Genomic DNA, 72089 nt, shown 5'->3' on the forward strand with positions numbered 1-72089 from the left:
GAGACGTACGGCAAGCGGTTGATCCCCACGTGATGCCATTTGACCCTCTTGTGGTCATTGCCGCGGCAGGCAGTAGACCGAATGGCTGGAAGGTTGTTCACCTCGATTCATAACCTCCTCCCTTCCGAGAGTCAACACGCTCCGTGCTATGAGTATTGTCTCTACTCCTACCATAGAGCGTCACGTACCACATACCGTGACCATTATTGAGAATATTCAGGTCACGAATAACATTTGCATTGCCATATTGTAGACTCGAATGACTGACACCCAGAAAGAATGAGATGAAGACCAGGCTAAGTTGAAGGCACAAGATGATCCAACAAAGTCTTTACAGCATATGGTGGCCAATCTTTGTTCCATGCAAGGCAAACCAATGCCAGAGATGCCACCGACGCCAGGGTGGAACATTGTGAGTTTCGTTCAAACTACTCTGATTACCATTTTCGGCATTACCATATGCATTCATCTCATTATTGGGTCAATCCATCACGGCTCAATCCATCACAAGGGTCGAACAATGTTCCGGTAGTTCCACCTCAAGTTGGTGGAGTTGGGGAAGCAAACTGAATGACGCCTTCTGATGTTGATGGTACCACTCCAATCTCCAAAACTGTGTGAACTTCATGTTATGTTGTGTTTGAAACTGTTCCTTGTATGTGTTTGGGAACTATTGCATCTTGTGTGATCTTGAGACTTGTAAACTTGTGGTAGTCGAGTGTTCTTGACAACTATTGCACCTTTTATGCACTATTGCTTTTATGTGGGATGTTCTTGAGAATCATTGCTTTTTTTGTTCAAAGATGCCTATATGTGACATGTTCTATGTGTGATGAACTATATGATGCTGTTGTATATGTTTTGCTGTGGGAAAGAAACAAAAATGCGAAAAAAAGGATGATGGGCACACCATTACCGAGAGGGCCTCTTGGCAAAGACTGTGAAACTGGACCAGAATACACCCTTTACCGGGAGGACTCCCGACAAAGTGCGCCAACCAGTAGAACCTGACACCTTTACCAAGAGGCCTCTCGAAAAAGGATAACAACCTATAGCACCCCCTGACAACTTTAACAAGAGACATCTCGGTAAAGGTACAAGGTTTGTCGAGAGTGGCTCTCGGCAAAGTACAGACCCGGCTTTCAGGACAAGTGACATGGTGCTTTCCTATTGGCTTTGTTTGCCAAGAGTGGCTCTCAGCAAATATGGCCCTCAGCATGTTATTATGGACCCACATGTCAGGAGCTGACGCATGGCGCTTTTCTATTGGCTTTGTTTGCCGGGAGTGGCTCTCGGCAAAGAGCCCCTTGGCATGTTAATGTGGACTCGCATGTCAGGAGCTGACATGTGGCGCTTTCCTATTGGCTTGGTTTGACGAGAGGAGCTCTTGGCAAACATGGCCCTCGGCATGTTAATGTGGACCCACATGTCAGGAGCTGACACGTGGTGCTTTCCTATTGGCTTTGTGGCTCTCGACAGAGATGCCCCACGTGGCAACCGCCGTCCCTGGCCGTATGTTGTCTGTTAGCTACTTTATTTTCCCGAGTCGTATTGTTTGGCGCTCGGCGAACGATTGCCCGTGTCCTGGCTCTCGGCAAATTCCTGTTTGCGTGAGAGTTGTACGTCGGGTGGCTTTTGCCGAGTGCAGCACTCGGCAAAGCCTTTGCCGGCGGTTATTGGCCCTTAGTTGAGTGTTCGTGGCACTCGGCGTCTAACGCGATTCCAGTAGTGTTGACTTCATATGTTTATAGTTTATCCAGGATAATGAAGCAAGGCAGGAGGTCTCGGCGACATCGCTTGGCCACCACGCTCCAGGTCCCTCGACATGCTACCTGCCGACGACCACCACGCTCCAGGTCCCTCGACATGCTACCTGCCGACAACCACCTATGGTTCCTTTCCATCGTGGTAAGCACCACTCCTTTGATCATGAGGACGTGTTACATCTCTGATCTTCCCAGAGTGCTTTCACCGGAGTGCTCCCTTGGCGAGGTGGTTAATGGCAGCACTCAGGGCGCAGTATGGTGACTAATGATCCAGTAGCTTCATCTCAGTTGCCTCGAAGTGACTCGCCCCTTGCCTTAGTGTGAATGTTGTGATTCTTGTAATATATGCAATGCTTCAGGGATATGTATGTTAAGTATTCTAGTGACCCTGTATATGTGCTTCCATTGTTTTTATTACCATACATGTGCTTCTGTATCATATGTGTCATGCTTCCAACTTATGTACAATAAGCTTCCAAATGTCTACGTATGTGCTCCTTTCTTTACATAGCAGAGATAGTGGTTTTGTACTACTTTTTTCCTGCTTCAACATCTATCTGTCTGTACTTCCAATGGCTCAGAACCACATAAATTCCCACTATCACATGTGACATGCTTCCATGCTTCGTTCCTTGCACTATCACAGCAATTTTTTGGTGCTACATTTTAATTCTTCAACTACCAAAAGTTGTGTTTCAAAGTACATCCAGACGTGCTTCATAGCACAAAACAAATTATGATACTACTTGAAAAAATGCGACTTGAAGAATTATGAAGCATGGCTTGTATTGTGGGAAGCATGTTTATCATATAACGCAATCAGGTATCAAATGGAAGGAAGCATTGTTTGTTTACAGAAACACACGTGATTATAGGAACTGCATATATGGAAGCAACGTGAATAAAGGAATTGTTTTATTGAAAACTGCCAAGGCACTTATCATACGTGATTAGCCTCATATTATGGAAACTATGTGTATAGGAAATTGTTTTAGAAACTGTCAACAAAAGGGGGCGCTGTTGAAGGGATGCATCCAACGTCCAGTAATATTTCATCCAATGGCTATCCACTGGTCTGATGAAAAGCTAGGGATCAGTAGTCTGATCCATAGTGGTTCCCTATTTTGATTGGGGTGACTCGTCGGTTACTGATGGCATGGCAGAAGGGGAAGCGAACAGAGGATGTACACGGGAACAGGGCCTTTAAAGATTTTTTTTCTCTTTTCTTTTGCGGCAGTATTTTTTTTAGCACTGATGTGGCAACTTGTGGTCGGGCTCTCCAGTAAGCTGGTAACTGAACACTAATGTGGCAGGGCCGCTGAGATGGATAGGTTACATGTCAACAGAAATAACATAGTGAAGATGTATTATTTAGGTATTATATATTGGAGATGACCATGTGTCTGTTTGTCCACTCTGCTTTCAAGTTGGCACGCTCAGCATTTCTGCATTCATGGAGTGTTTCCTCAGCTCCTTGATAGGCCCTGAACTGAATCCGATAGGAAGAACCTGCAGTGTAGTACTATGCACACCCTATCTGCCGTCCATTTTCCACCTGACCTGATAGAGGTAGGCACCCAGCCCGTTCTGAATTTTTTTTAAACACAATACATATGCAAGCAAAAAAATAAAATCACGGATTTCGCATATCACCTGGGGTTGGGATCGTGGGCTGGCTTTGACGTGGCGCTCCCACCAGTTGTTGCTGCCAGCCTCCTGCGGACAAAGGCATATTCTACAGGATCGCCGTTCGTGACCAAGGCCATTATTCCAGCTCCAGGGAGGGCAGCATTGAGCTCATCGGAGGGGACAATGAGAACGTGCCCAAGCACAAGAGTGCCACATCCAACCAAGCCCAAGAGCTCTGCTCTGTTCTACCGATGAAGATGACTAATCTGAAACTTTCTCTCCCTCTCTGAAAAAAGACTAAACTGAAACTGCACAATCGTAAGACATCCAAACAACCTCGGTGTCGGTGGCTGATCATAGTCTATTTGACACAAGGGGTGGGCATCAACGTCTACAGATGGATCAATGAATGATCTGCCTACCATGCGTCAGTTTTGCCCTATATTACTTTTGCCATATTTCGGCAGAATATCCAACCATCTTTTAAGAATTCAGATAGACTACCGCTTGAACTGGACCGATTCCTCTAGAGGGTCTTTGATTTTTTTTCTTTCGGTGCATGATTGCAATGTTAACTACATGACTGCAAGTCTACACAACTACAACCCAAAAGGTGAGATGCAATATTTCTTTCACGTATAACTATCCGTTCCTTCAGTGCATGCTTTTCCAGTGTAAACATGCTACACTAATACCTACAGGTTTTCTGTGACATCATTTGTGTAGAGAGTTAGTTTTTTGTGTGTGCAGAATTGACAGGTGATGGTGTAGCAACGTCGTCCCATACAAGAGAAAATTTGACAGGTGATGGTCAACAGTACTCTATACCATGTCCAATGTGCGAGTACTCAAGTGATATGGTATTTAATACTAGATTTGAGATGATATCGCATTTAATGGCACACACTTAAGAATATCTTCTAAATTTATATTCGCATAGATGGAAAGATAAAATCTGTGAAATGGATACCATCTTATAGATAGAACCATATTTTACAAATTAAGTATAGTGAGACAGCCAAATCTTTGTGATCTCATGTTGAGCGAGATGGGAGTAAATATTCTCTAGCCATTAGTCTATATATATAGATACAGTGCTTCTAGACACCCAAACCGAGTCAGGAGTAAGAAGTTTGTGTCTTCTCTTATGGAAGGGAAAGCTATTCTTATTTGCCTTATGGTGCTTGTGCACCTAGGAAATTCCATTCATATTGGTAAGAAATCCATCTCCCTGTCCCTATATATGTTTCCTTTCACCTATCAACCAAAGTAGGATAATATTGTTACTTAAACATCATGAATATTTTCATATTTTTCCCAATTTGGACCTCCTTATATGCTGTGTGTTTTTCTTTACAGATAAATGCAAGGATCTAGTTGCTACTATCGGTCGTGAGTGCGATCTGTTAAAATGCCAGGGGACCTGCAAAGATTTGTTTGGAGCGGAACTCATAGCTTCATGGTGTCTCAACGCCGTCCCATACTATTGGCATTGTTGGTGTCGTGTCTGTTGGTAGAGTTGCACTGAACAATCATGTCGAAAATGGACAAATGATGTGATCCAATAATAAAATCTTCCTGTGACATGCATCTAAGAATACATAATGATTGCCAAATCTAGGTGTTCTATTCGATTTTGTCATGTGTGATATTTGATCTCATAATTTTTGGTTTGCATGGCCTCGTGATTTATAAGTTAACAAACAACCTTATACGACATGAATGAACCGACCTAACTATACCAGCAGTCCCGTTTCTGATGGGCCTAGAACACAAGGAAGTAGTATATATTTCTCTAGTCAGTGAGTATGTTTAGTGGTAGAAACTTGTAGGATTAGATATCGACCAAAGGAATGTCCTAAAAAAAGATATCGGCCAGAGGTGGTGAATGTGTGAATTGAATAATTTTAGCAATTTCTACAAAACAGATAGAAGACCAAAGAAATAGATTGTTAAAATTAAAAGGATATTGGCGAATGGAAGAATAACTTAACAAGAAACTATACAAGTTAGTAGCATGCGAGGCAAACTAGTAAGATACAAGTGCATAAATGCCTACTAGCGGCGTTCAAAAAATGTATTTAGTGGCACTAGGTGCCGATGCCGCTAGTGTGATGGCAGTGGTAAGCTGGTACTACCGGCGTCCACACCCAAGGCCACTTGTATATCTCTCATCTGTGGCGTTTGGTACCCAACGCCACTAACTAACAAATTATAAGTACTGCACCATGGACGGTAGATGCCAGTAATAGAAGTCATGTGCCATGGAGCTAATGCTTGCTTTGTCCTGTGGTTCCCAATGTCAGTAAACAACTACTGCCAGATAACCCCAGCATGTTACACTAATCTACTTAAAACATTAATTAAACTAAACATTACTCAAACATTAATATTAAACTAGTTGGCATCAACATTTTACACAGATTTGAACAACACTATTGAAATCACAAAATTAAATCTAATTAAAACTAAAAGGTGCGCCCGGTTCCTCGCATGCACATCGTCGTCCGAGATGGCGACAACGGCCTCATGGTCGTAGATGGAGCCTAAGTGCTCCACATTGGATGGAGGAGCCGTCGGAGCAGGAGTTGGCTGGCTCAGCTCCTATAGCATCTCGTTGGGAGGAAGCGACTTGAATATCGCCCGAACCTAAGGTGGTGTGTGCGACATCCACAGCTCCTTTGCATTGTGGCATGTAGGAGGCAGTGGCGGAGGTAGCACTGCTAGGAAAACCCCTATAGGCAACCACTTAATAGTGGTGCGGGTTAGTAAGACAGCGCTACTACTACTTAGTAGTAGCACGGGTGAAAACAACGCGCTACCGGTAGAGAATAGTAGCAGCGCGGGCACAGACAAACTGCGCTACTACTAAGTGCTCCCCACCGTGCCCCTAGCACAGGTCAGTCGCGTGGGCTATTGAAGACCCACAAGTATAGGGGGTCAATAGTAGTCCTTTCGATAAGTAAGAGTGTCGAATCCAACAACGAGCGAAAGGAATCAATAAGTGGTTTTCAGCAAGGTCTGCAAGTGATGTAAAATAGTGGTGACAGATAGTTTGATAACAAGATAATTTGTAGCAACTAACAAGTAATGATAGTAACAAGGTGCAACAAGGTGACCTAATCCTTTTTATAGCAAATGACAAGCCGAAATTGTTTCTTATAGTGAGCAAAGCGTTCTAGAGGACACATGCGAATGTTGTCTAGTTAACTTCATCAAGATTCGGACTCGTGTTCACTGTTTTGATAAGTTATTATGTGGGTAGACTGGTGGTAGTGTGATGTTCTTCACTAGTAGAAAACAGGGCTTCGGTCCAGGCCTAAAAAGCCCATTAATCCATGTTCACTCACGAAGCGGGACCAATGGGTGCATCGGTCCTGGTTCGTGAGGCCAGAGCACCGGCTAGGCCTCGTGGGCCATTGGTCCCGATTCGTCTAACCCCATTGGTCCCGGTTCCAGACAAAAACTGGTAACAATGGGCCTCGTTCCTAGCCCACAATCATTGGTCCCGGTTGGTGGCTGGAACTGGGACCAAATGTGGTCATTTAGTCCCGGTTCTAGCCACCAACTGGGACTAAAGAGTGGCCTATATATACCCCCCGCCCTGCCTGCGAGCAGAGACATCGTTCTATTTTCTTGGCCGGCCGTGGAGAGCTTTGTGGTGCTCTAGCTCACCTCCTATGCACATGAGGCGTTCGATGAAATGCCCGAACCACACTTAAGCTTTCTCCTCTCGAAGCTCCTTGTTCAAACTCCATTTTCCTCGAGATTTGTCTAGGTTTGGTGGTCCACGTCCTGTCTCGTCCCCGTCCTCACCGCCGTCGATCGCCTGCGCCCATCTCGTCGCCGGCACCACCGTGGTGAGCCTCTTGTTCTTATCTTCTTTCTATAAGAAAAAAGTTCTTACTTGTATGATTTAGATAGATACTTGTATAATTTTCTTACTTTTATTATTGTTTGTTATTATATAGTGCGATGGTTTTGGTATCCGCCTCCGTCGGCCCTCGTCCTGTCTATGATTCGGATGTGGTATATATTATCTTTTATAACTATTTGTTTCATTTAGTGTTTATGACAATTATGACGACCAACGTGACATAGATTTTTTACCTAGGAGGTATGTGAACCGGAAATTCCAACATACCCTATTGTCGAGAGGTTAAATTTAGTTAAAGAAGAAAACAATTACTTGAAGAAAAAATTGAAAAAAAGGAGGACACGATTATATTGGATTTGCATATTGTGGATGTCGTTGATGATCACAAGATCAACATGGATGCAATGCGCTTGAAGATTAGAAAGATTAGAAAATATGTCATTCATACTGAGGCTTGGTATCATTATGCCATTGCATCAATTGTTACCTTAGTTACGATTATGATCGCATTTGTTGTTGCATTGAAATGTTTTACATAGTTTCAATGTATGGATTAATTAGATGCTCTAGAGAGCTATATGTTGTATGTACTTTGGTTTTAATGTGATGATGAACTTCTATTAATTTGGTCACTTCTATATTCATAATGTTTTGTAATGGTTTTGGACACACTTAATTATATATAATGCACGCAGATGAACCGGCAATGGATGTACGGTGACAGACGCACCTCCGAGTACATTAAGGGCGTGCATAATTTTCTCAAAGTGGCTGAGACAAATAAGCAGAATGGTTTTATGTGTTGTCCATGCCCTATATGTGGGAATATGAAGTCTTACTCCTGACCGGAAAATCCTTCACACCCACCTGCTTTATAAGGGTTTCATGCCACACTATAATGTTTGGACCAAGCACGAAGAAAGATGGGTTATGATGGAAGACAACTGTCGCGACCCGACCCGAATGGATCAAGCGCTCTGTGCTCAGGTGTCATCCCTGGATCAGTAATGCTGACACCACACAGTACATCGAAGGATTTATAGTAGAGTGGCAATCACACACTTATTACATCGTTGTCTCAAAGAGAACTTATTACAATAAATATGGCTTAAGGCCATCTAATGTCGATAACAGCGGAAGACTTGGAAGATAAATGGGTCCGTCAACTCCAACGACATCACTGAGTATAGAACCACGACCTAAAAGCACCTTACTCGTCGTCTGAAAAGTCTGCAACATGAAGGTTGCAGCCCGAAAACGGGTCGGCACATGGAATATGCTGGCAAAGTAACACATAGAGAGTAATGGAATGAAACAGCTATACTATATGCGTATATGGCTGGTGGAAAGCTCTATGGTTACAGTTTTGCGTAAAGCCAATTTTTCCCTACTGCAAAGGAATAAATTTATTTAACTATCAAGGTGGTTGTTAAACATCGAGAATGGTTGACAGCATTCCGATCCCAATTAAGTGAACAATTAAAACCCAACAACATTAATTAGAAGTAACGTGATGAGATTCACATGATATTCAAGTACTAGATACTCAAGTTGTCCATAACCGGGGACACGGCTAATCATGATTAGTTTGTACACTCTGCAGAGGTTTGCGCACTTTTCCCCACATGACTTGATCGCCTCCGTTTGTTTTCTCGCACTACATTGTGTTTGAGAAACGGATGACCGAGACATAGTCTTTCAGAGGCGCTAGCACCTTACATGTGGGGTAGACCGTACCACCTACAACCCCTACATCTGCTAGTCCACCCCGTAAGAGTTCGCACAACTTAGTCAACTATGCCAGAGCCCATAGTAGCATGTGGCTGCACACGGAAGTTTCTAGCATGAATTGTCTTATGATCCCTTTGAGCCTGGGTGGCAGTCCAAAATAAAACAGGCAAGTCCTGATAGACATCAGGTGCCTCAATCCACCCAGATGTGTGTTTAAGTGGCCACCTTAGATAAACCATTAAAAATTATCAACTCACATCTGTCATGGATATCACTCACCCAATCCACGTCTACTAGCATAGCATGGCATAATAAGCAAACGTAGAAGTAACTCCCAAAGGTTTCATAATAATACAGGTAATAGGTTCTACCTCATCTACTTCCCATCCCACAATTTAATTAGATCCTAATCATGCAATGTGAGAGGATTGATCTAATGCAATAAAACATGGGTTGTAGAAAAGGTATGATCAAAGTGTTACTTGCCTTGCTGATGATCCGCGAGACCTAGGGTTTCGAAGTAACAAGTGGCGCAATCCGGGTGATCTATCGCAGACAAACAACAAGCATACAATAAGTACTCATCTAATGCACAGGTAAAACTTGAACAAGAGAACGAATCAGAAAGTTCAACTTAAGAACTCCGGTTGCGAACAAAGAAACGGAAAACAAACGGCGGAAGAAAACAACTCGGTTCTAGCAAGTTAAATCTAGGTCAAATTTTACCGGGGCAAAAACTTGTTTAAGTTGATTAGACGGAACGGCGGTTTCGAAATGAAACTCCAGGCGCATGAATCACCTGATTCCGACAAACGAGCGAGAAGAAAGACTAGAACGAAGATCGGATCTGAGATCGCGATCGAGGAATAAATCCGACGAAAAGAAAAGACGAACGGTTAAACGAACGGACGTCGTTAACCGGGGAATAATCGGTGATCACGTTCGTTGAGACGAACGGTCCGAAAGAAGAACGAAAACCGATCTAGTGTTTTCGGAAAAGAAACCGAAAAAGAAACGGAAAACCGATCTAGGGTTTCGGAAGAAAACCGAAACAAAAACCGAAAGAAAAGAAAAGAAACGAAACGGTTCTCTTAAGAAAAACCGAACCGGGGAAGAAAAGAGGCGCGGCGCGGGGCTACCTCCAGCGGCGGTGGGGTGCAAGGGCGGCGGCGGCAGCTAGGCGGCTACGGCGCTGGCTAGGCGGCGGCGGCGGCTATAGGCGGCGGCTTGGGGAGGAGAGGGGGGGGGGGCTTGGGTATTTATACTAGGAGGGGGGGTGCTTTCTTGGCCAAGGGGCAAGGCAAGGGGCGGCGGCGGCTGGAGTCCCGCTGGGACTCGGCTCGCGCGAGGCTGGGGCGGTGGCGGCTGGCTGGGCCTTTGGCCCAGGCGGGGCGCTGCTCTTTTTTTTTAAATCGGTTACGCGCGCAGAAAAACAAAAGAAAGAAAACTAAACGAACTCCGAAAATTCTAAAGTAAATTTTCCCCGACTCCTAAAAATGAGTCGAACAAAATGAACTTTCCTCCGGGCCTAAAATGCAATTTTTGAAAACACGCATTTTTCCCTATCCAAATAAAAAGGAAACAAAACTCCGGCAAAACCAAAATTTGATTTACTCATCAAATCTTCATTTTTCCTAAATTTGGGAAAGTCATATTATTCCCTCTCTGATATTTTGATATTGGAAAAATAATTGAATATGAAATAAATAAATCAAATGATCCTCTTTTCAAATTTGAGAAAACTCTCAAATATGAAAATAACGAAATCTCCAGCTCTCTCCGAAGGTCCTTGAGTCGCGTGAAATTTCTAGGATCAACCAAAATGCAAGAAAAATATGATATGCATGATGATCTAGTGTATAACATTCCAAATTGCAAATTTGGGATGTTACAAACCTACCCCCCTTAAGATGAATCTCGCCCTCGAGATTCGGGTTGGCTAGAAAATAGGTGAGGGTGGTCCTTGAGAAAATCTTCTTCTCTCTCCCTGGTGGCTTCATCCTCTGAGTGATGGTTCCACTGAACTTTGCAAAACTTGATGACCTTGCTGCGGGTAACTCTGCTGGCATAATCGAGAATCTTGACTGGCTTCTCCTCATACGTCAAGTCGTCCTTCAACTGAATCGCTTCGAGTGGCAGGTATCTCTTAGCGGTACCTCCGCCATCTCGGCATGACATTTCTTCAGCTGAGAAACATGGAATACATCATGAACTCCTGACAGCTCCTCTGGTAATTCCAACCTATAAGCGACTTCTCCCATACATTGCAAGGTCTTATATGGTCCAACGAAACGCGGTGCTAACTTTCCCTTAACTCCAAAGCTCTTAACTCCTCGAAGTGGGGATACTCGAAGATAAACCCTGTCTCCGGTTTCGTAAACTGTCTCCTTGCGTTTAGAATCTGCGTAGCTCTTCTGCATGGACTGGGCTACCTTGAGCCTATCGCGAATCAAATTAACCTTCCGTTCAGACTCCTTAATCAAATCTGGTCCAAAGAACTGACGGTCTCCTACTTCGTCCCATGACAATGGTGTCCTGCACCTCCTTCCGTATAAAGCTTCGAAAGGTGCCATCTTCAAACTGGTTTGGTAACTGTTGTTATAAGAAAACTCCGCATACGGCAAGTTATCGTCCCAACTTGATCCATAATCTAGTGCACAAGCGCTCAGCATATCTTCCAAAATCTGATTGACTCTCTCGGTCTGTCCATCTGTCTGCGGGTGAAAAGCTGTGCTGAACTCTAGTCTGGTTCCTAAAGTTTCATGCAACTGATTCCAAAACTTTGAGGTAAATTGGGTTCCTCTATCTGATACGATACTTCTCGGAACTCCATGCAAACAAATGATCCTAGTCATGTATATCTTTGCCAACTTAGCACTGGTGTAAGTGGTCTTAACTGGTATAAAATGTGCTACCTTTGTCAAACGATCAACTACTACCCATATCGAATCATAGCCTGCTTTCCTCCTGGGTAGTCCTGTGATAAAATCCATGCCTATCTTATCCCACTTCCATTCGAGTATCGGCAATGGCTGTAACAATCCTGCTGGCTTCTGATGCTCTGCCTTTACTCTCTGACATACGTCACAAACTGCTACATATGCTGCAATATCCTTCTTCATTCCGGTCCACCAAAATGTTTCCTTCAAATCCAAATACATATTGGTATTCCCTGGGTGAATCGAATACGGTGAATCATGTGCCTCTTGCAAAATCAACTTCCTGATCTCCGGGTCATTGGGCACATAAACACGGTCCTCAAACCATAAGGTATCGTGCTCATCCTCACGAAATCCCTTTGCTTTTCCTTCGCTCATTCTCTCTTTTATAGAAGCAATCTCCTTGTCAGACTTCTGAGCTTCTCTGATCTTATCCATCAATGTTGACTGAATCTCCAATGCTGCTACATAGCCTCTCGGAACTATTTTCAAACATAGCTCACGAAGGTTTTCTGCTAACTCCTTGGGTATTTTCCCCGTCATTACCATATTGACATGGCTCTTACGGCTCAATGCGTCAGCTACCACATTAGCTTTTCCGGGATGGTAATGCAATCTCATGTCATAATCCTTGATGAGCTCCAACCATCTCCTTTGTCTGAGGTTCAACTCCTTCTGCGTGAAAATGTACTTCAAACTCTTGTGATCCGTGTACACCTCACAATGATTTCCAATGAGGAAATGTCTCCACGTTTTCAATGCATGCACTACGGCTGCTAACTCCAAATCATGCGTGGCATAATTCAACTCATGAGGCTTCAGTTGCCGTGAAGCATACGAAACAACTCTTCCTTCCTGCATAAGCACTGCTCCAAGTCCTCGACGTGAAGCGTCGCAATACACCTCATAATCCTTGGTCTGATCTGGCAAAATCAATACTGGTGAGGTGACCAAACGTTTCTTCAACTCCTGGAAACTAGCCTCACACTCCTCAGTCCATTTGAACTTAGTATCCTTCTTCAACAACTCCGTCATAGGCTTCACAATCTTTGAGAAATTCTCAATAAACCTCCGGTAGTATCCTGCGAGTCCAAGAAAACTCCCGATCTCTCCAACTGTTGTTGGTGCTCCCCATTCGGTTACGGTCTCAACCTTAGTGGGGTCAACTGCTATACCTTCTCCGGATATAACGTGTCCGAGGAATCCAACTTCCTTCAACCAAAACTCACATTTGCTGAATTTGGCGTATAACTGATGTTCCCTTAGTTTTTCCAAAATCAAACGCAAATGTTCCTTATGCTCCTCTTCATTCTTTGAATAAACCAGGATGTCATCAATGAACACTACGACGAACTTATCCAAAAACTCCATAAACACTTTGTTCATCAGGTTCATAAAATAGGCAGGTGCGTTAGTCAATCCAAATGACATAACGGTATACTCATACAGTCCATATCTTGTGGTGAATGCTGTCTTAGGTATGTCCTGCTCTCGAATCTTCAATTGATGGTACCCTGATCGCAAATCGATCTTGGAAAACACTTTAGCTCCTTGCAAACGATCAAACAGATCATTAATCATTGACAGTGGATACTTGTTCTTGATGGTTACTTCATTCAATCCCCGATAATCTAGAACCATCCTTAATGATCCATCCTTCTTTTCCACTAGAAGTACGGGTGATCCCCAAGGCGAAGAACTTGGGCGAATGTAACCTTTCTCCAGTAACTCCTTAATCTGATTCTTAATTTCTACCAAATCCTTTGCTGGCTCCGGTATGGTTGCTTTGATATTGGGCCGGTACCTGGCAATAACTCAATCAAAAACTCAATGTCTCTATCCGGTGGCATGCCTGGTAATTCCTCAGGAAATACATCAGGAAAATCCTTTACCACTGGTACTTCTTCTTGCACAACTCCTGTTAGAGAATTTACTTGTGTCCTGTTTGGCACATGCCGGGATACATACTTGATCCTTCTTCCTTCTGGTGTGGTAAGCAAAATTGACTTACTAGCGCAATCGATGTTTCCTCCATACATCGATAACCAATCCATGCCTAATATCACATCCAATCCTTGAGATTCCAATACTATTAGTTCTGAGGGAAACACATAGTTACCAATCCTTAATGGTAACCGATCACACCATTGTCTGGCCATAAACTCCGCTCCTGGTGAGCTTACTAACATGGGTGACCTAAGGGCTTGGGTTGGCAGGTTATATTTATCCACAAATCCCCTTGATATGTATGAATGCGATGCACCAGTATCAAAAAGAACGAGTGCAGTAAATGACTTAACCAGAAACTTACCGATTACTGCATCGGGCTGATCTTCAACCTCCTCCACATTAACGTGGTTCACCTGTCCCCTATTGAAAGGGTTCGGCTTCTTCCCAGAGCTTCCATTGCCATTTCCATTCTGGCCTTCGGGACATTCATTGGCATAATGTCCGGTCTTGGAACACTTGAAACAGGTGACTTGACTCAGGTCTCTCTTGGTTGGGGTCGATGGGGTGGTCCGGTTCTGGCCGTTGCTTCCTCCATTCCCATTACCATTCTTGTGGCCATTATGGTTGTGCGAGCTACCTCCTCCATGGGTGTGCTGAAACTGAAATCCCGGTTTAGGGGCAAAACGGGGCTTCTGCTGGGCTCCAGAGTTATACTTCCCCTGTCCATACTTTCTCTTACGGTTCTCAATCTGCTGTTGCTTCCCTTCAATCATGATGGCGCAATCTACCAATTCCTGGTAGTTGTTGAAACTTGCTACCATCAACTTCATGCTTAGTTCATCATTCAGTCCTTCCAGAAATTTCTCCTGCTTAGCTGCATCCGTAGCAACGTCATCTGGGGCATAACGTGCTAACTTGCTGAAATCGTCAACGTACTGGCCAACTGTCCTTCCTCCTTGGCGTAAGTTGCGAAACTCACGCTTCTTCAGGGCCATAGTTCCTGCTGAAACATGGGCAGTGCGGAAAGCTTGCTGAAACTGATCCCATGTGACAGTGGCAACTGGGTAAGTGGCTGTGAAGTTCTCCCACCATGCTGCCACGGGTCCGTCAAGCTGGTGTGCGGCAAACTTCACTTTCTCACCATCCGTGCATCCTGCAGTGGTCAACTCCCTTTCTATCTTGCGGAGCCAATCGTCTGCTACAATTGTCTCGGTGCTACTGGAAAACACCGGCGGATTCAGCCTAAGGAAACGGGCTAAGTGGTCAACAGGTGGTGGTGGTGGGTTGTTGTTGTTGTTCTACTGGTTCTGGACTAACATCTGCATCAATTGATTCTGCTGCTGGATCAACTGAGTGAGCTCCGGTGGGAATCCATTGTCACGTCTCGGAGGCATCTGAGGGTTTAGAAAAGGCGAGAATTAAGAATAGAGTGAGGTCTAAGGGAAAACACTACCCCAATGCACATGAGCAAATGCACACAAAGTCACTTCATTCAATCAAACAAGGGCTTACAATCGGTCTAAAACTATCGCAAAAGTGCTCGAACTATTGTGTTTACATGGGGGAATACTACTACTATCTGGTGGTCATCTAGAAATTTGAACCGGTGGAAGACTCCATGATATCTGCTCCAGCTTCGTCTTCAAAGTCGGGTTCACTTGGATCCGAATCGGTGTCGTCGATGATGATGTAGTTGTCCGGACATGCGACGTACTCGTCTTCCTCTTTGGATGCTAACTTCCTCTTGAGTTCTTCAATCTCCTGCTTAAGATCGCCATTGTGTCTTGCTAGAGCTACGATCTCGTCCATGTAGTCCTTGCGTGTAGACTTCAATTCTCCTTCTAGCTCGATGATCCTTGCCTTCGCATTCTTCAACTCTATCATATCGTTGCACATCTGGTTCTCGTGGCGTCGAATGTGCTGGTTTAACTCCTGGATGAAAGATGCAATGGATCTATCCTTCTTGGTGCTGACTAACTCCCATTGTTCATCTCGGCGTCCGCAAATCTGGTAGATAGTGTCCTTGAGGTCTTCTTGATAAACTTCTCCAATGCGTCCTATGGTGATATGAGCTGCCATGCTCTTTCCCAGACTCCAGGTTGGTGCATTGAAAACACTATCTATAGGCTTCGTGATTGGCGCGAATGTCCTTCCCAGAGCGTGAGCTTGAATCTTCCAGCGCTCCTCTTTAGGCAGAGTGGCGTTGAAGGTTCCCGTGAAACTTGGTAATCCAATGTTCAGGTACTTGGTGACTTCCTTCAGGTGAAATCCAAATGGGGTGCCTTCATCCGGTTGAGCATACTTAATCTTCGCGTGCGTCATCCTAAAAGAGTAGAAAAGATGAGGAGTTAGAAAATGAGAAGAGAATGGTGTTCTATGGCTTTAACTTAGTGGTCGTGTCCTACAGTCAGCGTGTGCTCTGATACCATCTCTGTCGCGACCCGACCCGAATGGATCAAGCGCTCTGTGCTCAGGTGTCATCCCTGGATCAGTAATGCTGACACCACACAGTACATCGAAGGATTTATAGCAGAGTGGCAATCACACACTTATTACATCGTTGTCTCAAAGAGAACTTATTACAATAAATATGGCTTAAGGCCATCTAATGTCGATAACAGTGGAAGACTTGGAAGATAAATGGGTCCATCAACTCCAGCGGCATCACTAAGTATAGAACCACGACCTAAAAGCACCTTACTCGTCATCTAAAAAGTCTGCAACATGAAGGTTGCAGCCCGAAAACGGGTCAGCACATGAAATATGCTGGCAAAGTAACACATAGAGAGTAATGGAATGAAACAGCTATACTATATGCATATATGGCTGGTGGAAAGCTCTATGGTTACAGTTTTGCGTAAAGCCAATTTTTCCCTACTGCAAAGGAATAAATTTATTTAACTATCATGGTGGTTGTTAAACATCGAGAATGGTTGACAGCATTCCGATCCCAATTAAGTGAACAATTAAAACCCAACAACATTAATTAGAAGTAACATGATGAGATTCACATGATATTCAAGTACTAGATACTCAAGTTGTCCATAACCGGGGACACGGCTAATCATGATTAGTTTGTACACTCTGCAGAGGTTTGCGCACTTTTCCCCACATGACTCGATCGCCTCCGTTTGTTTTCTCGCACTACATGGTGTTTGAGAAACGGATGACCGAGACATAGTCTTTCAGAAGCGCTAGCACCTTACATGTGGGGTAGACCGTACCACCTACAACCCCTACATCTGCTAGTCCACCCCGTAAGAGTTCGCACAACTTAGTCAACTATGCCAGAGCCCATAGTAGCATGTGGCTGCACACGGAAGTTTCTAGCATGAAATCTTATGATCCCTTTGAGCCTGGGTGGCGGTCCAAAAAAAACAGGCAAGTCCTGATAGACATCAGGTGCCTCAATCCACCCAGATGTGTGTTTAAGTTGCCACCTTAGATAAACCATTAAAATTATCAACTCACATCTGTCATGGATATCACTCACCCAATCCACGTCTACTAGCATAGCATGGCATAATAAGCAAACGTAGAAGTAACTCCCAAGGTTTCATAATAATACAGGTAATAGGTACTACCTCATCTACTTCCCATCCCACAATTTAATTAGATCCTAATCATGCAATGTGAGAGGATTGATCTAATGCAATAAAACATGGGTTGTAGAAAGGTATGATCAAAGTGTTACTTGCCTTGCTGATGATCCCGCGAGACCTAGGGTTTCGAAGTAACAAGTGGCGCAATCCGGGTGATCTATCGCAGACAAACAACAAGCATACAATAAGTACTCATCTAATGCACAGGTAAAACTTGAACAAGAGAACGAACCAGAAAGTTCAACTTAAGAACTCCGGTTGCGAACAAAGAAACGGAAAACAAACGGCGGAAGAAAACAACTCGGTTCTAGCAAGTTAAATCTAGGTCAAATTTTACCGGGGCAAAAACTTGTTTAAGTTGATTAGATGGAACGGCGGTTTCGAAACGAAACTCCAGGCGCTTGAATCACCTGATTCCAATAAACGAGCGAGAAGAAAGACTAGAACGAAGATCGGATCTGAGATCACGATCGCGGAATAAATCCGACGAAAAGAAAAGATGAACGGTTAAACGAACGGACGTCGTTAACCGGGGAATAATCGGTGATCACGTTCGTTGAGACGAACGGTCCGAAAGAAGAACGAAAACCGATCTAGGGTTTTCGGAAAAGAAACCGAAAAAGAAACGGAAAACCGATCTAGGGTTTCGGAAGAAAACCGAAACAAAAACCGGAAGAAAAGAAAAGAAACGGAACGGTTCTCTTAAGAAAAACCGAACCGGGGAAGAAAAGAGGCGCGGCGCGAGGCTACCTCCGGCGGCGGCGGGGTGCAAGGGCGGCGGCGGCAGCTAGGCGGCTGTGGCGCTAGGGCGGCGGGGCTGGCTAGGCGGCCGCGGCGGCTATAGGCGGTGGCGGCTTGGGGAGGAGAGGGGGGGCTTGGGTATTTATACTAGGAGGGGGGTGCTTTCTTGGCCAAGGGGCAAGGCAAGGGGCGGCGGCGGCTGGAGTCCCGCTGGGACTCGGCTCGCGCGAGGCTGGGACGGTGGCGGCTGGCTGGGCCTTTGGCCCAGGCGGGGCGCTGCTCTTTTTTTTTTAAATCGGTTATGCGCGCAGAAAAACAAAAGAAAGAAAACTAAACGAACTCCGAAAATTCTAAAGTAAATTTTCCCCGACTCCTAAAAATGAGTCGAACAAAATGAACTTTCCTCTGGGCCTAAAATGCAATTTTTGAAAACACGCATTTTTCCCTATCCAAATAAAAAGCAAACAAAACTCCGGCAAAACCAAAATTTGATTTACTCATCAAATCTTCATTTTTCCTAAATTTGGGAAAGTCATATTATTCCCTCTCTGATATTTTGATATTGGAAAAATAATTGAAGATGAAATAAATAAATCAAATGATCCTCTTTTCAAATTTGAGAAAACTCTCAAATATGAAAATAACGAAATCTCCAGCTCTCTCCGAAGGTCCTTGAGTCGCGTGAAATTTCTAGGATCAACCAAAATGCAAGAAAAATATGATATGCATGATGATCTAGTGTATAACATTCCAAATTGCAAATTTGGGATGTTACAACAACGAAGAAGAAGAGGATGATGACAACTATGTGCCCCCTGAATATAGTGATGCTGCAACGGGGGAAGCTGAAGATCAAGAGAAACCTGACGATGTGCCTGATAATGATCTTCGCCGGGTCATTGTTGATGCAAAGGGACAATGCAAAAGTGTAAAGGAGAAGTTGAAGCTCGATCGCATGTTAGAGGATCACAAAAAATGGTTGTATCCCAATTGCGAAGATGGCAACACAAAGCTCGGTATCACACTGGAATTATTGCAGTGGAAGGCAGAGAATGGTGTACCTGACAAAGGATTTGAGAAGCTACTAAAAATATTGAAGAAGAAGCTTCCAAATGATAACGAATTGCACGACAATACGTACGCAACAAAGAAGGTTGTATGCCCTCTAGGATTGGAGGTGCAGAAGATACATGCATGCCCTAATGACTGCATCCTCTACCGCGGTGCGTACGAGGATTTGAATGCATTCCCGGTATGTGGTGCATTCCGGTATAAGATCAGACGAGAGGACTCTGGTGATGTTGACGGCGAGCTCCCTAGGAAGAGGGTTCCTGCCAAGGTGATGTGGTATGCTCCTATAATACCACGATTGAAACATTTGTTCAGAAACAAAGAGCATGCCAATTTGATGGGATAGCACAAAGAGGACCGTAAGAAAGACGGGAAGTTGAGAGAGCCCGCTGACTTGTCGCAGTGGAGAAAAATCGAGAGAAAGTGGGGGGACTTTGCAGGTGACATAAGGAACGTATGGCTTGGTTTAAGTGCGGATGGCATTAATCCTTTTGGGGAGTAGAGCAGCAATCACAGAACCTGGTCTGTGACTCCATGTATCTATAACCTTCCTCCTTGGCTGTGCATGAAGCAAAAGTTCATTATGATGCCAGTTCTCATCCAAGGCCCTAAGCAACCCGGCAACGACATTGATGTGTACCTAAGGCCATTAGTTAAAGAACTTTTACATGTGTGGAATGGAAACGTTACGTGTGTGGGATGAGCACACACAATAGGAATTTGACCAATATGCATTGCTGTTTGTAACCATCAATGATTGTCCTGCTCTCAGTAACCTTTCAGGACAGACAAACAAGGGATACCACGCCTGCACGCACTGCTTAGATGACACCGAAAGTATATATTTGGACAAATGCAGGACAAATGTGTACCTGGGGCATCATCAATTTCTTTCCACCAACCATCAATGTCGAAAGAAAGGCAAGCATTTCAAAGGCGAGGCAGATCACCAGAAGAAGCCCGCCATCCGTACTAGTGATCCCATACTTGCTATGGTCAATGATTAACAAGTAATCTTTGGAAAGGGTCCCGACGAACTATCTGTTCCGAATGATGCTGAGGGACGCGCACCCATGTGGAAGAAGAAATCTATATTTTGGGACCTACCCTATTGGAAAGACCTAAAGGTCCGCTCTGCAATCGACATGATGCACGTGACGAAGAATCTTTGTGTGAACCTGCTAGACTTCTTGGGTGTGTATGGGAAGACAAAAGATACACCGGATGCATGGGAGGACCAGCAACGTGTGCACGAAAAAGACGGCATGCCTCCAAAGCAGTATGAAGGTCCTGCCAGCTACGCTCTTACCAAAGAAGAGAAGGAAACACTAGTACAGCGATGTCCTAAACAAACGATTTTCAACCCCTTTCCGCGACGGCATTTAGAACCGTCGCCAAGTGAGTGTGTGCGATAGGGTGTCCTTTCCACACGACCCAGAAATCGTCGGGGATAAGCCCTCCAAGGACCCAGGTTGGGGTCATGTGCGATCGGGCGAGGCATCGAAACCCAATCATTTCTGTAGGTATGTACATCCCACACGGTAATCCGAGAAAATCATTTCCGTAGGTATGTACATCCCACGCAGTGAATCCTAGAAAATCATTTCCGTAGGTATGTACATCCCACACGGTTAATCCCAGAAAATCATTTCCGTAGGTATGTACATCCCACACGGTGAATCCTAGAAAAACATTTCCGTAGGTATGTATATCACACACAGTTCTTTGTGTGGAAACGTTTGTGCAAGGTGGCCTCAAACAGTTCATTGTCGGAAGCCGTGTGTGATTGTTAGTTGATCGAACACGCCTACTTTCTAAAAATCATGCGGGTTGTTTGAGTTCATCGCCCATGGTGTTGTCTGAGTAACCGTTTGCAATAGAAAACCCCAATAAGCAGGGTAATTAGCCTATTATTGATAATGCATGTACTAATCAAACTGATATTTCTTATAAAACACACTAGATATTTCATATACGTATAAAAGCAACCAGGATTTCATAATCAAATTACATCAGATAGCTTCGGCACTCAATTACGCCATTACACAACAGCACCAAGTTTTACATGCAGCATCAAAAACCTTTGGAAAGTAGCATCATACACGGTAAATAGACAGATGAATCGCATCTGGGAAACTGTAGAAGCGGAAGGCAAATATTGAGCCTTCAGTGATGTTAAATGTCCTTGCAACTTTAGGCCAGTGGCTATGGATAATTGCCCGCCCAACCTTCATCCTCTTCGGCAAGACTTCAATATTGTACCGTGGGTGTTGAATGAATACCTTCCTCGCCTCTTGACCATGCAGGTGGTTTGAGAGGTAATCATCGGTGAACTTCTTTGAAAAGTACTGGAAACAAAGCTATGCATAAATCGCTGTTGTAAATTTTGAAATGGCGCAAGGGGTAAAAACAAGGTAAAAGAGTTGGTACCATCCTATAGTTGACTGATGTCTTCTTCATTGTGCAAACAAAGATCTTGCTGTTATTCGTCGCAAGTTTCTTCATCCTAACAATCTTTCTGAGTTTCTTGACTTGACCGATATTCATGGACATCTCATTTCCCCATATGCAAAATGGGTCGAACAGTGGGTCTAAGCCTCTCACAGCAGGACCTACATGTGCAAGACCTAATTGTAAGAAACCTAAATATTAGAATGATTCCTGCAACTGCACAATAATGTGCTATTAGCCAAAGGACCCTGCTTGAACAAACCTCGATGGTAAACCGCAGTGTCTCCCATTGTTTCCCTGCAACACACATAAGGAAGATCTTGATCAGGTTAACTGAGAGTTGCCATACTATCAGTAGAAAATATGTATTGAGTACAGCCAAATTCGATTGGTGTCACATGCATAACAATACAAAATTTTACCCACAGCAAATGAAAATCAAATTGCAGAACTGAACCAAACAGTTAAATGGACAACAGACCAAATGAACCAAAATAGTTAACTGAGCACGACATTGCAGAATAGAAACATGTACTAGAAGATAAGACAGTTAACAAAACAAAGAATGCTTGAGAACAATACTACGAAATGTAGCAATTGTTGGACCAAAGTGTTAACTGAACATTACATTTCAGAGGGCCAAACTATTAACTAAACATCAGATTGCATATTAACATTACAGAGGAAAAATCACTAGAGGGCACTGGCGGTGGCCTTGAGAAAACATCACGAACTGTATTTTAAAGTAGACAACCGCGTGGCGGTGTCGACGGTGGCCTCAAAGACGACGTGCTCCTCCAAGATCTGGCGGTGGACACACATGGCAGCCATAGCGACCTCATTCGCGCGTGCGTCCGCATGCTACTCAGCTCCATGTTATACTGCGTGTAAAATGGCTGTGGGCGGCGCTTAATTGGAGGAGGGGGCAGTGATTTCGATGGAAGGTGTCGCTCTGTCAGTCGGGGCATGTGGGACGGGAAAGGAGGAGCATGGTGTGGGTGGGGTGTGGATTACCTGACCATATCGATGAGGCCGCGCAGCAAGAAGAAGGGTCAGCGGCGAGGAGGCCACGCAGCAAGAAGAAGGGTCACCGACGAGGAGGCGGCGCTGCAAGAAGAAGGGTCGCCGGCGAGGAGGCGGCGCTGCAAGAAGAAGGGTAGCCGGCGAGGAGGCGGCGTTGCAAGAAGAAGGGTCGCCAGCGAGGAGGCTGAGCTGCCAGTAAGCAGCAATGAAGGTTTGAATTTGGAAAGCAAGGAGGAACAGTGGAAATGTGGCTTTTGGTAGGAGGGAGGGGGCAGGGAGATAGATATTTCTGTGGTGGAGAAAAAATTTTGCTCGGTGCCATGAGAAACTAGCGCAAAAGTGTGGTTCAAGCGGGGGCGGTGGACTGTAGACGACAAAGCTTCCTGCGTAAGCCAGACAAGACGGTGCCCCAAGATATTTTATATCGCATCCCACACAATTCTTTCTAGTAAACTGTTTGTGGTATACCTGATTTTTTTTCATTATGTTTTGAAAGACAAAATGGTGTTATGGAGGGAAAGGATGGAGTTTGAATTGCTAGAACATTTACGTACAGTGAACATGCAACTAGTACATGAGTGTCGTGTTTAAATTTGGAATTATTCCGGATTCGTTTGGCATATTTATGCATTAATTGAGTTTCTGGGCATTTAATGTGCATAATTCAAATTTGAACTACAAGCACATGCTTCAATGCACCAAATTATGTTTACTCTTCTGTCATGACAGGTGTTGAAACCTGGTGGGCGCGGGTCCGGAGCGTGGTGGGAGGGGTTCTTCCATTCCACCCGCACCTCTCCGGAGAGCATTGTTAGACAGTTTGGGGACACCAGCGGGCGCTTCTTCGTCGGCGTTGTTGCCCACCTGGAGAGGAGGCCAGGGAGGGAAGAAGAGAGGAGGTAGATCAGGACATGGCCGCGGGAGAGGTAGGCAGGCTCCTACGCCTTCCTCGCCGCCACCCCCAGCTAAGTCACCCGAGCACACAACTGCTAGGGGGCCGTCTGACGAGGAGGTTACGCGAACTCCGGTCCACAAGCCTCGGGTCGACAGGCCTTTGGCCCAAGACACTTGGGCCCACGTGACTCCGGACCAGGCTATGTCCCAGGAGACGTCCGGATGGGGTACCTGGTAGGATCCGCCTGAGGAGCCAAGTGTCCATGCTGATGGTGGTGGGCATCAGATTTCTGATAGCAGCGAGGGCGAGGTGGTTGAGGGGGCCACCATCTACCAGCGTGGTAGTACATAGCTCATGTCCCTGACGGCGACCCATGAGCAGAGGTGGTTGATTTGGCCTGCTGGGTAGAGGTAAGAGCATTTTCTCTTTTTGTACCTTTTGCCATCATGTTTCTTCAAATATCTAATGTGTTGGCCTTGTCATACTACAAGGGTTGGGACCACGCTCAGGATGTCCGCAGGCACAACCAAGTCCTTGGTGTGATTTTCTGGCAAAACTTCCCGGGGTTTGTCACGTTGCCTGGTGAGGGCCAGCTTCCAGAGCGGATTGAGCTGGGAGCACTACTTGGCTGCCCCGGCCCCGCTGTAGGAGATGATCGACGGTGTCTTTTGCCACACGATGGCCGACATGGTGATCAGAACGTTTTGGGTAATTTCTCCTTTATACAATTAAAAATCATCGAATAAGCTTAGTTATTGTACTAATCAATGTTGTCTCGTTTGATTGCAGACATTCTACAGGTTTAAGGAGGGATACGAGGAGGCCTGTGCACAGGTTACCGATGCCGAGTGCATGCGCCTACTACAAAACTTATGGCACGAGGCTCAGGTGCAGGCTGTTCAAGACTACTTCGCCTCGCGTGGTGTTAGGAAGCCCAAGAAGAAGTGCCGCGGAAAGTTTCTGAAGAAGGAGTAGTACATGACAGTAATGGCCTATATTCTTAAGGCCTTGTTCTTAGTTTCGTTGATTTGATTCGTAGGCATAGCGCTCAAGTTTCTCTTTACTAACTTAGGTGCCATGAGATGGTGTGCGGATAAGGTGGGTTGTTGGGAGGCATTTGTGGATGAGTGGTGCTCAGACGCATGGCTAGCCGTCCACAACAATGCCAAGGACCGGCGTGCCCAAATGAGAGGTGTGCCACACCATCAAGGCAGCGCCAACTTATATCAATACGGGCGGAACTGGGTATGTGGTTTGCTTCATGATTCATGCAATTCATTCTGTCATGCTAGCTTGAGCCCTTTAATTACTAATACTATATGTTCCTCTCTTTTAGGTGGGATACAATATGGCACTGGTGCCAGAGGTGTTCGACCTCTATGCCATGGCCCATACTGCCCCGTACAAGAAGGCCAAGGCATTCTCTGCTCTGACCTTGATCATCCAGAGAACTTCCCCAACATCTCCTCCCACAACAAGCTCGTGAGGTACAGAGATGTGGGGAAGGCGAGGAAAGGGGAGGACTTTAACCCAAGCGAGCTATTTGATCCGGAGGTGGTGATGATATCTGGTGGCAGGAGGTCCCATGGATTGATAGCCATTGGATATAGACTTATACGTTGTCCTCGCACTCTCCCGGAGAACAAGGCATGCTAAACAAGCTCAGGTCCTGAGATAAGGCCTCGTCCACGGCCAATCGAGCTCGCCTTCAAGGTTAGTTATGCAGACTCAGATTTCTTTCAAGCATTGCATTGTGTGTGCAGCCATCGATGATTACAATGCTAACGAGGAGTGGTGTTGCAGGCTGCTCTTGAGAGAGAGAGAGAAATACAACCAATGCGCTTATGGTGAAGAGGGGCCGACAGGCGGCAAAGAAGGAGCGGGACTTGGAGGAGAGGATGGCTAGGATGTTGGAGGAGGAGAGGGCACGGAATGACATGCGGAACTAGGCCATGTATGAGCTCCTCGTGGTAAGTTTCTTCTGCATATTAGCCAAATCATGCACGTAATGTCTGTTTCATTACTAGCTAATATGACTGACTCGTCAAAACCAAATCTGTAATCTGTGTGCCAGAAAGCGGTCAGACCCCTCCACCAATGCCAGTCATTGCTCCGGGAACCACGATGAGTTTCATTTGAATGGTCATTAGTTACTAGTCTTAACATTTCCAGTGTCATCATGATAACGAGACATTGCAAATGATCTTTGGTGCAGCGTAACTCCAGACAAGCATCGCACGATCCTTCTCCAGATGGTGCCGGCACGAGCAACCCCGGTGCTTCACCTCCATGATGACGGTAAGTTTTCTCTAGTGTTTTGCTTAACAAATGCATAATGACCTAGACTTAGCTTTATTTCCTCGAAAATGATCCATTTTAGCTAAGTTAGCTCAACTATGATCCATTTTACCTAAGTTAGCTCATAAATGATCCATTTTACCTAGGTTAGCTCATAAATGATCCATTTTACCTAGGTTAGCTCCAAAATGGTCCGTTTAACCAAGGTTAGCTCCAAAATGATCCATTTTACCCAAGTTAGCTCCAAAATGATCCATTTTACCCAAATTAGCTCCAAAATGATCCATTGTACCTAGGTTAGCTAAAAATTGATCCATTTTACCCAAGTTAGCTCCAAAATGATCCATTTTACCTAGGTTAGCTCAAAAATGGCATAATTACTTAGGCTAGCACAAAATGACCTACACTTACCTTGTTTTCCTATAAATTGACATAATAAGCTTAGCTAGCTTAAAAATTTCATAATTACCTATATAAGCTCTAAAATGACACAAATAAGGAATAAGAAGAAAAACAAGGAACAGGAGAAAAAGAAAGAATAGAAGAAAGAATAAAAGAAGAAGAATGAGAAGGAAAAGGGTAAAAACCCTCTTCTTCTTCTTCTTCCAGTCTTCTTCTTCTTCTTCTTGTTCTAGTCTTCTTCTTCTTCCTCCTCTTCTTCTTCTAGTCTTCTTCATCTTCTTCTTCTTCTTCTAACTTGCTTACACCCATTTTTGCAGACTTGATTCACTTCATGGAAGCTGGCATTGATGGAATGCTAGTTTTAGTTTCTGTTTTGATTTTGTGTTGATGAACAATGTATGTTGAATAACTCCGTGAAACTATGTATGTATGTTGATGAACTCCGTGAAACTATGTATGTATTGGACCTTTTAATACCCTGTGTGTTATGTTGCATTGATGGACTGCTCGATGTTGCATACATGGGCTATGTTTGAGGTTGAAACTATATATATCATTTATGTCTTTTGAAAATACATGGATATAACAGAAAGCAGAAAAAACAGTAACAATATAGGCTCTTTGCCATATGCCACTGACGGCAAAGGGATCTTTGTCGTCTGCCACAGACGACAAAGAGGACACATGGCAGCAACCTGTGCAACCTGGGAGCTGACCCATTTGGTCAATTTGCCGTTCGTGGCAGACGACAAAGACCTACTGACGTCACAAGGCAGACGACAAAGCCTCCCATTAGCCACCCAACGTGGCTAATGGCCGGTTTTTTTTGCCGTCCACAATCTTTGCCATCTTCCACCGACGGTAAAATGTCTTTGCCGTCCGCTGAGGGAAAGCAGACGACAAAGAAGCTCTTTGCCAGAGTTTACAGCGCCGGACACGTTTGTCGTCCGCTAACTGGTCCTTTGCCGTCTGCCATGGCGGACGGCAAAACAGCTGATTCCTGTAGTCGAGGAGAACATTGTATTGAAGATCAAAGAGAGGGAATAAGCCATCTAGCTACTAGCTATGGACCCGTAGGTCTGTGGTGAACTACTCACGCATCATCGAAACACAGCAATGATAATATAGAAGCCCTCCATGATCGATTAATATTCCCCCTATGGCAGAGTACCGGAAAAGGCCTCAAGATGGGATCGTGGAATAACATAAACTTGTGGTGGCAAAAAAAGTGTTTGGGATGGCTCTTTGTAACATCCCAAATTTTCAATTTGGAATGTTATACATAGATCATTCATGCACATCATATTTTACTGCATTTCGTTTCACGATCCTCGAAATCCTAAGCAACTCAAGGACCCTCGGAGAGAGTTGGGGATTTCTCAGTTTTCATATTTGAGTTTTATCAAATATTGAAACGAGGATTTTTGGTTTTAATTATTTTTTCTCTTCGAAAATATTTCATATTAAAATATATGAGAGGAGATAATATGACTTCTCCAAAGTAAATGAAATATTGGAGGAAAAATATTAAAATCAAATATTTGATTTTTATTCGGAGTTTATTGCTATTTTATTTGAATTAGAAAAATTGCACGTTTTTCAAAGTTGCATTTTAGGGCCAAGAAAATGTTCATCTTGTTCTAAATATTTTATTTAGACGGTGAAAATTTGTTTTGGCATTTTTAGATTTTTATTTTATTTTCTAGGATTTATTTAAGTTCTGGCGAAATTATTATTTTTTAAGTCTCAGCGCCCGACTGGGCCGAAGCCCAGCCGAGCCGGCCTCCTAGCCCTGCGCCGCCGTCTCCTTCCAGGAGACCGGGAGGCTGCCGCCGCCCGCGACGCCGAGTCCGGCCAGGACTCTGTCGCGCCCCCCTTGCCCCCTCCCCAAGCAAGCACCCCCTCCTTTTATACCCCGCCCCAGAGCCCCCACCACCACCAACCCCGCCGCCTACCCCGCCCCGCCCCGCAGCGCCGCACTTCGCCGCCTAGCCGCGCCGCGCCGCCGCCCTTTGCCGCGCGCCGCCACTCGCCGTTGCCGCCTGTCGCCGCCCCGGGCCACCCACCGCCGCAGCCCCACCTCGCCGAAGCCGAAGCCTCGCCTCGCCAGATCTCGCCGGAGGTAAAGCCGCCGTCGCCGCCGCCGTTTTTTTAGAAAAGACCGATCCGATTTTTTTAGAAAAAAACCCTAGGTTCGTTTTTTTTAAATAGATCGGTTTATTTTTTTCCGGTTTAGTTTAATTAGCGGACGTTCGTCCGTACGTTCGTTTTAACGAAGAGTGTTCACCCGATAGTCGCAGACAGCGAACATTCGTTCGTTAGCCTGTTCGTCAGTTTTCTTTTTCTCGGATTATCCACGATTATTTTTTATCGCGATTTCTGATCCGATTTTCATTTTAGTTTATGTTTTCGCTCATTTATCGGAATCAGGCGATTCAAGCGCCTAGATCTTCGTCTCGAAACCCTCCTTCTGTTTAACCAACTTGAACAAGATTTTGATACTGTAAAATTTGACTTAGGTCCAGATTAGTAAACGGATCTTGTTTCTTTCGTAGTTTGAGTTTGTTGCTCTATTTGATTTGATTCTTTTTGCAAACCGGAGTTCTTAAGTTGGACTTTCTGGTTAGATCTTCTTATTTGAGTTTTACCCGTGCTTCTTTGCTTGATTGCTTATCTATGCTATTGTTTGTTTGCGATAGAACACCAGGAGTGTGAAGCGTGCTACTACGAGTCTTTAGGTTTTGCGGATCATCAGCAAGGCAAGTAACACTTTGATCATACCTCTTTATCACCCAGTTTTTATGCATTAGCTCCAATCCTCAAACATTGCATGATTAGGATGTGATTAACATGTGGGTTGGGAAGTAGTTGATGAGATAGAACCTATTGCCCTGTTATTATCAAACCCTTGGGAGTTACTTCTACGTATTGCTTATATTGCTATGCTATGCTCGTAGACGTGGTTTGGGTGAGTGAATCCATGACAGATGTGAGATTATTAATTAATGGTTCAACTTAAGGTGGCAACTTAAATACACATCTCACTACAGGAATCAGCTACTTTGCCATCTGCCACGGCGGACGGCAAAGCCAGGGATGGCGGACGGCAAAGAGCTTTGCCGTCAGTGGCGGACGGCAAACAGTGACGGCAAAGATAGGGTCGGCAAAGAGTGCTTTGCCTATAGCGGCGGACGGCAAAGAGGAGTGACGGCAAAATACTGGACGTCCGCCAGCGTTAGTCCGTTAGGCGGCTAACGGCGGCCTTTGCCGTCAGCCAGCGGACGGCAAATTTGAGCACCTCTTTGCCGTCCGCCGTCCCTGGCAGATGGCAAAGAGACCAAATTGGCATTAATTTTGTTTCTTCTTATATCCATTCATTTTCATAGAAAATCAAACACACAGACACACATACATATATATATATGACCAATATAGGATATCCAACACATGTTACCAATAGTAGCAAGTTTCATCCATACATATACATAGTTTCATCAATATTACACAGTTTCATCCATAGGTAGCAAGTTTCACAAAGTAAAAAACAAAAACTGAAGACAAGCACTCCATATCTGAAATTACAAGAAATGACCTAAAACTAAATATCTATTTTCCTAGGCAGCACACACTTGACCACCATAGCAGCTTGCCGGACAAGTATCTGTGGAGCACAAAACAACAGTCAGCCTGATTAGAAATTTTAAGGAGAGCAGTGCTAGTTTAAGAGTTATGAACAGATATAAATGGTGCATAAATTCCTATTATTCAACAAACATAAGTTATTTCCAAGTGAAACACGGGGCAATGTTATCCACTTCAAAACAGAACAGAACACATGGGTACACACATCGTCAAGTTTTTTCCACAAATGAGTTACTGATTGAGTTCAAGAAATGACCAAGGGCCTAATTGGTTCACAGGACCTAAAAACTCATAAATAGGGAAATCACTGGGTTGCAATGTCATGCCCTCTCTTGATACAATATGTTCGACAGGATGTTTGAGTGCATCATAGAAAACCATAGGAGTTTTTCAAGGCCGCATATTACAATCATATGGAATAATTTGAAGCAGAGAGGCCCCAAAAGGGGAAATCATGCTGTGTGGGAAAAGAGAATACCATTCACCCGTAATGAAAAATATAGCATGCCAGAATCATATTCTAGAGCACATATCCGTACCAAACCATTTATAGTTTTTCCAACTCTTCTAAGCATGTTAGAACACCATGAGGACAATCAATTGAGTTATCTAAGCAATTTGAACAATCAAATGGAGTTAACACGGCCCCAGGGTTAGGGATTTTAGTGACGGCAACAGTCTGCCAGCCGCTTCCTCAATAGAGGGACAGACCAGTGCTAGAAGCAGAACAAGAAACGTTGATACACAGATAGCACAAGCCTTGAGAGCAGTACTGCTTGGGCAGAACAATTAATTAACCTCTAGAAGGGCAGAAGCAGCACGTTGATAGACAAGCTATTATGAAGAACCAACCTTGAGAGCGGTCTGCTTGCGCAAGATATCATTGGACTTGAACATGACTGTGGCAATCCAGATCATGACGAAGAAACCTACACAATATAAACTCAATTGGAATGAGGAACTCGCCATCATCTTCTGACCAAGAGGCATCAAGTACCTAGACAAAAAAGTAAGAGCACAATAAGATACAATGTATGCCGGTGGACATGTTTAACAGCAAGAAAACTACCCTATGAATAGCATAGTTAAATGTGATTCCTCCTAGTAGTATGTGTTCTATTATTCATAGTGATGAGAGCCCGAGACTATGCCAATAATGTCCAGAAAGAAAAGGCCTCCAAAATGTAGCATTATTTCAGTAGCAAGATTTTCTTTTTGGAAATAGGTTTATCCGAGGAGCGTTGACCTACGTCACATACTGTAATGCAGGCACTTCATTTGTTTTTAAGAAACTTGAGATTACTACTGGTGCTAAAACAAAGCCCACCAAAATCCTCTTTCAGCTAAAATACCAATTCACGTACTAGCTAGCATCACTAGTTAAGCAAACAGATTTATCACTTGTAGCAGCGCTGACCAAATTGCCATGGCAGCAGAACCCCAGCCATATGAGTACCCTGTCTTAAATCTAGACTATACCACTTGTGCAACTGACATTGAGATTTCAGAGGGCGGGCGCAGCAGAACGGCAAGTGCTATACCTTCACATTGGGGTCCCTGAGGTTGGCGTGCAGCCACTCGGCGGACACAACAGGCTCAGTCCGCGGCACCGCGTGGACGACGCTCGACGCGGCGTTGGTGGCGGCGGCCTTCGAGACGGCCGACGACATGGCGTTGAAGCACGCGGTGATCCCGAACCGCGTCATCGACGGCGACAGCTACGCCCCGCACCCGACCTCCGCCGCGCGCGCCCATCCGGGCCTGCCATACAAGTTTTCAAGAAAATTATGACAGCCTCAACAAGTACTGAACGAAAAGAAGATCTGACAACTACTCCCTCTGTCTCAAAATATACAGAAACATCAGAAACTTGTGTACCTTCCAAATGGACCAAACACTTTGTTGATCACTTGGAGAAAATATATGCTTTGAGGAAGAAGAATTGTTGTCGCGCTGCCTATGTAAGAAGGTTCCCGCATAAGTAATCAGGTTGATCATGAGCTTAACACTAAGCAGTTACAGAAAATAGTAGAGATGAAGCAAGCAACAATATTTACTTCCGGGATATTATCAGCGGATCCATGAGACGGTCAGGCTTTGAACCCTCTGCTGCCCACAAGTATCAGTATCAAAATGACCTTGCCCAGGTAGTGTACCAACCACATATTAGCACGAGCTCGTCCACATACAAGACACGATGGGGACTGAAGAACAACGAGACTGCAAACAGAATTAGCATTGCAGGAACCGCGGAGCACAGACAACGCAATCGACAGTACTGAGCCACAGACAGAGCAAGCGAGCAGGCACGGAAAAAACAGGGCGGAGGAGCGGGACTCACGCGCGCTCGAGCTCGTCGGGATCGGGATCTTCGGCTGCGGCCGCGGCGAGCCAGAGCAGCGCCATCGCGCAGATCCCAGGGGCCCACCGGCGCCCCATCCCCGCCTCCCGGCCGGCCTCAGATCTCCCATGGCGGGCGGGGCGCAGAGGAGCTCGGTGCTCGGCTCCCATGGCGGTGGCGGATCTCGAGGTCGGGGCGACCGGCGACGAGGCTTCCGTGGCGGGGCGGCGAGCTTGTGGGGAGGTGGCGGCGCGCGACGCGGCGCAGGCGGCAGCGCGAGGCGGCGGGGCTCCTGGGGTCCGGTGAGGTGGCAGCACGCACCGGCGGGCGGAGGCGAGGTGGCGCAGCAGCGCGGGGTCGAGGAAGGCGGGGTCGGGAGGCTCTCGGCTGTGGGGCGGGCGTCGTCGAATCCCGCCGGAGCTCGCCGGAATCGGCCGGCGTAGCTTCTCGCGGGAGGGAGAGGGAGAGACGAGCGGGAGGGAGAGAGGGGTGGGGCAGAGAGATAGGGGCGGAGATGGAGGGGATAGAGACAGAGGAGGTGGGGCAACGGTTTTTTTTACCCGAAAAAAAAAAGATAGCCCCCTCTTTGCCGTCCGCTAACAGATGGCAAAAAATCTTTGCCGTCCGCCAGCAGATGGCAAAAAGTGGGGTTGGACCGTTGCAGTATATTGGCATCCAGTGGCACCTCTTTGCCGTCCGCTGACATTCTTTGCCATTTGCCAGCAGACGGCAAAGAAATGACAGATGGCAAAGACCTTCTTTGCCGTCTGCCAGTTCTTTGCCGTCTGTTGTTTGGTAGCTGATGGCAAAGACCTTCTTTGCCGTCCGCAAGCAGACGGCAAAGAACTAGCAGACGGCAAAATCCCTGATTCCAGTAGTGTCTTGGTGGATTGTTTGTTGGGCACCTGGGGAATCCAATGCTGTCCTAGGATATTCCGGAGTACCCGTGTGATAATCCTATGGTCCGCCACCCAGGCTCAAAGGGAACTGGGATATTTCATGCTAGAAACTTCCGTGTGCAGCCACAAGCTATTATGGTCTCTAGCATAGTTGAGTAGGTTGCGTGAAGCTCCTGAAGAGGTGGATCAGCAGGTAGAGGGATGTAGGTTGGTATGGTCTGCCCGGAGTAAGGAGTTAATACTTCTGAAAGACTGTGTCTCAGTCATCCGTTTCTCAAACATCATGTAGTGCGAGAAATTCAATGGAGGAGATCGGGTCTTGTGGGGAAAAGTGTGCAAACATCTGCAGAGTGTATAAACTAATCATGGTTAGCCGTGTCCCCGGTTATGGACAAATCTTGAGTATCTAGTACTTGGATTATCATATGTATCTCATCACTCTAAATTAATGTTGTTGGGTTGATAATTACTTTTAATTGGGATTGAGTTGGAGGAACCTTCTCGATGATGTTTCAACTACCATGATAGTTAAATAAAATTTATTCCTTTGTTTTAGGGAAAAATTCGCTTTTCGCAAAAACACTATAACCATAGAGCTTTCCACCAGCCAAATATGCATGTAGTTATAGCATTATTCTGTTCTTGCTCTACTGTGTTACTTTGCCAGCATATTCCATGTGCTGACCCGTTTTTGGGCTGCAATGTATTATGTTGCAGACTTTTCATATGAGGAGTAAGGTTCGTTAGCTCGTTGCCGTATAGCTCAGCTATGTTGTTGGAGTTGATGGACTCACTTAATCTTCCAAGCCTTTCGCTGTTATCGTATTAGATGGCCTTAAGCCATATTTATTGTAATAAGTTCTCTGTTGAGACATTCGATGTAATAAGTGTGTGATTGCTACTCTGTTATAAATCCTCGAGTACTGTGTGTGTCAGCATTACCGATCCAGGGATGACACTGAAGCACAGAGACTTGACCGTTTGAGGTCGGGTCGCTACACTCTTTGTTGGTTTCCTAATTTTAGAGAATTTATAGAGATGGGATTAGGTCAAACGGAGCCACGTGTGGCCCATAAGGTAACAGGGCGCGCCTACCCCCTGGGTGCGCCATGTTTATCTTGCCGTCTCGTCCCTTATCGTCTTCTCTCCTCCCGAAGCTTCTACGGTCTCTTTTGTCCAGAAAAAACTGTCAAAAAGTTTTGTACCGTTTGGTACTGATTTCCTGGAAAACCAAAAAACAAGCAGAAAACAACAACTAGCACTTGGCACTAGGTTAATAGGTTAGTCCTAGAAAATGATATAAAATAGCACAAAAACTTATATTAAATATCCAAGATTGATAATATAATAGCATGGAACAATAAAGAATTATAGATACGTTGGAGATGTATCACCTTCTCGTGTATTTATTGAGGAAAAGAATAATATATCAATTATAAATAAACAGGTTTAGTAGGGATGAATACCAACTATTTTTAAATAAATCATATAAATTACTTAACAAATTTGTGTGACAAACTCACATGGAGGTAGAATTGGAATCATGTCCACATCCACCCAAATGTCGATATTATCTTCAGGACCAATATTGAAGGTTATTTCATATCTTCCTGAAACCCATAGGCGTTGCATAGTCCTCTCCAATTTGAATATCCAAAATGTGTGTGATTTACTGCATTGTAGATCTTAACCTAAAAAATGAAATCATGTTTCGTCTTAAGGTGAGCTTTCTTCATCTCCAAACTCTCCCTATCTTCGAAATTGAGCTTCTCTAGGGCATAAGGTCTTGCATAGCAGGGGATGCACTAATCGAATTGTAAAAAACAAAAATTGCACGTTAAAGCAAAAAAGCACAAGTCATGCTTAATTACAAAAGAGCACTTGTCGTTGTTACATACCGTAAAATGTCCGAAGGTCTCCTTCAGCATGAGGGTGAAGTACCTATCGTTTTCCAGGTGAGGCATGTCGCACATACCCCCGTCGTTGGGGTAGTAATTGCATTAGGGGATCCTATTGTCGCTAGACATTTCCTGTGTTCACAATTCAAAGATTAAAAATCGACGGCAAATACCAGGAACTCAACACATAGATCACTATTCGGCAGGGGTTAACTTTTGATCTATTGAGTCTTCCTTGAAAAACTCTCACCCTCGTGGTGTATATGGTGGGCACTCCCTCTCTGAAAATTTGACTGTCGGTGAAGGTCACTCTTCCCTTCTTTCCCAAGTGCATTACACAAAAATGTCTAGCACACGAAAAAGAAGGAGAAGCGACCCCATGACAATAGTCGGGATTCTTCCTCTCTGATATATAGACCATCGGTGATGGTTGGATCCCCCTTCCCTCCTGCATTACCAAGGTCTATCACGAGGAGAAGAGGAGGAAGCAACCCCCACGACAATAGTCGGGATTCTTTCTCTCTGATATTTCAACCGTATATGGTGGACACTCCCTCACTGATATTTCGCGGTCGGTGATGGTCGCTTCCCCCCTTCTCTCATGCATTACCAAGGTATATCATGAGAAGAAGAGGAGGAAACAATCCCCAAGACAACAGTCAGGATCCTTCCTTCAAGAACAGACTAAAAGTCACACAAGGAGCCCCAACAGACTGAAAGTCAACCCGTTACATATATCAAGTAATGACATAAAAAATGGCCTATGTTTTGCCGAAATATCGTTTAATTCGTTCTGGCAAATCACGGGCACTCGATATGTCCTACTTTCTAGTACAAATCATGCCAAAATTCGCGAAAAACTTCGGCATGACCTTTGCTAAAAATAGGTCATATCGAGCACCTAAAATTTGCCGGAATGAAAACGAATCAACATTCCGGCAAAACATAGGCCACTCGGAGTTTTCGTGCGAAGATATGTGGCACCAACACTATGTAATGTACTAACACAGCAAAAATGCACAAGTAGGTATCTCTGCACGGCATTTATAATGCTCATTCATATGTACTATCTCTGCACAGTACAAGAGCAACATCTACAACGTAATCACTTAAGTAAAAAAATTACAAAAACAAAACATGAACATCTGTTCATTCTACAAAATGAGCACCCACAACTCTAGGAGTATTTTAAAATGACCATTTTAACTGATCATTTAGGTCAAACTCTGGGAGTATTTTAACACTACTGCGTACTGACCATTTTAACACTAGGAGTATTTTAAAATGGCTGTTTTAACTGGTCATTTAGTTCAAACTCTAGGAGTATTTTAACACTACTGCTTACTACCATTCTACCAATTGGTTGCTCTGGATGAGCTAAACAAGAAAATTCTACCAAAAAATTCAGTGGACATGATTACTAGCTATGACCTATCTACCATTCTACCAATTATAATTGTTTAGCAAATTTGAAGCAGGTAATCATCTAAGCTAAGTTAGATTGTTCCGGCAAATCACGGGCAATAGCTATCACCTATCTAAAATTAATTTCATCGACATTATCATAGTTTTCTTAATCAAATGCCATTTACTACATGATTATGTTGAAATGAATTTTTTTACAAATTGTTCATGAACTTGACACTTGTTAGTAGATGTGAGGGAGAACAGAGGGAGGAGGGGAGGGAGGGAGGAGCTAGCTCGGTGGAGGAGGAGCGGTGGCGCCGGCTGGCGACGACGGCGGCAGGCGACAATGATGTTGGGGAGGAGAGGGGAGCGCGAGAGAGTGAGAGTGATGAGGAAACATACGTTCGGGTAGGGGATACGGTGCTTAGTAGTAGCGTGGGGCACATGGCCCGCTATAGTTAAGTCCAATACCTGTAGCGCTTGTCCGCAGCCACGTGCTGCTGTTAAGAGGGGGCCACCGGCTGGCCTTGCATATCAATAGTGGCAACGATGGGTGCAAACCCCATGCTACAACTAACATGTTAGTTGTAGCACGGGTAATGTACCCCACGCTGCTACTATGGCTCGACCCGGTGGGTACCGTGGGGGCCTCTTAATAGCACCGCGGGTTACATCAGCCCGCGCTACTACTACACCGTACCTGTAGCGTTGGGTTTTGACCCGCGCTACAACTACTTAATAGTAGTGGGGGGCACTTACCCCTCGCCACTGTTATTGGTCTACCTATAAGGTTTTCCCTAGTAGTGAGATGTTTCGGCATCCTTGTATGACAATTTCCATAACAATCTTGGGAGGGAGCAACTATTTAGCTAGAAGAATGTCATAAAAAACAGAGATACCCAGCTTTTTCAATGGAATAATACTTTTGCAGCAGTCTTGCGAGAAGTAGCAGACACAAAAAAGATGTCTAGAGGTCTTTTCTGTGTGTTCATTGTAGAAAACACACTCATAACAATCCAGGTGAAAGGATTTTCTTTTTAACAGATTCCTTGAGTTTACTCTATCATGCAAAGCCATAAGAAAATCTTATGTCTGAGCCTGCTAGAGCATTTCCATATCCAATTGAATAGAGTGTGCACCTCTTCTTGTGGGCAAAGATTGTGGTACATGGTGATGGAAGGGTATTTGGATTTATGTCTTTTGCATTTCCATTGGCCATTGATATCAATCTGTTGTTTCTGCTCAGTCAAAAGTTTTACCGCAATATACTGAATGTGAGCTTGAGCTATTAAAGGGGTGTGGAAGAACTGAGAGGGATCCTGAGCTTCAATCCAACTTGATAAAGTTTGGTGTTCATTGATTGCAAAAGAGTGCAGTTTGGGGAGAAAAGTTAATCTCCGATGCACGGGAGGTACCGTGCATGCATGCGCAGTTGATTTTGCTTGGAGATCCGATGTCATGCATTTATGGTGCTCAGTTAGTTAGATCTTTCTCTCACCACATGCAAACATACTGTACCACCTATGCTCCACCATCCCATGCTTTTTCATTTTAGTTTCAGGTTTAAATCTATTTTATCTTTTGAAACCAAAGTACATTTTATGATCCGTTTTCATATTTGTTTTTTTTTACGACGAGATCTTTGAAAAGAGACCACTTTTGAATATATTTCAGAAAAAAAAATTAAATTCTGAAACATGGTGGAACACTATAAAAATACACATAACTATGCTATGTTTCGTTAAACACTATAAAAGTTCAAAGTTTTGTTGCAATAAAATATATTAATATTTACAAACTTTTATACATTACTAAGAATCAGTTTGATACACATTGGCACACAATGTGACATTATGAAATGCAACGGGACATGGGGAGCCATAGTGGAACAATAAGATTATTTTTTGCGCGCAATAAAACATTGTTAATTTTTTCACATGAAATTAATAGATTTGTATGGAACAAGTTTGAAGCATGGTGATTTAGTTGTCAAAAATAATAATTTCTGAAAATATATTCAATATTGGTCTTGTTTTAAAGACCTTGTCAGGAAAAACACAATTTTGCAAACAGAATATAAATCAAACTTTTATTTCAACATGCATTAGGTATCTATTTATTTGACTGAAACTTAATAGTACATAATAGCATGTGAATGTATGTTAAGATGAGAGAAAACACTATAGAAGTGGTCCCACACAGCAATAAAAAATGTGATGGATGCATGCATGGGAGATCCCGTGCATGGTAGAAAATCCTCTCTTGCAGTTGGGGGAACTTCTGCCACGAAACTACTACGCACACGATGTTTTTTTGCACGATAGAAATCAACGATCAGGTCTTCCTTTGCCCAAATGTTGTAGGGTCAGATCACAAGTATCGTCCACATATCGTGCATGAATTATCGTCCATATAGTACTGCTCTTTCTGCCACATAGGCTGGTCATGCCATTCATCTTGCCAAAGAAGAGTTTATTTCCCGACAAACACAAGGCGATTGTTTGTGCCGTCCAAGATCAGCTTTCTAGGGGATGGCATTGATGTAGAGCTCCCGGGCTGAGTAATCAGAAATTTTCATGATTTTGTGTAAGATCAAAGTTGATGTCAGTGATGTTAATTCAATTTGATGATGTGAGGTCCTTATGGTCGGTACCAACCCTAGCATAATTTTCTCACCATTTGGCCCTTCTATCTCCTCACCATGGTCATATGGACGTCGATCGCCCTGTTGCAGCATCGTCCTTAAATTTTGGTACTCACGAGTTTACGCACAAGTGCATACAAATTTTCGCCTGGCATTCTGCAGTTCTACCCTGTAATTTAGAAGCACACTCGATCCAAGTAGACGTGCGTTGGCGTGTACGTCATGCTTGTAATTTGAAATGTTTGGCGCAAGTGGTAATGCTGAGGCACTACGCGCGTCCCCACCAACTATCGCGTACACCTGCTAAGTGCATAGTTTTGTCTTGTCCGATAGGTCCTTGGAGTTCTCGCTTGCCATTAATCTGTCCAATGCAGTAGCAAATTATCTATCACCTTCCGCCCTCGATGTCTGGGGTGAATCTTCCATAATTCCCCTACTCTTCTTTAATACCTATAGTGGCAACGGAACTCTTCTTTAGTATTACCGGTCTCGACAAATCCGAGGGTTGAAGGAGAAGAGACAGAACACGGTGGAGCTAGCAAAAGAAGTCGATGGTTATAGAACATGGTGGAGTATACCATATGACAAGCTGTCCTTGCTGGTGTATATATAGTTCAGTCGACTTGCTCAGTTCTCACTACCCTCACCTGTCATCTCAGTGCTTCCACATTCTAGTCACCCTAGCTAGTTTTGTCACTTGGAGTGTGTATCAGTAGATCGAGGCAGAAATGGCCAGGCGGGACGACGACTCTGCTTACACGAATGGATCGGTGTCGGTGAACGATTTCTCCGTGGAGGATGGGAGGAAGGAGAAGGATGTGTCTGCTGATTACCACCCTGACCAGGACATGGTCTGTGGCTTCCCCGTCTCTGTTTCTTTTCTTCAGATGGTGAGCCTACTATATCTATCTCGGTTGATTCCTATACCTCTCTCGATGGATGTACGTATATGATTGTGTATATTATGTTTTCATCCAAGATCCAACCACTGTTTGACTACGCTGGCTTGTGCATGTAGCTCCTCGCCGAGTTATTCTCCACATTCTTCTTGCTGTTCGCCGGCATGGGCGCCATCGTGGTGAACGAGGAGAAGCAGGGCGCGGTCACGTTCCCGGGCATCACCGTGGTGTGGGGGATGGCCGTCATGGTCATGGTCTACACCGTCGGCCACATCTCCGGCGCCCACATGAACCCCGCCGTCACGGTCGGCTTCGCCATCGCCCACCGGTTCCCCTGGAAGCGGGTAAGCGCCACCACCAGATTCGCCCCCTGAGGAGAGTGAACGACCTGCAGATGACATATGTGCATATGTGCGCGCAGGTGCCGGCTTACATGGTGGTGCAGATGGTGGCCGCGCTGATCGCGAGCTTTCTGCTGCGGCTGCTGTTCGGCGAGAAGCACGAGTTCGCGCCGGTGACGCTGCCCACGGGCTCCAACCTCCAGTCGCTCGTGGTGGAGTTCATCACCACTTTCTACCTCGTCTTCGTCATCATGGCCGTGGCTACAGACGACCGAGCGGTAAGCTAGCTAGGCCGCCATGCATGCATGCATGCACCGACGAGAGACATGCACGTGCATGCATACCTGCGCCCTACGTACTTACCATCCATTTCTCGTTTTTGTGCAGTCGGGGCAGATGGCTGGGCTGGCTGTGGGCGCAACCATCATGCTTAACGCGCTATTCTCTGGGTACGTACGCCTTGCTGCACTATTGCTTAACTTTGCGGCATGATCATTGATCTGCCGCTTCATTGATGTTTACGCATGCATATTTACCTACGTACGTGCGTGCGTTTGGTCGACGATGACAGGCCGGTGACGGGAGCATCGATGAACCCGGCGAGGAGCATCGGGCCAGCGCTGGTGTCGGGCAAGTTCAAGTCGCTCTGGGTGTACGTCCTCGGGCCGTTCGCCGGCGGGGCGGCCGGAGCTTGGGCTTACGGTCTCGTCCGCCACACCAGCAAGCCGCTGCGCGAGATCACCAAGAGCACCGGCCGGGCTTAATAAATGAACTCGTACTAAATTAAGAACCGTGCGGTATACATGTTCGGACCGATCGACACGCCCAAGAGAGGACCAATAATTGGAGCTACGAGTGTATGGTGTGGTTACTGTCTGAAAAACGATGCATTCCTAGCTAGTCTAGCATAGCGTGTATCGATCTATTTACAGAGGACGACGGATATACGAGCGAATAAATAGGCATGTGCTTTTACTTGTTGCCTGGTTGGTATGTATGTGTAGTGATTATTGGCGAGGCGATAATCGATATGTGTGTATCTTACTTTCATATATGTGCACGTCCTTTTTCTTTTTATTGTTGGCTTTAAGATCTTTGCCGATTCAATAACTAGAACAGAGATTTGTAACCCATCTAAAAAACAGTTTGCTACAAGAGGTAAAAGCAGTCGAACAGAGTTGACTTTCTTTCCGGGCGCCTTTTACACAAATGTAATATCGCATCAAGAGAATATAAGCATTACGAGCACATATTCAGCTCTACATGCATTAAAATTACACAAATGCATACACACAAAGAACGCGGATAAAACAATGAATGTCCGATCAAGCCAATTCAAACATGCAGCATGAACCATCAACATCAATAACCCCCTATGATAGCATCCAGACAGAAAAAATTGCTTTAACAATGACGCCTCCAAAAAAGAAATGGCACACAAGTGTTGCCATCATGGATCAATCCATGGAGGCATGATCTTTGGTTTCACCTCAAAGAGGTCGTCCAAGCAAATTTCTAGACAATGCCTCCAGCAAAGGATGATGTGGTCATTACCATTGCGAAGTACAACCAATGAAGACCAGGCCTAGACTTTTCACTCCGGAGCTCGAGACTATGTACTCAAGAGCACCATCAAATTTTAAGGGAGCCGCTAGAAATTAGACGTCTGATTTTTAGCATCCCATCAGACTAGTCATGCATCGTACGGTTTGTTTGATCTCATACATTCCAGAAAAGGGGGTCGGGCTCTCCTGCTGGGTTCCCAACACGCACTATCATGCAGGGCCAACCAGCGGGCAACACGTGTCTCGCTGGACCCCACCACTCAATACAACGTTTTCCTTCTTTTAATTTACTGAAAATAATTGTTTTTGCCTTATCCCAGCGTACCGCTGCTGCCACTCATTCCACTGTGAGGGAGGATTCTGAGCAGGTAAAATCCGCCATTCATGGCCGTGACCGGCGTCAAGACCGGAGCTGCTAGCGCCGTCCGTCTCCGACGCTCTGCTCTGCCCGGAGCTGTCACGGCTAGCCTCACCCGTTGCCGGTGCGCTTCTCCGCCCGGAGCCACGGGGTTGGAAGGTGGTAGGGCCAACTCCATCGCACGACCCCAAATCGTCCGGGTCTGTCCGTTTGAGGTAAAACGGACAAATCATACGTTCCAATGCGCGACCTCATCCTAAACAAACGTCTGTTTATGGTCCGCCTCAACCCATCCTTGGAGCAAAGTTGGTCTAGGTTTGCGTCTCGAACGGACACGGGCGGACGAATCTTGCGTCCTCCTGATCCGGGCCGTGTTCTCTGCATGTGACGCCTGACCCACCCGTCATCCTCTCTCCTTAATCTTCCATGGCCCACCATGCCCACCCACCACCTCTCTCTCCTCTGCTCCACACACCACCCATGCCGGTGCACGCGGGCGTGGGAGTGCGGCGGGCACATGGGCTAGCGGCGCGGCTGTCGGCGCGCGCACGGGCGAGGTGAGGCCGCGAGCAGGCGGGCGCACGGGGTGGGGAGCAAGCAGGCGCAGGGGGCTGGGCGGGGCGCGGCCGAGCTCGGGGCGGGGCGGGCGGAGCGGGGCGGGGAGGGCGCGGGTAGGGCGCTGGAGGTCGGGGGCGAGCGGGCGTGCGCGCGGGCTGCGGCGAGCGGGGGTGCGCGCGTGGCGCGTGGGCTGCGGCGAGTGGGGGTGCGCGTGGGCGCAGCGGCGGCCGGGCGAGCGGGGCGCGGCGAGGCGGGGCAGGGCGGGGCGGCCATGGCGCGGGCGCGCGCGCAGGGGGCGACGTGCGGCGCGGCTGCGAGCTAGTGCGGCAGGCACGTCGTCGCGCGGCGGGGAGGTGTCGAGGCGAGTGCGCGCGGCGGCATGCGGGGGCGCGCGGGCAAGCGCGCGGCAACGGGGGCGAGCGCGCACGCACGCACGGCGGCAGGCGGGGGCGAACCGCGGTGAGACGGGCGCGCGGGCGGGGCAGGGCATGGCGGGCGCGAGCGGGCCGAGGCGAGGCACGGGCGGGGCGTGGCAAGCTCGCCGGCGGCGAGGCGGGCGCGGCGCGGCGGGTGCGGGGCCGAGCCAGCGTGGCGAGAGCACGAGCTCGCGGGCGGGCGAGGCGCAGGCGTGGGTGCGCGACTGAGGCGGACAATTTGGGTATAGTAGCTGTGTTGGGCGCCTTCAATCCCAGCCGGACATGCGTATCCGTTTTAGCATCCATTGCCACTCAAAAAAACAAAAAGCAGTCGAACCAAACGTTTGTTTGCAGTCGTGCGGTAGAGTTGGCCTAAGACAGAGTCGTCGCCGCTAGCTAGCTCCGCTCACCTTAGTCGCAATGTGCCACGCCCGGCCGTGGCCTTGGCTGGCGGCAAGACGGGGCCGTCGCAGCTAGTGCCGCCCACTCCCGGTGCACCCAATGGCAGGCCAAGGTTCTGGCTGACCCGTTCCTTAAAAAATGGTGGATGGTGGAGCTGCAACGCGTGCAGCCGGTGACCGAGATTCCGCCGGAGATTGCGCAGTCGCATTAGAAGATGCGAACACAATGCAAACTAAACAGGCAAAGGTAAATGATGATTCAGTGCTTCATCTACCTCTATACTAGTAGCTAATTAGTTCTCACCTATTTACGTATGCGATCTATTACTAGTAGCTTTGTACTAGTAGCTATTTACCGAACTTTGAAGTATGCGAGCTATCTACTCTGCTTTTCAATTGCACACACGGGAAAATAACAAATTGGTTAAAGTGCCTTTTAGTTAATTTAGTGCCTAAGACCATATTTGACTGGAAATCTAAACCTCGTTACACATATAACATATCAAAGAGCAACTAATCCATATTCATGAATATATCTTTATTTGAGCATAAAACCACTGTGCATCTAACATCAAAAGAAATGGTAAGATAAATTATTACATCGCAAGGTAACTTTTTTGTAGAGCAATACTGATATACAAAGTTTATATAGAGCTATTTAAAAATGTTTGTCTTGTATGTGACTTGATTGACTACCCAAGACTTGAAAGAACAAAGAAATGATTTCTTGTTAGATATAAACTTCAATTGGGAATATGACTTATAAGTGAACAATACCTTAATTGGCAGCTGGTCGTTTCTGAGATGTTGGCCATCCCTACCCCGCTAACATTTGGGAACTCTAGATACAATGTTAGTCCAAAAGTCAATACCAGTGAATGACATGTGCATGTTCATTTTAATTTCTAGCGAAGTAAAAAATCACAAGATATTCACAGTCCTAGTTTTAGTGAAACCTGAAAAGCACTTGAAGATAGGTCAAAACATTTTGCAAACATCACACGGTATTCACAGGATTAATAGCAAAATATTGATATTTTTCTTTGATATACAATAATCTCTTTCATTAGAGTTGGCAAAAAAGAGAACATGTCAAAGGAGAAGTTTGATACGTTAAAATTTAAAATAAACTTAGGTGGTACTCTATTAGTAGTGAACTTTGATTCTAAGTAAGATCGAGCTGATGTCTCTTTACTAAATCAACTCATGATGCTGATGTATAATTGCTCCCTCTTTTATTTAATTGTCCACGACTGCCATATACTGATGGATAAGAAGCAAATAGGTGCACATGATTCAGAGTTGCCAACCTTAAGCATATTTTTATATCTGGACAGAAGTTGGGTAATGATATAGCTAGTACTGAACCTAACAGGGCCATGAGGGCACCCCTCTCCACGACCAAGAGACCAAGGAAGAATACCCTGCCATGGCGCAGGACTAGAAGGAAGCTTGGTCGTTTTCTTCATCTTTACTATTAAGCTGAACCTCGACCTGTCTGCACCAAGCTTGACTATCTTCACCTTCACGGCTAGGTAGAGAGGATGGGCAAGAAAGAACCTCCTGATCCGAAAAAAAACGGATCGGAGATCTCGCGCACATCCCCAGCCACCACAATCCGTCGGCGGCCTCCAGGAGGCTGGATCTCGGGAATGGCTGTGTCCGGGGCGGAGGGAGATGGCTGGAGGCGGCAGGTGGTGCTCGGGGGGTGGCATGAGAGCAGAGGGTGCGGTCGTGGCCACGGCGTCGTCACGTGCATCCATGCGCCGGCACAGGGTGAGACGTCCCTCGTCGGTCCTGGCCGCGGCGCTGGCCAAGGCGCCTCCTCCTTTTCACACCCGTACTCGCTCATGCAGCCGGCGCGGCCGGTGGCATCGGCGCGGCTGCCCGTAACTGCAGTGGTGAGCGCTGCCAAGAGTGTGTGTGCAACCACGGAGATCCTAATGCCGCACGTCTCAGCACTTTCTCGTACGTGGCCGCGGAGGTCACAACGAGAAACTGCAACGCCGATGATCTGGATGCGGCCTTCGAGTCAGATGTGAAGCCAGCGCTGGCATGCGACTACGCCGGTGCTGCCGACAACGGCACAACTATGGTGAAGGATGGGTCAGCCTTGAGTGAGGTGGCCATGGAACAATGCACAGGCGTCTATGATCGCAGTACCAGAGGCGACCATGGACGAGGCAGATTTGGACGATGCTGCTTCGTTGTCGTGCGCCAATATGTCGGTGGCGGCGTCTCGGTGTGCGAGAGAGGTGAATATGATGGTGCCAGCGCTTCGTAGAGACGACGCCACGCACAACATCGCCGGCAATGGATGCATGGGTAGTCATGGCGGCGGGGGCGGTGGCCTTCGTTGGTCACTGCGGTGGGGGTGGCGGCCCTCGATAACCGCGATAAGGAGATCAGGTGGCACAACAGTGCATATTCAAGTGTGTCGGCATATTTGCAGGCATAGCAGCGGTGGTCGTGTGCGGCACTCGATGCCGGCTCAAAGAGGATTCTCGTCCGGTGCGAGGGTGGCGGCCATCGCACAAGGATGCTTGAGGCGCGAGCGGCGGAGTCCTACGCTGATGAGCAAGGGGCGCAGTGGTGGTTCCCCGCCGACTTCTAGTTCCGGAGCAGCAGCTCCGACTGTATCAAGCATGCTGCAATGTGACTGGCGCCGGTGTGGAGTAGCAGCGGCCAGTTCCGCACCGAGACATGGGCGCCCACCCGACGGCCGTGAAGGTGGGAGTGGAGTACTGACGAAGGCGACTATATAATGATCTATCATCAAGATGCTGATTGGAACACCGCTTCATGTCCGGGGTGAAAATTCTTGTCCTGACCATTATTGGTCGGGCTCAGCAACGACGAGGGTATACCTTCTTGAAGACGTTGCTATGGAAGAAGTCGACTTAGTCGTATGTGTTAATTTCATATCTTGTACTCTCCTGAATAATTAATAAAAATGGTTGTATGCATCGCATTGATGCAGAGGCCGGGGGTTTTAACCTCCTTTTCGAAAAAAAAACAGGGCCATGAGTAACTTTTGTCCTAGTTCCATCTTGAGTGCCAGGATTTTGCCCATCGATGCATAGTGTGTGCAGCATAGTAGAAGTGATCATCACTCGCAGAAATATTATAGTCCAATTCTGAAGGGTAAATTTCCATGTGTTTGAACACAAGAAACTGGGCCATGGAAGATGAAGTACGGGGAGCTATTTCTGAAGGATTAATTTGCATGTCATAGATATTGAACTCTTTGTTTATTTGTTTTAATCTTATCTCCTCCGTATACAAGAGTGCTGATAATCTGTATATTCCAAACGCAACAAGCCAACAAGGTACCTATGGACAATGAAGTGCGAGAAGCTCCTTCCATGCTGAAGAAATCTGTAGATGTTGATCCACGGAGAGGGCAATTTCTATCGATCCTGCCCTGTTTTCTTGTGATCCAGGGGCAACAATTGTTAATGAAGTAGATGGGTAGGAGAAAGGATGTAGCCACGAAGAGGTTTTGGCGGCAATCTGTTATCACACGGGAAAGAAAAAAGATTGTTTTACTGTTTTTCTAGAACGCAACTGCAACTAGAGATACCTTGTGTTGTTTGAGTGGTGGGGTCCAGCGGCACGTGCTGGCAGTTGGTTGGCCCTACACGATAGTGCATGCTGGGAACCCAGCAGGAGAGCCCGACCCCAGAAAAGGTGCTTGGTTGGTTTACATGCAACGATCTACTTCCTCTGTTCCTAAATATAAGTCTTTTTAGAAATTCTATCAAGTGACTACATACGGAGCAAAATAGGTGAATCTATACTCTACAATATGTCTATATACATTCATATGTTGCATTCTATTTGAAATATCTAAAAAAATTTATATTTAGGAACGGAGGGAGTATTAGTGATGATTTATTCCGTAATAACCACTCCCGCAAATCTCTCTCAAATCCAACTGCTAGGGCCCTGCATTCTACGTACTTCTGTATATAGGAACATATTTTGTTTCCAGACGGTGAGATTTATTTCCAGTGCAAATTAATTCTGCTTCCTTCCAATAATACTTTGTTTCCGAAGATAGTGAGATTGCTCCCAACAAGATTATTTTGATCTACTAGTATTTTCTTTCGACCGTGGATTTTTTGCATTAAATTATGTTTCCAATGATTTTTTTCTTCCTACCAATATTGCTCCCATTGAACTTTATTTCACCTTTTTTTTCCTGTCATCATCGCATCCAACAGAGAATATAATTTGCTTTCAAAGAAAAAATATTTTGCTTCTGTGACCTATGAGAATGCTTAGAAGAAAGATAAAGATGATTATTGAAGCAGAAACGTAGTAGGTTGTTGCTTCCAATAGCTTTCACATTTTTTTGGCTTCCAACCGATGCACTTTATGTCCTAATGAGTGAGAAACATAATTTGACAATTGTTTAAGCAGGAACAAAAAAATACCGAAGCATTTCCATAGTTTTGTTTAAGAATGAAGCAAACATGTAGGATACTCGGAAGCATATTGTACAAACGACGGAAACATGTCACGTATGATACGGAAGCATGTATAGGGAACTAAACCAAATGATACATAGCTACCCAGAAACCAAATACATAGAAGAGAGAATTCCTTATTTAACATTGTCTTAAAATTTGTTGCCTTATTTGACACTGAAAACTTTTTTTTTCCTTATATAACACCGTGTCTAAATTTTATGCCTTTTATGACACTTCCATCCATTTAAAGCCATAACGGTGTTAAATGACACCTGAAAAGACCTATTTACCCCTCATGTGATAGATGATCTAAATTTGTGTGTATTCAGTGATAGAGGGAACGGACACTTTCAAACTGCTTGTGCAGAGCGTTGCGGTAGGCAACGAGGCTGTGCCTCGGCTTCGACTGGACGCTGGCCGCTTGGCTCCTCTGGATGAGATGGAGTACATCACATAAGCAGCTGAGCAGTATGTGTGTGCTCGTCGATGCGGGAGGATGGACTAATGTGAGCGATACGTGCGTGAGGGTGGGCTTGTGCATGCAACATTCGTGAAGATGGTCCTACGGCAAGCTGCTGATACATGACTGACCGGCACGCAGGTATTTCAATATGTACGTGTACTTTCCGGCTACAGGCTAATCAGACTGTACGGTTGCCGACACCCAAAAGCCACGAGCCCTTAGATGCATGCAGATACTAGCACCAGGCCTGACTAGCACGTAAGAGTACGTGAGCAACCTAATATGCATGTACGTGCAAAACTAATCAAAGATGAGCTACCGCATATGCATGTACTATTGTACTTATGCATGTTTACTTCACTGTATATTCTGCATTCATTTTATTTTTCAGTAATTAAATCTCTTTGGTACAAAATCACGTCGAACACCATCCAAGTAAAGTCACATATTGAAGCTAAACAACAACGTAAATTTTTGGTCACATACCCTATGAGGGGCAAATTGGTCTTTTCAGTTGTCATTTGACACCGTTAAGGCTCAAAATGGATGGAAGTGTTATAAAGGGCATAAAATTTAGACATGGTGTCATATAAGGAAGAAAAAAGTTTTCAGTGTCAAATAAGGAAACAATATTTAAAACAGTGTTATATAAGGAATTTCCTCTACATAGAACCCTGAAGCATTGCATATGCAGCAACGAATCACGATATTCCCACTCTTGCATGTGTGGTCAATCAGTCAAGGAGTCTGTTGCATCATTGACAGGAAGCATCAGAAATGATGCCGAGGCATCGTTCGGAGCAACGTGTCCGAGGAGAAGCACATGGCGAGGTCACGGCTGCGTAGATTCCACTATGAGCAGCATGCAGGAGGGTCGATTACTCAGCGTCGCTACAGCAAAGGGTCAACATTCCGATGAGATCGGATCAGCGACCACCTCCTTGTCATGCTCCTCGTCCCATCTTCGGTAATATTCATATTAGCGAAATGAGATCTGCCGTTACACTGGACTCTTGCACGCCTGGCCAGCACCACCAAAGGAAGACGGTGTGGCACAACACGGTACCAGAGCATCCCCTGCTCGATCCAGTGACCTCCGCCTGAAAAGACCCTGCACCTTAAGGCAAAACACTTCCCGGCGGTAGGAGCATGCATGCATGTTCTGGAGCAATGATCTTTACATCTGTACACCTAAGAAGCATGCCAAAAGAGTGAAGTTCCATCTGGGCCAGAAGCATGGAAGAAGCATATGCACGTAAGAAGCATGGATGATCTGAAGCAATAATTCTTTTCTATCACAACATAAGTGAGACATACTGGAAGCACATAAATTTGACTGGAAGCACCTAATAAATATTTGAAAAATGCAAGATAGCATCCATGCCGCTGATAGCCAGATGCAGAAATTTGTTATCTTAAAGAAAACTAACCTAGTTGTGTGTTTTGTGAACTTATATCAAATCAAAATGCGATAAATAGGATGGGATCAACACATGTCAATTGGTATAAAATACACTCTAACTGGGTCATATTTGCACTACATATTCGTTCCCATTTGTTCAGATATTACAGCTATATTATGGAACCTGTACATCGTGATTGCAAAGAAATCAAAACCCATCAACAAGTTGAGGTTGTGACTTGTTAGCCTTGGCTTGGTAGATCTGTGCGTACATGCTACTGCTGAGATGACGAAACGAGTCGCCGCTGCTGAGATGGGCAGGCGTAGGATGCGATCTGCCGCCACAGTTACCCCGCAGCCGCTTACTGATGACGTGGACTGCCGCTGATGGTTGGACTCAAGGGCGCAGATCGAGGTGGAGGGAGATGGGCAAAGATGCATGCAGCCGACGAGGATGGAGGGCAGCATGATGTTTTGTGTTTTTGACCCTTTTTTCAAATTTATTTGAGATCTGACCCTAGTTTAAAAAAAAATCGAGATCGGATCCTTTTGCTACCACCAAGGTTCATGACGGTAGGATGTAACAGCCTACCGCCAGGAACCTTGACGATAAAAAACATCCCTACCGCCAAACATATTAGCGGTAGCCTGTACAACCCTACCGCCAAGGTGCTTGGTGGTAAGCACGAGCACGCACCGTGTTTAGCACTTAGGAGAATTTTGCGGTAGGGCATGCAACCCTACCGCCAGGGACCTTGGCGGTAGGCTGTTAGACCCTACCGCCATGAATTTTGGCGGTAGCAAAAGGGCCAGATCTTAAAATTTTATCAGACTAGGGTCAGATCTTGAATAGATATCAGAAAAGGGTCAAAACACGAAATTTAGCCGCATGCTGTAGGAGGACGCAACGAGCCATCCGAAACTTCCGCTGCGCCCAATAATGATTAGCGGTTTGCGTGGGTCTTGCCTGGATTTGTGGGCAAAAGGAGAAGGTTGGGAGTGTTGGATGGAAAATCAATCAACGGTTCTGGACCAGTCTGACGGATTAGACAATATCAGACGATAGAGGGGAAGTGTTTCCCAAATTTTAAAGTCACTGCTGCAAGCCGAACCGTCAGTTCGATAGCCGTACACGCTCACATCCATGACATGGATATTGTAATGCAACGGACATACCACATATATGCGGAGCAAATTAGAGCACCCACGTCAACATCAACAAGGCCACTAACACCTCCAAAAGCCTACTGAAGGGGCCATCCAACAATGCCAATTCTTTGACAATGGTAAGACATAGGCTGTAGACATAAAGTCATTCCTGGCTCCTGCCACCAAGGGCCCATATGGGACCATTCGAAAACTCTGCCACATCTTCAGTAAAGTCAACCAGCAGCGGTCCAAAACTCCGTCCAAGACACTCCATCGAGCATTCCGGTAGGTAGATCTAGTAGGGAGGCCTCATCTGGGCCCGATCACCCGCCGTCCACCCCCATTTGCAATGCTCGTGACATCCAATCGACGTGCGCTTCCATGTGCCACATCCATGTCCACGATCCATGCACCACGCTTGCCACCACTGCAAAGGACAAACCCGATCGCCCAACTAGGATGATAGCCACCACATAGGCCAAATCTGAGTCGGCATCCCCGTTGCAGCCGCCGCCGCACACGAATCCACTGCACGCACATTTGGTGGAGATGGCCAACCACCTACAGCTGCAATGACAAAGAGTGTTTTCACGAGTTGTCCTAGGGCCACCGCACCGGCATCGAGCCTGCGACGCACGCACACCAGATCCAAATGTAGCAACATGTCCATGTCACTGCTCTAGGAAGCAATTAAGGTCCACTACTACTGTACAAATTAGTGGATTTAGGATGAAAAAGATGATGGGATCAAAAGTTAAGACACTAATATGGTTCATTGAATTTAAAATTTAAATATCATATCAAATATGATGAATTTCTTGAAATTTCTCACTCCTAATATTAATCATGAAAGTTGGAAGGTGCGACATAACAACAACACATCAGCCATATTTTTTTATAATATATTTTCCAAGCTAGAAATATAAGGCTTTCCATTTTGCTAGATATACCTTCGCCTAACAACGAGTCGAAAACTAGTTTCAACAAGTCAATTTTTTACTAGTACTCATATCCCTCCCTCCGCTCGGCTCCCATATAGGGCCAGTTCTTTTTTGGCTTCTAGGCGACTTAGCTATAAAACTAAGCCGAAGCTCAACTCGGTTTTGTGGGTTGGACTTAATTGCTAGTCACCTTTGCTCCTTCATAGTGGAGAGATTGGCAACTTTGCTTTGCTTCCGATTCGTATTGCTATGATGATGTTTGAACTAAATCGTTCTTTGTAGCTGGTAGGAGGGCTGACATAATCAACATTTCAAATTAATTACTAATGATTAATTTCATGATGTTTGAACTGAATCGATCTTTTTATTGTGACATTTAGCATTTTAGATTGTTCAGAAATCAGTTTCATGTTCATATTAATTATGGGGGCACTGTAGACTTTTCATCGGGCAAATCCGATAATAAGCTCATTTTTTTCTGAGAAAACAATAAGCTCAAATGACCTAAGCCAAAATGTACTGGAGTGTGGTTTCCCTAGCCAGCTGTGGAAAAGCTTTTTTTTTAGAATCAGCTGTGGAAAAGCTGGTTCTGCACAAGCAGCAGCCCGAAAGAACTGGCCCATAGTAGCAGGTTGTGTTGCCATTCTTTTCTTTAAGGGAAATGTTTGCCCTTCTATTCGGGAGAGCCTATACAGCGCTTCAACCGCCACAAACGCGAGATGGCGCTCACATGGGTGTAGACGAGCCGCGGCCAAGCGGCGCTTGGTCGCTGGGTCGCCCGGCTCGTCCCGCTCGACCGCTAAGTCGCACTCTCGTTTGCCCTCACACGCCCTGCTGACTCGCTCGCACATCGTCTTTCTTGGTCTGCCCTCGCACGTTGATACATGTTTTTCTAGTTTTCGATGTTGCTTTGCTTTCGGGGTTTTTTCTCAAAAACATTTTTGAAATAAAAAATCTTGGATTTTATAAAAAATACAAATTTTATAAACTACTCTTTCATTTGAAATCCATGGACTAAAAAATCATGAATTTCAAAAATGATGACAAATTTCAAAAAAGTTCATGAATTTGCAGGAAAATTTTACCAATTGAAAAGGTTTGCGAATTCCAAAAAAATTAGAATTTGAGAAAAAAAATCATGAATTATAATTTTTGTTAAGAATTTGAATTTTTTTATGTATTTGAATAATTTCATGAATTTGAAAACAGTTCATGAGTTTGAAAAAACATTCACAGATTTAAAAAATGTTCATTGATTTGAAAAAAGTGCAAGAACATGAGAAAAGTTTGTGAGTTTAAAAAAGTACATGATTTTTTTGTGTATTCGAGGAAAGTTCATGAATTTGAAAAAAAATCATGAGTTTGAAAAAAGTTCACGGATTTGAAAAACGTTCATGGATTTAAAAACAGTTCACGATTTTGAGAAGGTTCACAGAGTAGAGGAACGTTCGTGAATTTGAAAAAACTTCATGACTTTGAAAAAAGTTTGCGGATTTGAAAAGCATTCATTATTTTGAACAAGTTCACAAATTGAAAAGGTTCACGCATTTCAAAAAAAATCATAAATTTTTAAAGGGTTGACAAAATTTAAAGAGTGTATGAATGTGAAAAAGGTTTGCAAGTTCACAAATTCCAAGTTGAAAAAAGCTCACGCATTTAAAGAAAGACGAGTAAAGAAAAAAAACAAAAAAGGAAAGGAAGCACGAAAGAATTAACCTAAACCCGTTCTGATAAAACCATAGAAAACCGCCCCCAAAAAGCTCGGTGGGAACCTTCTAGAAGGTTCCCAAAACCAGGGGACCCCTCGCTAGCCCATAAGAAACCTGTGTTGTAAGCACTAAATAGGAATCGTGATCCTACTATGAAGAGCTCCTCGTCTGCACCTTCAGCGGCACGAAGAATAGCTCGCTCGTGTGCTCCCCCTAGTTGGTTCGTGGCCCGTATAGCTCCTGACCGCTGCTCTCGCTCTTCTTGACTTTGAGAACTAATCATTTGATCCATCTCTGCTCGCTAGTGAATTTTTTTTCTCTTGCAAGCATGTACTATGAAAAAGTTATTCAGAAAAAAAAATCAAGAATTTGAAAAGGTTCACCAATTTGAAAAATATATTGAATTTGAAAAATGTTCACAACAATTTAATAGTTCACAATTTTTAGAAAATGCCACGGATTACAAAATTGGTTCGAGAGTAAAAGAAAATGAAATGGAAAAAGTCCATCGATTTTGAAAAAATATCATTCAATTGAAAATGTTTGTCTATTTTGGAAAACAATTCTTGGATTTGAAAAAATTAACTAATATTTTAAAAAAGTTTACGGATCTGAAAAAGGTTAATCGATTTTGATAAAAAGTTCACGGATTTACAAAAAAATCTTTGATTTTGAAAAAATGTCCATGGATTTGACAAAGTTTGCAGAATTTGAAAAATAGTTCGCTACAAAAGTTGCAAAAAATTGAAAAACAATCACAGATTTGAAAAAAAAGATCATGAAATTTGGAAAAAAGTTCACTAGAGTTGCAAAAAAACTGAAAATAAGTGTTCAGGGGTTTGAAAAAAGTTCATACATTTACAAAGAAAACTAAAAGTAGGAAAAAGAAAAAAACAGAAAAAATAAATAAAAAACCAAAGAAAAACTGTTCAAAGAAAAAGGAGAAACCAAAATTGAAAGTACCTTTGTACACACAGGCTCAAATGCTCCTGGTGTGAACAGTAAAGTTAAAAAATAGAAAATAATTCAAAAATATCTGATTTTTTATGGCATATTTTTAGAAATGTCTGTTGAACATGCAAGTGTTCATCACAAAATCACATCGGTGGAATTCGCGGCAAATAAAACAAAATCAAAGCTCCAAAATGCGTTTGAAAATAACATTTTTAGAGCATCGATTTTGTTTTTTTCACCATGGCTTCCACCAAAGTGATTTTGTGATGAAATTTTGCATGCACAACAAACATTTCTTAGTGTATGCACGAAAAGTTCAGAATTTTTTATTTCTTTTCTATTTTTAATTTTACTATTCACACTAGGAACATTTGAGCCCAGGTGTAGAAACTCCACGTCCAACCAGAATCCCCTTTTTAGTGTTACAAGTTGACGTACAACAAAGAAAAAAATAGTAGGTAGTAATGGAAGGTTAGGTGTGCCCGCTGGTTATCGTGGTTACTGTTGAACCATGGTTGGGCAGTGGTATGATGTATTTTCCTTATATATACATAATAATAGAGGACAATGTTTTTTTAATCCATCCACCTACACTAAGGTGTCATAATAAAGTGAAAGTCAATTACCCACCATGCCACTCATAAGTGGAAAAAAATTCTTCGTTAATTGTTTCTCTGATTTTTTTCATCTGTCCTCGAAACTGACCCTGGAGTTGAATTAAATTACCTATCATGCCACCTGTAAGTGAAAAAAGAACTCTTCATTAATTGTTTCATTGATTTTTTTATTTGTTATCGAAACTATCCTAAAAGTTGAAGTAAAATACCCACGCGTCACTCGTAAGCAGAAAAAACTCTTAGTTAATTGTTTCTATGAAGTTTTCATCTTTCATCGAAACTGTCCTTAAGTTGAACTAAATTACCCACCCCGTCACTTGTAAAAATGAGAAAAAATGAGCGTTCCTTCAAATTATTCATATGCCGTAGGACCCTCCAGTCTTTCATCCATCGTGAGACTGGTCTTTTTGTTTTCTTCTCATACATGCATCATAGATGTATTAAGAAAATACACACATCAAGGATCAAGTTTAACATCGATCCATTGTAAGCATGGTAAAATGCATTTGTCTTACATCCGCATGCATACCAGTTGGTGCATAGATATTCAAATACACCCCTTTTGCTAGTGTACGCTTATGTTTTTGAAGTCTGAAGAAACAAAAGAAAAACATAAATGGGCCAAGCTCAAGCCGGAGGGAAGGGGGTGTGTTGGTTTGTGAATGTGCCTTTAAGTGGCGCTGAGCGCCCTAGCTAGTTGACCCACGGAAGCCACGGAAAAGAAGATTGACGCCAGGTAGCTAGTTGGGGTATAAATCCCAAAAGCCCAAATGCCATTCGCTTGACCTAGAGACGTGGCGAACCAATTTGTGATTGGATGGTTAGAGGGACTGTGATATCCCAACTTATCAGGGTTTAAATTTTGGTGTTCGCACTTAATTTTAGATTTATTTCAGAATTTTCGACGATGTGTATTCAGTGGGAGGAGACATTCCCGTCGATGACGAGGCGCCTACGGTGACTTCGTAAATCTAAAGATGATATGCCGGCTCTGTCTCTGAAAGGTGCTCAAAGGGATAGGGTGTGCGTATGTGCGTTTATATGAGTGAGTGTATGCGCGTGCATATAAATGCTTGTGTCTATACTGATGTTAAAAAAAAACCTAGGAACGTGACATTTATTTATTTTTATGAACCTAACGTGAGAGGGGCTGCCGCATGTGTTAACGTTATCTTTTTTGTGTTTAACTTCCATGATTGAAGGCTTCTACATGTCCACATCAAGTTGTGGAGGACAGTGATATGCCTAGTTATCATGGTTTAAGTCTTGATACTTGTATTTTCTATATTTTTTTAGAACTTCTAACGATGTACTGAGTGAAAGGGTACGTCTTCATCGACTACGATGAAAAACAAACTTGTACGTTTATATTATCTTTCCCTAAGGAAAGCATGTATACTATAGTATTTTTTCCTGGCAAAACGGGAGGATTCGCCACAGACCATACGTTTCTACCAACCATCATGTTGCACACAGCATCTGTCGACAGCCCGACATGCAGAATCAAACGCAGGACTCGTGCTTCTTAGTTCCTTGTACATCAAAGAACTGATCCTCGTGATAACCAGTGACAACATTGTCCACATGCTATCAATCAATTGACTGGTCAACTCCAAAAAATTGGCGCGATTAGGAACATCTCTATCGTAAACCTCCGAAACGAACCCTTATTGTCCTGTGGTGACCTGTCACCAAATTTGATATTATAGCTTGTTAATCCACACGGTCAAAGATGCAACAATGCAGGCTGCATGCAACGAGATGCCTTCGGCTAACTCGATGCCCTGTCGGATACAAGCTGTCAGCCTGTCACGTACAAATAACAGTGGCCTCATCGAAGAAGACCTTGCATATCGCTGTCAGTTGGCAAATTTTCAGTTGTTTTTGTTTTCTTACGGCATCTTTACCCTCAAATCGCGCGCATGCATTCGGACCGCGGTGTCCGGACGTGTTGTGTCATCCAACACGAGCCTTTATCATCCGTAGGGCGGTCCAGATGCATTTTCTCCCGTAAACAGAAATGACGAGTTGCTTCACGACGACACGCGGGGGACCATGGCGGCACAAGCATCGTGGCTGCCATGGACGACGCCGTGTCGCACCACTCCTTCCGTGCCTGCGACTGCGCCATCTGTCGTCAACGTTTCCGTGACCATGCTCTACCGGCGGAGAAAGAAGCCGACTTCTCGAAGATCGGCGACGTGGCGTCCAGCACATTTGTGCCCCCCGCCATCATCTAGAAGAAGTAGAACACGGGAGGCCGTCGTCGCTTGGGTCCCATGAAGGCCACCGCCGAGGCGATGCCGGCGCACACAACCGCTATCTTGCCCGGTGGCAGGCCACCGTCGTCCCCTTCCACTCTGACTGAAGAACATCCGGGCGGGTTTCCCTGTGATGAGCGGCGCTGCCGAACACGGGGAAGAGTCGCCCTTCGCGCTGAAGCATATACGTCCGGGGCTCACGGCAGTCTGGTGAGCGGGTTGTCAGACATAGGGAAGACAATGGAGATCCACCTCAACCGGCCTAGACAAGTCATGGGTATCTGTGTCATGAGAATGGATATCCGTCGGCGCCGGCCATAGGCTAGTCTTACCTTAGTCCGGTATAGTTTTTAGTTGACATGTGTCCAAAATGTAATGAATTTCGTTCGATTTATATGATGTCTGCCATGTTTGCACGAATTTCGGCCGGTTAATTCAAAAAGTTGTTGAAAAGTATGGCGGCAGCGTTGGATGGCGGCCTTCAGCATCAGTGTTCACGGATTGGCCCCCTTGTCTGTGTTGGGGAACGTTGCAGAAAACAAAAAAATTTCCTATGTTTCACCAAGATCAATCTATGGAGTCAACTAGCAACGAGAGGAGAGTGCATCTACATACCCTTGTAGATCGCGAGCGGAAGCGTTCAAGAGAACGGGGATGATGGAGTCGTACTCGCCGTGATTCAAATCACCGATGACCAAGTGCCGAACGGACGGCACCTCCGCGTTCAACACACGTACGGAGCGGATGACGTCTCCTCCTTCTTGATCCAGCAAGGGGGAAGGAGAGGTTGATGAAGATCCAGCAGCACGACGGCGTCGTGGTGGATGCAGCAATGATCGCAGCAGGGCTTCGCCGAGTTTCTGCGAGAGGGAGAGGTGTAGCAGGGGAGAGGGAGGCGCCAAGACTTGAGGTACGGCCGCCCTCCCTCCCCTCCCTTTATATAGGCCCCCTGGGGGGGGCCTGGAGACGGGATCTCCCAAGGGGGCGGCGGCCAAGGGGGGTGGAGTGCCCCCCAAGGCAAGTGGAGGCGCCCCCACCCTAGGGTTTCCAACCACTATGGGCTGGTTCCCCTCCCCACTTCAGCCCATGGGGACCTCCGGGATGGGTGGCCCCACCCGGTGGACCCCCGGGACCCATCCGGTGGTCCCGGTACAATACCGGTGACCCCGAATCTTTCCCGATGGCCGAAACTACACTTTCTATATGTAATTCTTCACCTCCGGACCATTCCGGAACTCCTCGTGACGTCCAGGATCTCATCCGGGACTCCGAACAACTTTCGGATTACTGCATACTCATATCTCTACAACCCTAGCGTCACCGAACGGGTTCGGGAGACAAGCAGACATGACCGAGACGACTCTCCGGTCAATAACCAACAGCGGGATCTGGATACCCATGTTGGCTCCCACATGCTCCTCGATGATCTCATCGGATGAACCACGATGTCGAGGACTTAATCAATCCCGTATTCAATTCCCTTTGTCAATCGGTACGTTACTTGCCCGAGACTCGATCGTCTGCAGAAGAGTGAAGGCAGAACACCAAAGGCCAGCAGGTCTCCTCCAACCTCTTGCCATTCCAGAATGGAAGTTTGACCACATTGAAATGGACTTCGTGACTGGGTTTCCAAAGTCCAAGCGTGGCAATGATGCTATATTTGTTGTCATCGACAAACTCACCAAAGTGGCTCACTTTCTGCCTATCAAAGAGTCGATCACTGCAGCTCAATTGGCGGAACTCTATACCTCTCGAATTGTCTCTCTGCACGGTATTCCTCAAGTAATATCTTCAGACCGTGGCAGCATCTTTACCTCGAAGTTTTGGGATTCTTTCCAGAAGGCCATGGGCACCAACATCCGCTTCAGCACAGCTTTCCATCCTCAAACAAGCGGTCAAGTTGAGCGTGTCAACCAGATTCTTGAAGATATGCTCAGGGCTTGTGTGATCTCCTTCGGCATGAAATGGGAGGATTGTCTTCCTTATGCTAAATTCTCCTATAACAACAGTTTTCAAGCAAGTTCGGGTAAGGCCCCATTTGAAATTCTGTATGGCAGGAAGTGCCGTACCCCTCTCAACTGGTCTGAGACCGGTGAACGTCAGCTTTTGGGTAATGACTTAATCACAGAAGCAGAAGAAATGTGCAAAGTCATTCGAGATAACCTCAAAGCAGCCCAATCCCGCCAGAAGAGCTACTATGATAGTAAGCACCGTGATTTGGCCTTCGAGATCGGAGATCATGTTTACCTCCGTGTCTCTCCTATGAAAGGTACTCGTCGCTTCGGTATCAAAGGGAAGCTTGCCCCTAGATACGTGGGACCTTTCAAGATTGTCAGCAAGAGAGGCGACCTCGCCTATCAACTCGAGCTTCCTTCAAACTTTGCAAATGTTCATGACGTGTTCCATGTCTCTCAGCTTCGAAAGTGCTTCAAGACTCCTGACCGCACCGTCAACTTCGAGGACATTGAGCTGCAAGAAGATCTCTCTTATCGTGAGCACCCAGTCGCTATTCTTGAAGAGACTGAACGCAAGACTCGCAACAAGTCAATCAAATTTCTCAAAGTCAAGTGGTCACACCATTCCGACCGTGAAGCTACCTGGGAACGCGAGGATCACCTCCGTTCTGAGTACCCGGAGTTTTTTCAGTCCTAGATCTCGGGACGAGATCTTTTCGTAGTGGTGGAGTGTTGTAACACCCCGGATGTAACTTTCCCTATTTGTACTCCAACTCTTGCCATTTCCGGCGTTAAGTTATATTTATTTCTCGGGTCGGGTCTTTGTCTCCGTGTGTTGTTTTCTTTGTCATGCATCTCATATCATGTCATCATGTGCATTGCATTTGCATACGTGTTCATCTCATGCATTCGAGCTTTTTCCCCGTTGTCCGATTTGCATTCCGGCGCTTCGTTCTCCTCCGGTGGTCAATTCTAGCTTTCTTTCGTGTGTGGGGATTAAACATTTCCGGATTGGACTGAGACTTGCCAAGCGGCCTTGGTTTACTACCGGTAGACCGCCTGTCAAGTTTCGTATCATTTGGACTTCGTTTGATACTCCAACGGTTAACCAAGGGACCGAAAAGGCCTCGTGTGTGTTGCAGCCCAACACCCCTCCAATTTGGCCCAAAACCCACCAAACTCTGCTCCATGTCCTAGAGCGTTCGATCACGATCGCGTGGCCGAAAACCGCACCTCATTTGGACTCTCCTAACTCCACTTGTGCCTATAAATACACCTCCCTTCATTTTCGGATCTCTCCCTCTCCCCGAAACCCTAAAAAAATGCATCCCGCCACCGACGGACACGTCCGCCCCCGGCCGGATGCATCCGCCGCCGTGCCCAGCCAGCCGCATCCCGCCACGTGGCCCGCGCCACTCGCCTCCGCCGCCGGCCCGTGGAAGCCCGCGCCTGGCCCCCGCGGCCCAGGGCGCTGCCGCCTCGCCCGATCCGCAGCGCCGCCGCCCCGCTTCTTCTCCTCCGGCGCCAGCCGCCCCGCTGACCGGAGTTCCACGCCGGAGCCCGCACCGGCCGCCCTTCGCCCGCCTCGCCGGAACGCCGCCCCGAGCCGGCCGGCTCCGCCGCGTCCCTCGCCGGCCGCCCCCGCCGCCGGATCCGGCTGGGAGTGGCCGGATCTACCTCTCCGACGAACTCCGGCGAACTTCTTCAACTCCGGCGAGTTTCCCCGACCATCCTCGGTTCCCGTGCGATCTGGATCTGAGATCCGAAAATATCTCCTCGGTTGACTTTCCCTCCGAACCCTAATTTTTTATGCGATCTTTGACCTGCTGTAACTTTGCACCCGTAGCTCCGTTTTGGGCATATAGCATATCAAAATGTTTGTCTCGACGAGTACATCATTCCGTTCCATTGCATCATTTTCATTTGAGTGCATCTTGATGCACGAAATGCTGTTAGAAGGAGGCTTCGTGAGTTAATTGTCAGATCTGCTAGTTCATCTTAGACTTTTGTCATTTTTGCCATGATTATTGTGTGCATGCTATGCCTGCGAGTCCTTCATATGTTTTGTTAAGGATTTTGTCTTCTTTCCAGAGGTGCAACCCATGCATTTTTAGGATGTGTGTGGTGACTTGTGCAAGCTTGCAAAGTGAGGCACCCGGTAAATCTGTTTTCAGGGACTTAGTAGTTTTCACTAAGTCTGGGATTATTTAGTTCATGATGCCATATGTTCATCTTGTTTCCTAGTGATCCGTGCCTCTTTTGAGGATGATCAGTAAAGAAGTTTTGTTAATCATGTTATGCTATATCCATCCATGTCTTTGTTTACAATTATGGAGCACCCTAGCTTGAGTCAATCGAGCTCTACTTTTGCTTCGTTGTGAATCTGGGCAGATCGTCAACTCGTTTGCGATTTTGCCGATGCTATTGTAGTTGATCTGTGCATTCTATGCCATTGTTCTTGCCATGTCTAGCTAGCATTTTGTGCCTTCTTTATGGATGTATGCTTTTCTTACCATGACTTGCACCGTAGTGAGTGCATCAAGCTCGTTTACGTGCCTTCGTGAGTTATGTTTCAGCATGTCTCAGTTTTCACTAAGTCTGAAAACTGATTGTGTTTTAGCTATGTTCGTGTGCCCGTTAGTATATTTTGTGATCCCTTTTGGCCCCCGGTCACTTTTGGGTCTTTTGTTAAGCTTGTTGAGTAGCTCCATGCCATGTTCTTACTGGTCTTAATCAGGTCATGTATCTTGTTGTTTTGCTGCTCCGAAGAGGGCTTCATGATCTGAAATTTCAGACAAGTGTTAATTTCACTAAGTCTGAAATCTGTTTTGCATTTGCGTTTTTGACATGCTTGTTTGGACCTCATAATGGATGAATTGCCCGTAGCTCAGTGCTAGTCTTTTGTTAAGCATCTTGTGTACATCCCTGCCATGTATTTTGTTGTCATGTTTGGTGGCTGTAGCATGTTCTTTTCGTTGCATTTAGATGCCTACTTGCTGTAAATTGCAGACCGGTGTCATTCTTAAATCGCTTGCCTTTTCCAAACCGTAACTCCGATTCCGGCGTTCTTTATATCGTTTTCAAGCGATTTCATCTCATCTTTCCAGTGACATCCTTGGAATTCCAAGTTGAGGCCAGGTTCATGCATTTCCTGTCATATCTTGCATTTTGCATCCCGCATCGCATCCCGCATAGCATATCATCTTTGCATCGTGTTGATTGAGTTTGCACGTGGTTGATTGTATCCTTGTTTCTTGTTTGTCTTGTTTGGGTAGAGCCGGGAGACGATTTCGCTACCGAGGAGCCCATTGAGTTTGCTTGTGAGGATCCAGTCAACTCTGACAACTGTGCAGGCAAGATGATCATACCCTCGAAATCACTACTATCTTTGCTATGCTAGTTTGCTCGCTCTTGCTATGCCAATGCTACGATGCCTACCTTTTGCTTGTCAGCCTCCCAAATTGCCATGTCAAACCTCTAACCCACCATTGTCCTATCAAACCGTTGATTGGCTATGTTACCGCTTTGCTCAGCCCCTCTTATAGCGTTGCTAGTTGCAGGTGAAGATCGGAGGCCGTTCCTTGTTGGAACATTTATTTATTTGTTGGGATATCATTATATTGCTATGTTATCTTAATGCATCTATATACTTGGTAAAGGGTGGAAGGCTCGGCCTCTCGCCTAGTGTTTTGTTCCACTCTTGCCGCCCTAGTTTCCGTCATATCGGTGTTATGTTCCCGGATTTTGCGTTCCTTACGCGGTTGGGTTATAATGGGAACCCCTTGATATTTCGCCTTGATTAAAGCTTTTCCAGCAATGCCCAACCTTGGTTTTACCATTTGCCACCTAGCCTTTTTTTCCCTTGGGTTCTGCAGACTCAAGGGTCATCTTATTTTACCCCCCCGGGCCAGTGCTCCTATGAGTGTTGGTCCACCTGTCAGCTGCCGGTGGCCACCAAGGGCAACTCTGGGCTGGCCTACCCGTACCTAAGACAATCTGAGTGTGCCCTGAGAAAGAGATATGTGCAGCTCCTATCGGGATTTGTCGGCACATTCGGGCGGTGTTGCTGGTCTTGTTTTAACCTGTCGAATGTCTTGAGTTACCGAGATACCGAGTCTGATCGGAACGTCTTGGGAGGAGGTCTATTCCTTCGTTGACCGTGAGAGCTTGTCATGGGCTAAGTTGGGACTCCCCTGCAGGGATTGAACTTTCAAAAGCCGTGCCCGCGGTTATGGGCAGATGGGAATTTGTTAATGTCCGGTTGTAGATAACTTGAACCTTAATTAAATTAAAATGAATCAACTGAGTGTGTTACCGTGATGGCCTCTTCTCGGCGGAGTCCGGGAAGTGGACACGGTGTTGGAGTAATGCTTGCGCAGGTTGTTCCTCTAGTTTTTCACGCTCGCGCTTTGCCTCCTCTTCTCGCTCTCCTTTGCGAATAAGTTAGCCACCATATATGCTAGTCGCTTGCTGCAGCTCCACATATATTTGCCTATCCTTCCTATAAGCTTAAATAGTCTTGATCGCGAGTGTGCGAGATTGCTGAGTCCCTGTGGCTCACAGATACTATAACTCCAGATGCAGGTCCAGGTGATTCCGCTCCAGGTGACGAGTACGAGCTCAAGTGGGAGTTCGACGAGGACTCTCAGCGCTACTACGTGTCTTTTCCTGACGATCAGTAGTGGTGCCCAGTTGGGGGTGATTGGGACCGTGTCGCATGTTGGGTTATCTTCTATTTTGGCGCCGTAGTCAGGCCATGAGTGTTTGGATGATGTATGTTATTTATGTACTCTGATGTGACGTGGCGAGTGTAAGCCAACTATGTTCTCCCCTTATTATTCATGTTACATGGGATGTTGTGAAGATTGCCTAACTTGCGACATATGCCTTCAATGCGATTATGTCTCTAAGTCGTGCCTCGACACGTGGGAGCTATAGTCTCATCGAGGGTGTTACAACCAGCTTACTGACCCACCATTCAAAATATACACGTATCTGGTTTGTGACTTAGAGTCATCCAGATCTGTGTCGAAGCTAGCATCGACGTAACCCTTTACGACGAGCTCTTCGTCACCTCCATAAACGAGAAACATTTCCTTGGTCCTTTTCAGGTACTTCAGGATATTCTTGACCGATGTCCAGTGTTCCATGCCGGGATTACTTTGGTACCTTCCTACCAAACTCACGGCAAGGTTTACATCAGGTCTGGTACACATCATAGCATACATGATAGACCCTATGGCCGAGGCATAGGGGACAACACTCATCTTTTCTCTATCTTCCGTGGTCGGGCTTTGAGCTGTGCTCAATCTCGTACCTTGCAATACAGGCAAGAACCCCTTCTTTGACTGATCCATTTTGAACTTCTTCAATATCTTGTCAAGGTACGTACTCTGTGAAAGACCAATGAGGCGTCTCGATCTATCTCTATAGATCTTGATGCCTAATATATAAGCAGCTTCTCCAAAGTCCTTCATTGAAAAACACTTGTTCAAGTAGGCCTTTATGCTTTCCAAGAATTCTATATCATTTCCCATCAACAGTATGTCATCCACATACAATATGAGAAATGCTACAGAGCTCCCACTCACTTTCTTGTAAATGCAGGCTTCTCCATAAGTCTGCATAAACCCAAATGCTTTGATCATCTCATCAAAACGAATGTTCCAACTCCGAGATGCTTGCACCAGCCCATAAATCGAGCGTTGGAGCTTGCACACCTTGTCAGCATTCTTAGGGTCGACAAAACCTTCCGGCTGCATCATATACAATTCTTCCTTAAGGAAACCATTAAGGAATGCCGTTTTGACGTCCATTTGCCATATCTCATAATCATAGAATGCGGCAATTGCTAACATGATTCGGACGGACTTCAGCTTCGCTACAGGTGAGAAAGTCTCATCGTAGTCAACCCCTTGAACTTGTCGATAACCCTTAGCGACAAGCCGAGCTTTATAGATGGTCACATTACCATCCACGTCTGTCTTCTTCTTAAAGATCCATTTATTTTCTATGGCTCGCCGATCATCAGGCAAGTCAGTCAAAGTCCATACTTCGTTTTCATACATGGATCCTATCTCGGATTTCATGGCTTCCAGCCATTTGTCGGAATCCGGGCCCGCCATCGCTTCTTCATAGTTCGAAGGTTCACCATTGTCTAACAACATGATTTTCAAGACAGGGTTACCGTACCACTCTGGTGCGGAACATGTCCTTGTGGACCTACGAAGTTCAGTAGCAACTTGATCTGAAGTTTCATGATCATGATCATCAACTTCCTCTCTAGTCGGTGCAGGCACCTCAGGAACATTTTCTTGAGCTGCGCCACTTACCGGTTCAAGAGGTAATACTTCATCAAGTTCTACCTTCCTCCCACTTATTTCTTTCGAGAGAAACTCTTTCTCTAGAAAGGACCCATTCTTGGCAACAAAGATCTTGCCTTCGGATCTGAGGTAGAAGGTATACCCAACAGTTTCTTTAGGGTATCCTATGAAGACGCATTTTTCCGACTTGGGTTCGAGCTTTTCAGGTTGAAGTTTCTTGACATAAGCATCGCATCCCCAAACTTTTAGAAACGACAGCTTAGGTTTCTTCCCAAACCATAATTCATACGGTGTCGTCTCAACGGATTTTGATGGAGCCCTATTTAAAGTGAATGCGGCAGTCTCTAAAGCATAGCCCAAAAATGATAGAGGTAAATCGGTAAGAGACATCATAGATCGCACCATATCTAATAGAGTGTGATTACGACGTTTGGACACACCATTACGCTGAGGTGTTCCAGGCGGCGTGAGTTGTGAAACTATTCCACATTTTCTTAAGTGTGTGCCAAATTCGTGACTCAAGTATTCTCCCCCACGATCTGATCGCAAGAACTTGATTTCCCTGTCACGTTGATTCTCAACCTCACTCTGAAATTCCTTGAACTTTTCAAAGGTCTCAGACTTGTGTTTCATTAAGTAGACATACCCATATCTACTCAAGTCATCAGTGAGGGTGAGAACATAACGATAGCCACCGCGAGCCTCAACACTCATTGGACCGCACACATCAGTATGTATGATTTCCAATAAGTTGGTTGCTCGCTCCATTGTTCCTGAGAATAGAGTCTTGGTCATTTTACCCATGAGGCATGGTTCGCACGTGTCAAATGATTCGTAATCAAGAGACTCTAAAAGTCCATCTGCATGGAGCTTCTTCATGCGTTTGACACCTATGTGACCAAGGCGGCAGTGCCACAAGTATGTGGGACTATCATTATCAACCTTACATCTTTTGGTATTCACACTATGAATATGTGTAGCGTTACGCTCGAGATTCATTAAGAATAAACCATTCACCATCGGAGCATGACCATAAAACATATCTCTCATATAAATAGAACAACCATTATTCTCGGATTTAAATGAGTAGCCATCTCGAATTAAACGAGATCCTGATACAATGTTCATGCTCAAAGCTGGCACTAAATAACAATTATTGAGGTTTAAAACTAATCCCATAGGTAAATGTAGAGGTAGCGTGCCGACGGCAATCACATCGACCTTGGAACCATTCCCGACGCGCATCGTCACCTCGTCCTTCGCCAGTCTCCGCTTATTCCGCAGCTCCTGCTTTGAGTTACAAATGTGAGCAACCGCACTGGTATCAAATACCCAGGAGCTACTACGAGTACTGGTAAGGTACACATCAATTACATGTATATCACATATACCTTTCGTGATGCCGGCCTTCTTGTCCGCTAAGTATTTGGGGCAGTTCCGCTTCCAGTGACCACTTCCCTTGCAATAAAAACACTCAGTCTCGGGCTTGGGTCCATTCTTTGGCTTCTTCCCGGCAGCTTGCTTACCGGGCGCGGCAACTCCCTTGCCGTCCTTCTTGAAGTTCTTCTTACCCTTGCCTTTCTTGAACTTCGTGGTTTTATTCACCATCAACACTTGATGTTCCTTTTTGACTTCTACCTCTGCTGATTTCATCATTGCAAATACTTCAGGAATGGTCTTTTCCATCCCCTGCATATTGAAGTTCATCACAAAGCTTTTGTAGCTCGGTGGAAGCGACTGAAGGATTTTGTCAATGACCGCGTCATCTGGGAGATTAACTCCCAGCTGAGTCAAGCGGTTATGCAACCCAGACATTTTGAGTATGTGCTTGCTGACAGAACTATTTTCCTCCATCTTACAGTTGAAGAACTTGTCGGAGACTTCATATCTCTCGACCCGGGCATGAGCTTGAAAAACCATTTTCAGCTCTTCGAACATTTCATATGCTCCGTGTCTCTCAGAACGCTTTTGGAGCCCCGGTTCTAAGCTGTAAAGCATGCCGCACTGAACGAGGGAGTAATCATCAGCACGTGTCTGCCAAGCGTTCATAACGTCTTGGTTCTGTGGGACGGGTGCGTCACCTAGCGGTGCTTCTAGGACATAATCTTTCTTGGCAGCTATGAGGATGATCCTCAGGTTCCAGACCCAGTCCGTATAGTTGCTGCCATCGTCTTTCAGCTTGGTTTTCTCTAGGAACGCGTTGAAGTTGAGGACAACGTGGGCCATTTGATCTACAAGACATATTGTAAAGATTTTAGACTAAGTTCATGATAATTAAGTTCATCTAATGAAATTATTAAATGAACTCCCACTCAGATAGACATCCCTCCAGTCATCTAAGTATAACATGATCCGAGTTAACTAGGCCGTGTCCGATCATCACGTGAGACGGACTAGTCAACATCGGTGAACATCTTCATGTTGATCGTATCTTCTATACGACTCATGCTCGACCTTTCGGTCTTCTGTGTTCCGAGGCCATGTCTGTACATGCTAGGCTCGTCAAGTCAACCTAAGTGTATTGCGTGTGTAAATCTGTCTTACACCCGTTGTATTTGAACGTTAGAATCTATCACACCCGATCATCACGTGGTGCTTCGAAACAACGAACCTTCGCAATGGTGCACAGTTAGGGGGAACACTTTCTTGAAATTATTACGAGGGATCATCTTATTTAAGCTACCGTCATTCTAAGCAAATAAGATGTAAAACATGATAAACATCACATGCAATCAAATAGTGACATGATATGGCCAATATCATTTGCTCCTTTGATCTCCATCTTCGGGGCTCCATGATCATCGTTGTCACCGGCATGACACCATGATCTCCATCATCATGATCTCCATCATCGCGTCTTCTTGAAGTTGTCTCGTCATCTATTACTTCTACTACTATGGCTAACGCTTTAGCAATAAAGTAAAGTAATTACATGACGTTTATGTTGACACGCAGGTCATAAATAAATAAAGACAACTCCTATGGCTCCTGCCGGTTGTCATACTCATCGACATGCAAGTCGTGATTCCTATTACAAGAACATGATCAATCTCATACATCACATATATCATTCATCATTCATCACAACCTTTGGCCATATCACATCACAAAACACTTGCTGCAAAAACAAGTTAGACGTCCTCTAATTGTTGTTGCAAGTTTTTACATGGCTGCTATAGGTTTCTAGCAAGAACGTTTCTTACCTACGCCAAAACCACAACGTGAATTGCCAATTTCTATTTACCCTTCATAAGGACCCTGTTCATCGAATCCGATCCGACTAAAGTGGGAGAGACAGACACCCGCCAGCCACCTTATGCAACTAGTGCATGTCAGTCGGTGGAACCGGTCTCACGTAAGCATACGTGTAAGGTTGGTCCGGGCCGCTTCATCCCACGATGCCGCCGAATCAAGATAAGACTAGTAACGGCAAGCAAATTGACAATATCGACGCCCACAACTACTTTGTGTTCTACTCGTGCATAGTCACTACGCATAGACCTAGCTCATGATGCCACTGTTGGGGAACGTTGCAGAAAACAAAAAAAATTCCTACGTTTCACCAAGATCATTCTATGGAGTCAACTAGCAACGAGAGGAGAGTGCATCTACATACCCTTGTAGATCGCGAGCGGAAGCGTTCAAGAGAACGGGGATGATGGAGTCGTACTCGCCGTGATCCAAATCACCGATGACCAAGTGCCGAACGGACGGCACCTCCGCGTTCAACACACGTACGGAGCGGATGACGTCTCCTCCTTCTTGATCCAGCAAGGGGGAAGGAAAGGTTGATGAAGATCCAGCAGCACGACGGCGTGGTGGTGGATGCAGCAATGATCGCAGCAGGGCTTCACCGAGCTTCTGCGAGAGGGAGAGGTGTAGCAGGGGAGAGGGAGGCGCCAAGACTTGAGGTACGGCTGCCCTCCCTCCCCCCCTTTATATAGGCCCCCAGGGGGGGGGGCGCCGGCCCTGGAGATGGGATCTCCCAAGGGGGCGGCGGCCAAGGGGGGTGGAGTGCCCCCCAAGGCAAGTGGAGGCGCCCCCCACCCTAGGGTTTCCAACCCTAGGCGCAGGGGGCCCAAGGGGGAGGGCGCACCAGCCCACTATGGGCTGGTTCCCCTCCCCACTTCAGCCCATGGGGCCCTCCGGGATGGGTGGCCCCACCCGGTGGACCCCCGGGACCCATCCGGTGGTCCCGGTACAATACCGGTGACCCCGAATCTTTCCCGATGGCCGAAACTACACTTCCTATATGTAATTCTTCACCTCCGGACCATTCCGGAACTCCTCGTGACATCCAGGATCTCATCCGGGACTCCGAACAACTTTTGGATTACTGCATACTCATATCTCTACAACCCTAGCGTCACCGAACCTTAAGTGTGTAGACCCTACGGGTTCGGGAGACAAGCAGACATGACCGAGACGACTCTCCGGTCAATAACCAACAGCGGGATCTGGATACCCATGTTGGCTCCCACATGCTCCTCGATGATCTTATCAGATGAACCACGATGTCGAGGACTTAATCAATCTCGTATTCAATTCCCTTTGTCAATCGGTACGTTACTTGCCCGAGACTCGATCATCGGTATCCCAATACCTTGTTCAGTGTCGTTACCGGCAAGTCACTTTACTCGCTCCGTAATGCATGATCCCGTGATCAACCACTTGATCACATTGAGCTCATTATGATGATGCATTACCGAGTGGGCCCAGAGATACCTCTCCGTCATACGGAGTGACAAATCCCAGTCTCGATTCGTGCCAACCCAACAGACACTTTCGGAGATACCTGTAATGTACCTTTATAGTCACCCAGTTACGTTGTGACGTTTGGCACACCCAAAGCACTCCTACGGTATCCGGGAGTTGCACAATCTCATGGTCTAAGGAAATGATACTTGACATTCAGAAAAGCTACAACAAACGAACTACACGATCTTTGAGCTAAGCTTAGGATTGGGTCTTGTCCATCACATCATTCTCCTAATGATGTGATCCCGTTATCAATGACATCCCCATGTCCATAGCCAGGAAACCATGACTATCTGTTGATCAACGAGCTAGTCAACCAGAGGCTCACTAGGGACACATTGTGGTCTATGTATTCACACATGTATTACGATTTCCGGATAATACAATTACAGCATGAATAATAGACAATTATCATGAACAAGGAAATATAATAATCATTTTATTATTGCCTCTAGGGCATATTTCCAACAGTCTGCACACTGATGCCAAAGTAAATTTGCGGGTCAGCGTTGGAGATGCACTTATCTTTTGATAGTGGAACCTGGTCCATTTTCTGGATCGTATGAAAAAAAACTTTTATAGGGGCTATATAGAAAAGGGATATTGGTACCACAGAACTAATGGAACACCTTTGTTAGGGGGGAGGGGGGAGGGGAGATGTTTCCATGAGGATATCTCCACTTACCCAGCTCAAAATTTCCGTGAGAAAAGAAGGATTTTTTACGCCAGACAAGCCAACTTGTTGAATAAACCCAAGTCTGCAGGTTTTTGTTGGGGAATGTAGTAATTTCAAAAAAATTCTACGCACACGTAGAATCGTGGTGATGCATAGCAATGAGAGGGGAGAGTATGTCTACGTACCCTCGTAGACCGAAAGCGGAAGCGTTTATCAACGCGGTTGATGTAGTCGTACACCTTCACAATCCCTCCCGATCAAGTACCGAACGTACGGCACCTCCGAGTTCTGCACACGTTCAACTCGATGACGTCCTCGCCTTCTTGATCCAGTAAGAGGGGCGAAGTAGTAGATGAGTTCCGGCAGCACGACAGCGTGGTGACGGTGTTGGTGAAGAACAATCTTCGCAGGGCTTGGCCTAAGCACTACGAAAATTATGACAGAGGATAAAGTAGAGGGGACGGGGTTGCGGGCACACGGCTTGGTGTTTCTTGATGTGTCTTTGGTGCTAGCCCTGCCCCTCCATTTATATGTTGAGCCCTAGGGTCGAAACTTGGAGCAAAAACCTCCTCAAAGTCGGTTTTGCCCGAAAGGCAAGAGTCCCACTTGGACTCCAGGACCAAATGCCACAATCCTTTGCGTATGGCCCAGACGCCATGGGC

The 72089-nt window shown here is 45.5% G+C and overlaps 2 protein-coding genes across 2 annotated transcripts; one reads left to right on the forward strand and one right to left on the reverse strand.

Annotated features, from left to right (window-relative positions):
- Nucleotides 1–29795: 29795 nt before the first annotated feature.
- LOC125521409 lies at nt 29796–32866 on the reverse strand. The gene is made up of 4 exons (XM_048686467.1): nt 32359–32866; nt 31896–31970; nt 30870–31014; nt 29796–30036 (listed from the first exon to the last, which is right to left on the reverse strand). The coding sequence occupies exons 1-4, from the start codon at nt 32526–32528 to the stop codon at nt 29974–29976; spliced, it is 453 nt and encodes a 150-aa protein (XP_048542424.1). The 5' UTR covers nt 32529–32866; the 3' UTR covers nt 29796–29973.
- A 7068-nt stretch (nt 32867–39934) lies between these two features.
- Nucleotides 39935–41210, forward strand: LOC125526064 (aquaporin NIP1-4-like). The gene is made up of 5 exons (XM_048691092.1): nt 39935–40096; nt 40225–40449; nt 40527–40724; nt 40834–40895; nt 41018–41210. The coding sequence occupies exons 1-5, from the start codon at nt 39935–39937 to the stop codon at nt 41208–41210; spliced, it is 840 nt and encodes a 279-aa protein (XP_048547049.1).
- Nucleotides 41211–72089: the final 30879 nt, after the last annotated feature.

Source organism: Triticum urartu, chromosome 7, assembly GCF_003073215.2.
Source record: "Triticum urartu cultivar G1812 chromosome 7, Tu2.1, whole genome shotgun sequence".
Classification (NCBI taxonomy): domain Eukaryota; kingdom Viridiplantae; phylum Streptophyta; class Magnoliopsida; order Poales; family Poaceae; genus Triticum; species Triticum urartu.

Bases quoted from the DNA above. Each gene is read 5' to 3' on its own strand.
- LOC125521409 (XM_048686467.1), bottom strand. From the start codon at position 32,528: ATGGGAGCCGAGCACCGAGCTCCTCTGCGCCCCGCCCGCCATGGGAGA. The intron at 31,015-31,895 runs GTACACAAGTTT...TTTTTTGTCTAG, and splicing joins GTGTTTGGTCCATTTGGAAG to GTACTTGATGCCTCTTGGTC. The intron at 30,037-30,869 runs GTTGGTTCTTCA...TGTGCTCCACAG, and splicing joins GCAAGCAGACCGCTCTCAAG to ATACTTGTCCGGCAAGCTGC.
- LOC125526064 (XM_048691092.1), top strand. From the start codon at position 39,935: ATGGCCAGGCGGGACGACGACTCTGCTTACACGAATGGATCGGTGTCG. The intron at 40,450-40,526 runs GTAAGCGCCACC...ATGTGCGCGCAG, and splicing joins ACCGGTTCCCCTGGAAGCGG to GTGCCGGCTTACATGGTGGT. The intron at 40,725-40,833 runs GTAAGCTAGCTA...GTTTTTGTGCAG, and splicing joins TGGCTACAGACGACCGAGCG to TCGGGGCAGATGGCTGGGCT.